The 63,498-nt window shown below is 36.1% G+C and overlaps 3 protein-coding genes across 3 annotated transcripts; 2 read left to right on the top strand and 1 right to left on the bottom strand.

The window, feature by feature from the left end:
• The first annotated feature begins 5,960 nt into the window (after positions 1 to 5,960).
• On the top strand, positions 5,961 to 9,307 carry LOC121420737. Its single transcript, XM_041615386.1, has 2 exons — positions 5,961 to 6,307; positions 8,291 to 9,307. Exons 1-2 carry the CDS (start codon positions 6,054 to 6,056, stop codon positions 8,934 to 8,936), a joined length of 900 nt encoding a protein of 299 aa, XP_041471320.1. The 5' UTR covers positions 5,961 to 6,053; the 3' UTR covers positions 8,937 to 9,307.
• Positions 9,308 to 15,609: 6,302 nt separating this feature from the next.
• Positions 15,610 to 23,555, bottom strand: LOC121420757. Its single transcript, XM_041615401.1, has 5 exons — positions 23,438 to 23,555; positions 21,341 to 21,393; positions 18,223 to 18,393; positions 17,705 to 17,897; positions 15,610 to 16,360 (listed from the first exon to the last, which is right to left on the bottom strand). Exons 2-5 carry the CDS (start codon positions 21,387 to 21,389, stop codon positions 16,258 to 16,260), a joined length of 516 nt encoding a protein of 171 aa, XP_041471335.1. The 5' UTR covers positions 21,390 to 21,393; positions 23,438 to 23,555; the 3' UTR covers positions 15,610 to 16,257.
• A 13,737-nt stretch (positions 23,556 to 37,292) lies between these two features.
• Positions 37,293 to 55,584, top strand: LOC121420085 (platelet-activating factor acetylhydrolase 2, cytoplasmic-like). The gene is made up of 11 exons (XM_041614617.1): positions 37,293 to 37,400; positions 41,426 to 41,540; positions 42,400 to 42,554; positions 44,123 to 44,288; positions 44,673 to 44,802; positions 46,225 to 46,338; positions 48,226 to 48,317; positions 48,944 to 49,123; positions 49,533 to 49,681; positions 50,234 to 50,362; positions 51,676 to 55,584. Exons 2-11 carry the CDS (start codon positions 41,437 to 41,439, stop codon positions 51,789 to 51,791), a joined length of 1,335 nt encoding a protein of 444 aa, XP_041470551.1. The 5' UTR covers positions 37,293 to 37,400; positions 41,426 to 41,436; the 3' UTR covers positions 51,792 to 55,584.
• Positions 55,585 to 63,498: the final 7,914 nt, after the last annotated feature.

Genomic DNA, 63,498 nt, shown 5'->3' on the forward strand with positions numbered 1-63,498 from the left:
GTCCCGTACGACACACACCTTTTTCACCTGTAATCACTAGCGTACCTAAAGGGGGGGGGCAGGGTAGGCAGACTGCCCCCCCCCCCCCGACGAGTCACGACTGATCCAGGGAACGTGCCTTCTCCCCTTTGAGAAGCAAAATAAATAATTTGTAATGTAAAAATCCAATAAAGCCCCCTTTTTTTGGCTTGTCAATTTTTTATTCTGGTAGGCATGGTAGGACATCGCCTTTATTTGCGGTTGAAGACCTTTTTTTTGCTTGTCAACTTTTTTGGGTACGAATCCTTTATTTTCGGTTGAAGACCTTTATTTTTTCTTGCTTGTCAATTCGTTTTGCGGACGAAACATCCTCCAAAAAGAATGTCCCCCTTTTGGAAAATCCTGGGTACGTCGCTGCCTTTAATTTACCCATAATCAAACAGTTTTTGATTGGCAAGCAGTTTTTCACACGACTACCCACTATAACCTTATTATTGACAAAAATAAATTGTTATTGCTGAAGAAATCAGCTAAGAGACTAGATATTGTTGTCGAAATTTCCCGTACGACACGTACATTTGTGGGATTGCCTTTTTACAGCATATTGATATCTCCGGAATACCTCCATTGGGGAGCATCAGGAAATGCACTTCAAGAGTGAACACTTAAAGAAAGGGAATAGAAACGAGGGGGGAGAGAGAGAAGATGAAAATAAAATGAGGACGAGTGAATGAAATAAGATGAGGCTATGAGAGGATCAAGACTTGAAGAAGACAAGAAAGAAAATGATTTGTAAAAAACCTTTCATTTCAATTTTGGCTCGCGCTCGCATTGCTTTTAATAAGATACAATTATTTTGTTAATTAGAATAAAACTAAGAAGTAACTGTTATAAGACTCCCCATCAAAGAAACAGAAATCAGCTTTGAGCAGCCGTTCGGGGAAAATGAAGATAAAATATTTGTCGCCCTCCCCCCTCTTATTTGCGAAAACTGTATTCACCCCCGTTTGTTGAGGCAAATAAATTACCGTGCGTGGAAGTCCATTTGTATGGGACCCACCTCATGAACGGAAGGTTGTAATTGTTACTGTTATCATTATTATCATTATTATCATTATTATCATTATTTATCATTATTATCATTATTTACTATTATCAATATTTTGATATTATTATTACTATTATTATTATTATTATTACTATTATTATTATCATTGTTATTGTTATTATTATCATACACCGGTGTATGAAGACTACGTATGATAAAGGTATGGATTGATATGGACAGTATAAGTAGGTAAATAGATTCGCAAGGTAAATAATATCTGCCTTGTTATCAGCGAATGACGGACAATTATTTTGGATGATTAAATCTAAATCTTTCAAATAAACGTTTTGAAATGTTTTCATAATTTTTTGTAGCATTCTGATAAAAATATAACGGACAAAATAATCAAACGATTAATAAAAATCAAGTAGCATAACCTTAATGCACGTACATTGAACAAAAAAACTAAAATTTGCAAAAATATGAAATATGTATGCTAAGAGGACAAAGAAGAATGATATCTTTGTCTTTCAAGGTTTTATCTTCGTCACAGCAAAAATTATCTATTCCCAACAGGCTCTGAGTCAGTAAGCCCAGTCAAGAGTGTAGTGACCAAACTAATTTCTTAATCTTTGTCCTTGATTTTTATATTTTGGCACCATACGAACAATTCGGGTGTGGTAAAATTTCATTACAGACAGCGAAACCTTATTACTTTTGGGGTCACATGGATCTAGTGTTATCCTACTGGGGAAAATAGTCGTCTCATTTATAATTCTTTAAACATATATTATTATACAATCGTGGGACATTTTAATATATGCATGAAATATAAATATACACACATATTATATAGATGTATATGACACATTAATGTCGATTTAACTTTATGTTCCCGAGCATATCATATTTTAATGCATTACAATGTAAAATCATGAATATTTAAATAAAGAAATATATAAGGCAAGGCCCGGTAGCTGGGCAGTGACATTGTCCCGCGCACAACTGTTACACAAAACCAACTAGTCGCGGCTTGTTGAATTTTTTTGGAAGCTGCACATTAAAGCATTTTGACCGTATGTTTGTAATTATTATTTACCAGGTATGCTAATTAAATTTTATCTGATGTATATTTTACTTTGCTGGAATTTATTGGAAGGATCTTGCTACATCAAAAATATTATCATTTCGATGGAATTGTTCATTTGTAGCCTGACACAGTAATGTTAGAAAGACACACTGTTTTATATTTTGGAGTGTGTCGTTATGTATCCAGTTTATAACTTTTGAATCCTGGAACACACATAGATATTCATCATGTACCGCAAAATAAACTGCTTAATATTTCATACAGCTTATTTGATTGACAGTGATGATATCGGCAATTCCATGGAAAATGTTCACTTTAGAGAAAAAATGAAGTTTCAGATTTCACTCAAGCAGTCAAATTTTCTTAAAATGTAATCTATAAAGTCTTAATTTCCAATAGAAAAATCGCAATATTGATAAAATTTTGTAGTTTTTTCCTTCATCAAAAAAAAAATAGTATATTGCAAAATGTAAAAAATGTGGCTATTTTTAAACAATTCATCTTTCCTGTCTCTACTAAAAGCAAACAAGGTCCCAGAGGTCTCTTTTAACTTTTGAATAGTTGATTAATGTTTAAATCAACAGAAAATAATCGTTAAATTTTATGCCATTCATCAATTCTACAGAAATCTGTCTTCAGATTTGTGTGATTTCTTTACCATTATCAGTGTCATGTCCGTTACGTTTTTCACTTAAAGTTTTCACAGCTTACAGGAAATTTGTCTAAAGGTACTGCAGATTCAGATTCTATGTTAGAATTAAACCCCTACCATGTGTAGCAATCATTTTCCCTTACCACTTCTCATTTTCATAAAAATGGCGTAACGGACATGACAATTCGCGTAACGGACATGACGCCTTATATATGGCAAATGGCAGCATTTACAAAAACAAAATATTAGGCTCAGTGTCACAGACTGAGGTTAGTCTCAATTGTTTGAGGATAGCTGAATGTAATATTTCCTAGAATCTGCATGTCATTCAAGCTATTTTTAGAACTTGGTGAATGATGAAAGTTCAGCTCTTGTTCTGGTAGATTTTTCTGAGAATTAACAGTATGCCACATAATACTAGGATAAGATGCAGCTAGATCTGGCAACATACGATCACAATCTGCATCATTCGTGTTTGAACAAACATTTGATTATCTTAGGTTCTTGCACTGACAGTTTGGAGCATGATAAAACTCCAACTTGTGAATTCATGATCATTGATGATATTACTTCAAAGTATCTGACTTTCACCAACCTCTACATGTACTTCTTCAGTGATGGCATGGGAATTGGGCTCACATTTAAAAGCAAGTTTGTATTCGGATATCTGTGTTTCATGATGTAGCTCTATGAATCCATGAATCCATGAATCTACAGTGGCATTTCTTTGCAGTATCACAAAGCAAAGGGGCCGTGGAAAGAATGTGGCGCGATCAATAAATTATGTCATCATAGTATTTTGGTCAGCCATAATCACGATTTGAATGATGTATCTTCAATTGTACACAAGCAGCGCGGACAATACAACAAAATTAGATAAAGCCACATTTGTCAGCAAGCAAGATTGTAAGATTTAGAACATCCAAGATTTGATGAAAGGATGATTATACTCAGGATGATACTGTAGTTATTTTGAATGAAAAAAAAATCTCAGAAGCTATTTACAAACATTCCGATTACCTTTCAACTCGTACATAATCGATAATGAAAGACCGCTATCCAGGTACTGCTATTAAATTTTAAAATCATTTTTGTATTAATCTTAAAACTGACATTAAAACTAGTACATGTTCTTTATCATACAATACATTCCATAATATGCTCTTCTTGGATTTATACAGGTCTGGTAAATCTTGTTTTCTTGTCACAAAAAATGAGATTTGGTCTTCTCAGTGTGTCGTAGTGGTATGATAAACATTGTATTCAATATAGAATTATCACTTCGGCTATAGCTATCAATTTAATGATACCTGCTAATAATATCTACATATTTTTCTTTAGAGTGTTAGTAAAGGTACTTTGCTGTTACATAATTACATTTATTATTCATATTTCTTTCATTTTCAAACTAAGAAGTGCTGAAGAAGTTCACTTCATAAGGGTGTCATGTCCGTTACGCTAGTATATTATCAAATATTAGGGCATGAATAAAAAAATAATCTTTTCTATCAACTTTTTCTCCTTTAATTAGGTGTGGTGGATGGTAGTAACTGGAAAATACTCATTAATGTTGTTAATCGGTGTAAAATAAATTTTTCTAAATATTTTTTTGTTTTATAAAAATTGTACAAAAAGACCCCCTCTCAAATTGCAAAATAATAGGAGATATTACAGATTACCAGTTATGATATGTGTCTCTAACCTCTAGCCTTAACATGTAAACAATTAGACTTGTACCATATCTTGCAATAAAATAATTATATTTGCTTACAAAAAGTGGACGAAACTGTCATGTCCGTTACGCTTCGTGTGTCATGTCCGTTACGCTACATTTTGAGCTAGGAATACAGAATGCACTGTAAAACTGTTGTTAAACACCATTTTATGGATAGAGCATGATCTTAAGGTTAAATTAACACCAACGTCAGGTGCATGCAATCTAAGAATTCACAGGAATTTTGATAAGCAATAGGAGGTAAAAATGCTTCGTCCATTTCGTGTCATGTCCGTTACGCTCACAAAGAGTGCAATTTCTCCGCAACTGTTCAACGAAACGATTTGAAATTTTATGTGTATGTAACTGATACTTAAATGTGTCTGATAAGCTTAGTAACAATTATCAAAAGACTTCTAATTCTACTGTATAAACCTTTGAATTCCAAAAATTTGTCTGAACGTCATGTCCGTTACGCTGGAATTGACCATATATAATCACTTTGCGTTTATTATGTGGCATGTTGTATTCACCCAAATAATGATGGAATGTATCAGCGTACTCTTCGTGATCTTTGCATGCTTAGCCTTTAAGTATCAGACCCGGTTTGGTTTTTCTAATTTGATTGTTGTTGTTTAAATAACGATTCATATGTTGAAATAGAAAGTAGATAAAAGATCTATTCTTTTTTTTGGGGGGAAAGCCGGTGATATAGAGGCTGTTGAGTATTCATGGCTGATGACCATGGGCGCAGCTGACTAGGATACACAATATTCCTGGGCCATTATTAGACTAGGGAAAGTTATTTAACCTCGTGATTTATGCCGAATTCTAACATATAACCTTCGGAGTCAGATATACTTTGATATCATAATTTCATGTTATGTTTTGCATGTATAATATTTTATGATAATGTATATGTATATTGTAAAACGACAATTGTGTTATATTATAATATGAATATTATGTATTGTTTGGTGAAATAACTGCAATCGATATTCCATATCAATTTAATTATATTAAACTGCTAATTTGTACAGAAGTCCGAACTGATGATACAACTTGTAACAATAATTTATGTTATCTTGTACTCATGATGTTTTCTTTTGTCTTCTGGACAATGCAGGGGTTTCCGGTTTTTTCTGTTTCTGTTTAAAATTAATAAACACCATACACCACGTTATCTGCATTTCTATACGCCCTTCATCTCTTGAAGCCCTTGATGTGTGAATATCGAGGCAGACATCGGCCCCAACAAAAGTGTTTTTCTTTACCAAACAGATGAACGGATGATAACAATAATACCAGATATTGGCCGAGGTCGTCGGGTTTAGAAACCCAGTCTGCCTACCAAATGATTTATCATGAAATGGTACAGTGAGCAGCCCTATATTATTTTAATATGAAGATCTGGTATTGCAATACGCTCGTCAAAATGATACACATCTCCAATACACAGTTTGGGACAGTCATATAAGCCCAGGAGAAAAGTAATAATTTCAAACCGATCTTCAAGTGTGCTACATTTACTAGATTGTCTGGACCATCCCATCCCGTAGGTTCTTCCAACATGCCAAACCGAGTAATATTGTGGACTACCTTCAGAAGTGTATCCACGGCATTCACGCGCTCGATGGGACAGATTCCTGGGGTCGAGATATGGCCCGAGCCATTCGGATTTGCCAATACCGCAAAGATCAACTACGAGTTGAACGAGGGCATCGATCTGCCGACATCGTATGAGGGAAATGAGGCCGCCTTTGATAAGGCAGCTCAGTATATTGGGAAATTGGTAGCGCGAAAGTTCAAACCAGAAGCGTTGTCGTAAGTATCAAATGTGTCGTGTTGAATCGTATATTGCACGATGCTCCGAAAACTAAGAAACTATCGTATTATGAACAATACAATTTGTTAATGTTGTGCTGTATTGTAAGTCCAGATGGTTCTATATATATATAAAACTTCAGGACTGTACATTTATATAATGATCATTGTGTATTAGTAAATAGGCTTAAATGAAATGAAAGGTATTCTAATCGAAAATGGCACTTTATACTGTGTAAAATTTCTTACTTTCAAATCAGTAAAATGCGCCCTACCACAAGGCTCCATTTTAGGTCCAGTTTTATTTTATGTAATTATATACAAATGATTTACCAACTTGTACTTCTCATCTTAACTTTATAGTTTTTGCTGATAATACAAGTATATTAATGAAACATTAAAATACACAATTTTTCATTCAAACTGTTAGGTTTTTTGATATCTGATATGAAATGTTCAGAAAAGGTGCTTCATGAGATTTGGTCATTAAAATTTGAATATAGACGGATAGATGAATTATATATAAATGATGAAAAGATGTTGAGCTCTAAAACAATTTAATTCATTGTAATAAATATAGACGAAGACATGGAATGTAAGAGTCATTTATTTTTTTTTTTTCTTTATTTCTGTCATATATCTTTTTTCATCTATATTTATCTTTTTTTCATCTATATTGTCCAGTCATATTTTTTGTTATTTCACCAGATCAAGCTGGTTCATGGTCAGCCCTTTCCCATTCTCAGTTTTACTCCTTTTTAAGAAATAGTTGTCTTGTACTGTCCTGTCTCTTGTTTTGTCTTGTCTTCTATGTCTTGTCATCCACTGTCTCTGTTTTTTTCTTCTGTCTTGCGCAACATATCCTTTACAACGAAGACCTCTTTGTGTGAAAAGCTTTGCATTTGTTCAGTAATTATGTTTCCATCAATATGATTTCTTTTTTTCTCTTTTTCTTTCCTGTAATACATGCATGTACGCATATAGTAAGTCGACTATAATTCTTCTTTTCCAAGGGGATCCACAATTTACAAGCTTTGCTTTTTAGTGGATCCCTCATTTCCATTTATGCTCTTTATTATACTGGGGTTTTTTTTGTCTGTTTTACGAAGTAAGAATGCCCTTCTGGAAAATTGTACTTGATTTGTATTGTTTTATATTAATTTGTATTATGTCTTGAATAGAAATGAAATAAAAGAATTGAATTAAATTAAAAATATAATGGAAATAATGACGATGATGATAACAACAATAATGATAATAATAACGTAATATTTTCCATGTTGGCCAATTCCCAAAACTGATTTGCCAAGTGGGTACTGATAATTATTAATATTATTAATACCCCGACAAATCCTATTGACTATACATTATATTCTCCTTAAAATCTATAACCAGAATTCATTATTTTATATGAATATAATTATTGTAGACCCTTTTTGAAGGGAGAGCCTTGCTGGTGTCTGTTGCAGAGTTGCGTTTAAACACAAGTAAAAAAAAGATAAATTGCAAGTCAAAAATGCGCGTTGTGGATTGGTTGAATATCAAGTTGCGCATGATTTTCGATTGATTCCATCCCTTTCTGCAACAGGCCCCAGGACATATTTCCTATATCTTTCTTTAACGCAATGATGCAGGTTAACACCGAAACCGAATTTTCCCGATTCTAACCGATTTCGGCCTAATTCGGATGGTTTCGGTGGATTCGAATGTTTCCGAACCCTTCCAGAATTTTCTCGCATACGTAGAGGGAGAACAGAATACTCCCCAAACCACCCGAATGCGTGTATTCGGGTGGTTCCGCAGCTGATTCGGCTCCGATAAAACCCTGGCTTTATAGACCCGATCTGACGGAGTCGTCTTTGGAATATCAGCTCACCATCGCCTGACACACACACCACACACACCCTAACACACACACACCAACATACACACACAGATCGAAAGAAAATCAATGTATTACTTATATTGTCTGTCCTTCTACAGATATGACAGTATAAGAACGATGCTGGAGACTTCCACGGCAGAGAACGTATTCGTGAAAGACATTGGTCTAGCGATGCAATCGAGGGATCTGAGAGAATTCATTCCAGAAGGCTATCGGCACTCCTTTCTGATCCGCCATCCACTCTTGGTATACTCATCTCTGCATAAAGCCAACTACAACCAACTGAGAAACGTTAATCTACTTCATGCAGACGAAACCAACGAGGATGAATTCGATCAACGAAGGCACAAGGACCTGCTGGGAGACCCCTCCCAATTCTTCAGCAGTCTACACGACGTCTGGTTATACATCAAAGGAAACATCGATCCTGCACCACCTATCATTGATTCTTCGGAGTTACTGCGGAACCCTGACGTGATTATGCCTAAGTACTGCAAGGCTGTGGGACTCCCGTATACAACACAAATGCTGAAATGGGAACCATCTCTGGATGTTATTCAGTCCTGGAAGTGGTCTTCTGAAATCAGTCAGAACACGAGTTACCTAACCAATCTGATCTCAAGCACGGGATTCTCTAAACCTCAAGACCTTCCATCTCTTGACACAGTAACCTCTGATGTCGTTCAGTTGGCCAACGAAGCATTGCCGTTCTATGAAGAAATGTACAGCAACCGTCTACTTTAAGAGAAACTCCATTTGATTTGAGCATCTATACCCAAGGTGCAAAAGCCTCTCCTTAAACACTAGTTGTGGAACTTCTCGAAGGCAACTAAGTCATAGTGAGAAGCCCAAAAGTGTACCAAATGGCATAAAAATTAATAAATCGCTTTGAAACTTCATTGATGCTACATGTAGCTTCATGATAATTATAGGAAGCATAGTTAGGAGGCCTTTCCATGAAGATATTTTCCTAGTGACTGACCAGCAGAGTAATTAGCAAATACAATGAGGGGACCACATGACGTATGGGACAACATTTCTGAAAAGCTGCGAGCGGGCAAAAATATTGACCCTTTAAGCTAAAGTCAAATTTTGTGATAGATTTTGGCATAATATTGAGAAAATGATGTAATATTTTACTTTTCTATGCATAAAAAACTCTGTGAAATTTTGTTGTTAGAGTTTTGTAATGTGTACGTTTCACCGACGTAATTTTGTTTGCCAGAGTTTTTTTATGGTAAAAGTTTGAAGCATCTAGTCCCTGATTGGCGGGCAAATCAGTCTGTAGAAATCACTAACAAAACGTCATCGCCGGAAGGCAGTATCACTGTCGACTGTTCATTTCGTTGTGTAGGCCCACCTTGTGCATGTTGCGGGATTTCTTATAGGTAAATGATCATTATGGTTGTTATTCAAATGTTTGCAACTCAAATTTTCATTTGAATTGCACCCCATTTACCTTCATTTCCAAGGTATAGGTAAAAGGCCTATACACAAAATCTATTATCACAGTGGCGGATCCAGGGGGGGGGGGACATTCGGCCAGTGAACCCCGCCCCTTTGAAAGCCATATAGTAAAAATTGTAATGTAAATAATCTTCAATTTTAGGTGATAACTTTTATTTACTTGTCAAATTTTCATCGGGAAAATATGCCCTCATTTAAAAAAATCCTGGATCTACCCCTAGCCTTTCAAAGTGTATGTAGGCATGGTGGGTATGAGGGAAGACAAGTTGGGGGTATTGCGATACGACGGTTGGGATGACATTCGCGAGTGATATGCAAATGAGCCAGCCGATGATGTCACACACTCACTGTTCTATTATCATTTTGAATATATCGAGAGTATTTCAGCTTCTTCTTTTTTCCTGTTAGATGTGAGTTAGGAATGTCTTGAGTCAGAAAAGCTTATGATACGCGGTAATCCCACATATTCAAGGAGATATTACACTACACTGTGCAGGAGGAAACATTAACATCTGTCAAGTACAAAATAAATAGTCAGTTCTAGATGACGTCATGTCTTCCCTCATTTGCATATCCAATGTGCTGTGATTTTAAATTTACCGTAATTCTCTTATATGACATCCAACTTTAATGAAAATTTCATCGTCATGCTTGTTTTATCTCTTTTTAAATATTCATACAGACCAATTTGCATGGAGAGGGATGGAATGAGTCTTCGATGAAAGAAAAGTTTCATCTATATTCAATTTTATATGATTATGGGGCCCCGTCTTACAAAGAGTTGCGATTGATCCGATCGATCACCACTATATGGACGGCCAGCAACGTCAACATAGAAAATGTAAATTTGCTCACTAAATATGTTCTAGATATAATGCTTATTCATACATTCATCGTTCCCTTGAAGATTCAGTGGGATTCTTTTTGTTTACTAAGGAGTTTGTTTACTAAGATGTATGGATGGATTTCGTACAATTGTGATTGGTCCATTCAGTCACCACTATGGACGGCCAGCAACGTCAACATCTATTATGCATGTTCAAAATATTTTCTCTGATGCATTCAATGTTTTCTTAAAAATCCCTGTGCTTCTCTTTGTTTACAAAAGACATTGTGCAAGTTTCATCATTGTAGCAAAAAATTATGACACTGATGGAATTTCATGGAATTACGATTGATTGGATCAATCGTAACTGCTTGAAAGATGGGGCCAAGGTGTATTAGACGACTGTAATGCCATTTATGAAGCAAGAGCTGATTCATCATTGCTTCCAATGCATGACACCTCTCCTATAAAGTCACAGATAATGATATTGACCTTGATGATGTAAAACGTATGATAAACAATGCTGTTATCGATTATTTTAATGACAAAAACAATCCAATTGTTTGAATAATGCAATTATAAATCACAATAGTAGTCATAATCATCGTTATCATAATAATGATAATAATGGTAACTAGCATTATCTCCATATTGTCTGATATCACAGTCTTTATAGAGACTAAGCATCAAAGTACATAATTGTATGCAATAAACAAAATAATCCATAACATAGACAGTATAATCATACAACATAATGAATACAAAATATCGATGTGAGCATAAACTTGATTTTATTATAATAATGATAATAATAATAATAATGATAATAAAAATAATAATGATAATAATAATAACGATAATAATGATAATAATGATAATAGTAAAGAGAAAGAGAAATAAAAGAGAAAAAGGTAAAGGACTTTTCTGATAAGAGGTATGTGTTTAAAGTCACTAAAGTTGATCTGTAGACTTTTATAAATGCCAAGGAGTGAACCCTATTTAGGCCGGGGTATTTTGGGAGTTCCTATGGCCGGGGGGGGGGGGGGCTGTCGACCGCGCAATCGCGCCGAAAATTGGCACGCGGTTTGCCTGGGACATAATCTACAAGATTGTATAGTAATTTATTTCATGCGAATCGCTATTAAGTGATTATGCTAATTTATGCGTAATTAGTATGCGAAATCATACTTTTTCCTCTAACTCCCTAAATAAAGCTCCAAATGTACTAATTTTTGCTATAGAAACTCTTTGTGGTATCCTTAGCAAGTGTACATGAAAAAAATTGTGATATCAAATCATTTTCGTATGTATTATATTGTTTTTCGCAATTTCTTATGTATTTCTTTGTTTTTTGACCTTTTGTTTTTCATTGTTTTTTCAATGAAATTTATTTGGGACTCTTCTGTGATCATAAAAAGCATAAAATGAATACATTTAGACTAGCAAAACTAAAAATAATCATACATTTATGAATTTTGGTTGAAAACACAATTTGCATTGACTTTGTACACGAAATCACGTTTTTGAGCCATTTTCGGTCTGACATGCACTTACTCAATGTTGCGTAATTTCGGAACCACTTACCCGGGTGACGCAAAATTGGTCTCAAAAGTTGCGCAAGACTTGAAAGTAAAAAGTCAGCGAGCGGCGCGGTCAAAAAATTTCGCACGGCGAAAATATCGCGCGATTCGTTGGGGGGGGGCCTCGGAGGACCCCCCCAGGCCTAGATAGGGTTAAGTGACAAGTCGATAGAGCAAACAATGTATACTTCGGAAATCACTCGATTTGGGTTCCCTACAATAATCATGCTTGGTGCAAAAGATTTATTTTCGAATCCTTCAAAGATTAAGCGATGAGAAGACAATCTAGCAATTTAACAAATTAAAAAAATTCACCATTACGAGCGATGCGAAAGAAGACGCCTGGAGCGATTTAACAATAACAATATGATAACAATAATTCTAAATATAGGCCCTACACGCTATGGTATATGAAAGACAATTGTATTAAATGGTTTATATATAGGATATGGTTAAAATACTCCATAATATGCGAAAATATCAATGCAACAATGTAATCTAATGGTAAATAAATGTTTCTTTTTTGTTAATGTAATCATATTCTTATAAGTGATTACTAAAACGTAACTGGAATGAGAGAAAGGAAGATGAGGAGGAATAGTGATAATAATAACACACTGTGACACACTATGAACACACTTGTGAACACACTATGAACACACTATGAACATATTGTGAACACACTAAGAACACACTATGAACGCACTGTGAACACACTATGAACATATTGTGAACACACTATGAACACACTGGACACACAGGAAAAGGGGATATTGGAGTAGGAGATAGAGGTGAAGGATGAACACAATAATTAAAAAAGAAAAGCAAGAAGATCGTGATCATAAAAAAGTATCCCTACTGGAAAGATCACGGTGTCAAACAATGTGCTCCACAATGTGCTCACTGTATGGAACACAATATGGAATCACATTCACACTGTTGAATTTTATCATTTTAACAGCATGAATCACACTTTGCCGACCAGTGATCTGTCATACTTTCGAGGTGTCCACAGTCTTTACAGTGTGAAAATATATTCACACTATTGTTATGAGCATTTAAACAGTGTGAATCGTATCTTCACATAGTCCAAGGGAACACACTATGAACACAAAGCAAACAAATTTTGAACACACTGTAAAAACACAGTGAACACATTGTGAAGACACTGTGAACACACTGTAAACATACAGTGAACACATTGTGAAGACACTGTGAACACACTATGAACATATTGTGAACACACTATGAACACACTGTGAACACACTATGAACATATTGTGAACACACTATGAACACACTATGAACACACTATGAACATATTGTGAACACACTGTGAACACACTATGAACACACTGTGAACACACTATGAACATATTGTGAACACACTATGAACACACTGTGAACACACTATGAACACACTATGAACACACTATGAACATATTGTGAACACACTATGAACACACTATGAACATATTGTGAACACACTATGAACACTCTATGAACATATTGTGAACACACTGTGAACACACTATGAACACACTATGAACACACTATGAACATATTGTGAACACACTATGAACACACTATGAACATATTGTGAACACACTATGAACACTCTATGAACATATTGTGAACACACTATGAACACTCTATGAACACACTGTGAACACACTATGAACACACTATGAACATATTGTGAACACACTATGAACACACTATGAACATTTTGTGAGCACACTGTGAACAAACTATGAACACACTGTGAACACACTATGAACATATTGTGAACACACTATGAACACTCTATGAACACACTGTGAACACACTATGAACACACTATGAACATATTGTGAACACACTATGAACATATTGTGAACACACTATGAACACACTGTGAACACACTATGAACACACTATGAACACACTATGAACATATTGTGAACACACTATGAACATATTGTGAACACACTATGAACACTCTATGAACATATTGTGAACACACTATGAACACTCTATGAACACACTGTGAACACAATGTGAACACACTATGAACACACTGTGAACACACTATGAACACACTATGAACATATTGTGAACACACTATGAACACACTGTGAACACACTATGAACACACTATGAACATATTGTGAACACACTATGAACACTCTATGAACACACTGTGAACACACTATGAACACACTATGAACATATTGTGAACACACTATGAATATATTGTGAACACACTATGAACACACTGTGAACACACTATGAACACACTATGAACACACTATGAACACACTGTGAACACACTATGAACACACTATGAACATATTGTGAACACACTATGAACACACTATGAACATTTTGTGAGCACACTGTGAACACACTATGAACACACTGTGAACACACTATGAACACACTATGAACATATTGTGAACACACTATGAACACACTGTGAACACACTATGAACACACTATGAACATATTGTGAACACACTATGAACACACTATGAACATATTGTGAACACACTATGAACACACTATGAACATTTTGTGAGCACACTGTGAACACACTATGAACACACTGTGAACACACTATGAACATATTGTGAACACACTATGAACACACTATGAACATATTGTGAACACACTATGAACACTCTATGAACACACTGTGAACACACTATGAACACACTATGAACATATTGTGAACACACTATGAACACACTGTGAACACACTATGAACACACTATGAACATATTGTGAACACACTATGAACACACTATGAACATTTTGTGAGCACACTGTGAACACACTATGAACACACTGTGAACACACTATGAACATATTGTGAACACACTATGAACACACTGTGAACACACTATGAACACACTATGAACATATTGTGAACACACTATGAACACTCTATGAACACACTGTGAACACACTATGAACACACTATGAACATATTGTGAACACACTATGAACACACTATGAACACACTGTGAACATTTTGTGAGCACACTGTGAACACACTATGAACACACTGTGAACACACTATGAACACACTATGAACATATTGTGAACACACTATGAACACACTGTGAACACACTATGAACACACTATGAACATATTGTGAACACACTATGAACACACTGTGAACACACTATGAACACACTATGAACATATTGTGAACACACTATGAACACACTATGAACATATTGTGAACACACTATGAACAAACTGTGAACACACTATGGACACACTGTGAACACATTATGAACACACTGTATACACACTATGAACACACTATGAACTTATTGTGAACACACTGTGAACACACTATGAACACACTGTGAACACACTATGAACACACTATGAACATATTGTGAACACACTATGAACACACTATGAACATATTGTGAACACACTATGAACACATTATGAACACACTGTGAACACACTATGAACACACTATGAACATATTGTGAACACACTATGAACACACTATGAACACACTATGAACATATTGTGAACACACTATGAACACACTATGAACACACTATGAACATATTGTGAACACACTATGAACATATTGTGAACACACTATGAACTCACTGTGAACATATTGTAAACACACTATGAACATATTGTGAGCACTCTGTGAACACATTGTGAATATATTGTGAACACACTGTGGACATACTGTGAACACATTGTGCGACAGTGTGTTGTTTCCAGCAGAGATACAAGAAGAAAACAGAGAAGAAGGAAGGCGATTGTAAACAGAAGAATGATTTAAAAGGAGTATGGAGTGGACGAGGGAGAAGAATAATACGGGAAGAATGAGAAGAATAAAATGAAGATGTGGTAATAATGGTAGTAGAGTGGAAACTGGAAAGTAACACAACAAAAAACAATTTAAAAAAAGATACGGCAGTAAAGAAGAAGACGATATACGAATTCCGTTCGATATACCGCCCTCTCACACGGGAAAAAAATCGTAATTTGAATGGTGATTCCAGTGGAAAAGAAAGCTAATGACGAATATTTAGCACTTGTGAAACAAAACTAGAACATGGTTAGAATCACGAACGCTAATCACCGTCACGATTACAAGAGCAATCTTTATTACAATGATGATTTAAAAGGCCCTTTTATTTCCACGAAATGCTGTCCCCTGTGCTTCTAAAACATATTCCAGAGGATCGAGGATAGAGAAAGTACAACCATGGCGTGGCTCATCTGGATGTAATTGGCGCCATTGCAATTATCCGAGTAACATCCATGTCTGGTTTAAAAAAGAAGAAGAAACATATCCGGCTTTTTAATACCATTCTTTTAATGGTTTATAAAGAAAAAAAGGTGTGTCGTAGCGAAATACTAAAAAACACAAATGAAAATAAATAGCAATTGAACCGATAATTTGATAAAGTTACAAAATGAAGAAAAATTATAGCAATAATTACTGCTGCAAATACAAGGAAATTGCTGATAAACTATTCTGATACTTCTAATGCTTAATTTTTAATATTGAGTTCAATAAGTTATTTGTTTGTTTTGGGGATATTTAAACATATCCACTGGTATTTTACATAGTATAAGAACTTAAATGTAAAACGTGGAATACCTCCGACAGTCTGGCCTAATTTCCTCAATACAATATGCATAATAGCAGCAGTGCTCACTTTGAAATAAACTAAACATGTATTGCATACTTATGTAAAAAAGAGAAAAATGTTAATATAATCCTAAGTTCTTGGACCTTAGATGATACTCTGTATTGATGCTTCTTTGTTTTATTTCATTACATTGAATATAAAGTGGATTAGTCAAGTGCAAATAGGGAGTATTCGCAATTATTACGGAGACACGTTACAACGCATCATGCATTTTCTTTTTAAAAAAAATCACGTCAAAAAACTTTACACTCAATGTTAATGTGAATGTTTTCAGCTCTGTTTCAGCAGGTACATGTAATCACCTGACCTGGCGCAAACGGGTTTTGACACTTTCCAAACGATGACTGTTCTGCACTCAGCCATAACAAAACTGATACAAATTTTACCAAATGACAAAGAAATATGTACTCTATCCATACATGCTAGAATTTATCTCTGAATCCCACATTATCTTTAAAAAAATACTTAGTGTAACAAATAAAAAATGGTGTAACATTTTTTTCTGACTTGCACTGTAGTAACTGTGCTTCCCACCCTATCAAAACCAAGATATGCTGTCAGATCTGATAATTTGTCGAGTGGCGTATGAGTCAAAATGACGTATAGGGAGAAACTTATCACAAGTTGCCCGGGAGCGAAACAAGTGACTAAAAATTTTGATACTATTACTACAAAAGATTCCAATTTTGTGATAGATTTTGAGATAATATTCAGACTATGGTATAATAATTCACTCTTTTCTTTCATTTCCCTTACTTTTATTCTTGGTCGTGAACAGTTTTGGATGCAAGCACCCCCAGTCCCCATCTGTACGCCACTGAATTTGTCGAACAAAAATATGTTGAAGAAACGGTGCAGGGTCTGTGAGTTTTGTACCAAGCCAAAACAAAATATCTTTCGTAAAGAAATTTGTAGGATTCATTTCGAAAAAAAACCCACATATCATGATTTACCTGCACAATGTACCTTCATCCACGTCATCAGATGTAACGTTGTGACCAATGATTTCATCCAAGGCATCCTTTACAGGCGGTACAGCTTGTAGAAGTTCCACTATCCCGGTAGGGGTTGGACTCGCACAATCTGACACTGGATCTTCACCACATCCAAGATACAGTATATGGTAGGTAGTTTTTTTCGTTGTATCTATTGAAAGGAGAGTTTTTATAATAAAAATATTATACGTGCTGAGTTGTAAGAAACTAAGAAAACTCTCAATGGAGTTTCACACGGGTCCTTGTTGGGGCCTCTGTTATTTCTATTTTAAATATTTAACACCAGTATTGTAAATGCATCGAATATCCCATTATTAATCTTATATGCTGATGATGGAAGGATAAGGATATAGCTTCCCTGCAATTGTATTGATACATTCTGTGACCCTGCTGTTATTGCATTGACTTGCTAGCCCCCCCCCCCACACCTCACACCACTGTCATTTTCAAGATCAAAGTTCCTGTGAATAACTTACTTCCGTTGTTCTTGAAGTCGATGTAACCGTTCAATTTCCTACAGCCCGATGTTTGATTCGCACAGTCAATGCTTTGCATGCTTGAGCCCTCACAGGGCCGGGTATTCGAAGGTTCGGTTCTAATTTGACCTCTTGTAATGCTCAAACACGTGTAGCATTTTATCGCCGAGCCTTTGTAACACAAAACAAAATGATCAAATGGTCAATGTGTTTTTACTCATTCCAATTCAATTAATTTATTTTCAATTCCAATGAAAAGAATTAAAGAAACATACAGAGAAAAAAAACGTGGGAATAATAACATATTGGCAATGCAAAAGAAAATACATTAGGCCTATGAAGATATACATCATGTTAACATGCATACAGTACATAAAATGATACAGAGATTTAAGGAAACGTGTGGAATTGAGGAATACTGCAAAAAAAAAACCTAAAGTTTTTGTCAAAGAAGTAATCCTACAAGAGAAAGACAAATAAAAGGAAATAATACATGTATTATTGAACACATTTCTAATGCGCATATCCACTCCGAGGAATGCTCAAGGCATCTACAATGGCATGCAGTGTTGGGGCTTTCAGGCCCTCAAGCATTCGAGGAATTGCCCATTTCTTCCCACCTGGGGCCTGTTCCATAAAACTTTTTACATGAGAAAACTCTGGTTAAAAAATGAAAGGTTAGCCTGATTTCTGCCATTGACTTTAACACAGGGGAAAAAACTCCGGTAAAAATAACCTGAGTTTTCTCAGGTAAAAAGTTTTATGCAGCGGGCCCCAGGTGACCGATCACCTCACTTGGGTTGAGTGCAGCAATCTGTGGGTGAATTTCTTGCTTAAGCCCCAGACACATGTAGACATTAATCCTCACGGATCAACACAGCAATGCTGGCATGATCCGGGGAGGTTTGGGATCGTTTTCCCCGGATTAAGTGTCGACGAGCGTTGATGATAGCACACAAGGCATCTTCACAAGGATCTACACAGACCATGCCGACAGAGCACGTCGTCGACACGGATCATCTGGTCGTCAACACGGACCAACACGTCAGCAACACGGACCTACACGTCAGCAACACGGACCAACACGTCAGCAATACGGTCCAACAGCACGTCAGCTACACGGACCAACACGTCAGCTACGCGGACCAACACGTTAACTATACGGACCAACACGTCAGCAACATGGACCAACACGTAAGCAACACGGACCAACACGTCAGCTATATTGACCAGCACGGCAAATGAAAATGTGCTCATTTTTTTTTTTTAATTTATTTTCTCATCCTTGTCGTAACATCATAATTGTTTTCTGAGTGAATTACAAAAAAAATATCAAAACTTCCTTAACCTCAGAAAAACACTGTTTTACTTTTTGTACAACACAGTTTACTCTTTTTAGTGTAGTTGTTAAGTTCTTGAAATCTTAAACAACAAATTCAATTTTAAATATTTAATCTTGAATAAATTAAGCATTTGTTAATGTCAACTGTTTAGCAACAAGTGAAAAGTTCATAAAGTAAACAGTGTTGTAAAACACGGACTGCTAAATATACTCCAGGAAGCTACACGGACCTACACGTCAGCTACACGGACCAACACGTCAGCTACACAGACCATCTCGGATTGACAGTCAAAAACCGCCATGTTAGCCTCCCGGACGTTCAAGGACCAACACGGACCTCCAAGGATACCAAAGGCGCCAACGCAGATCTATCCCCGGACCACCCCGGATCAGATCCGGGATGATCCGGGGTGGTCCAGGGTGTGTATGTGACTGGGGCTTTAGCAGACCGTGTGTTTTCCCCATCAATGTTATACAACACTGTTTACTTTATGAACTTTTCAGTAGTTGCGAAGCAGTTGACATTGACATATGCTTAATTTATTCAAGAATAAATATTCAAAATTGAATTTGTTGTTTAAGATTTCAAGAACTTAACAACTACTGTAAAAAAAACTACTGTATGAAAAAAAATAAAACAGCGTTTTTACTGAATAAGGATTTTTTTTTTTGTTATTCACTCAGAAAACAATTACGTGTTGCGACAAGGATTAGAAAATGAATGAAATAAATAAAACAAAAATCAGCTCATTTTTATGAGCAGATTTCATTTGCCGTGCTGGTCAATATAGCTGACGTGATGGTCCGTGTTGCTGACGTGTTGGTCCGTGTAGCTGACGTGTTGGTCCGTGTTGCTGACCTGTTGGTCCGTGTAGCTGACGTGTTGGCCCGTGCTGCTGACGTGTTGGTCCGTGTAGCTGACGTGTTGGTCCGTGTAGCTGACGTGTTGGTCCGTGTAGCTGACGTGTTGGTCCGTGTAGATGACGTGTGGATGCCGTGTTTACAGTCATCAACGCTCAATCCGGGGCAAAACGATCCCGGACCTTCATGGATCATGCCGGCATTGCTGTGTTGATCCGTGAGGGTCCGTGTCCACCCTGTATGACCTTGAAAATTGTCAAGTACAAGTATGATATAATTCCTATTCTCGAAAAACATAGTAACGTGCTTTCGACCTCAAAAACTTTGGCCAAGTGTTTCATTATGATTAGCTAAATTACCACAACAACCATGTTCCTTAGTTCGCAAATCCTTCTTTACAGTTGAAAGCCTTGCAAATGTAAGAATATTGGAATAGTAATCAATGTTTTAGTATTTAAAGGTCAAGTCCACCCCAGAAAAATGTTGATTTGAATCAATAGAGAAAAATCAGACAAGCACAATGCTGAAAATTTCATCAAAATCGGCTGTAAAATAAGAAAGTAATGACATTCAAAGTTTCGCTTATTTTCAACAAAATAGTTATATGAACGAGCCAGTTACATCCAAATGAGAGAGTCGATGATGTCACTCACTCACTATTTCTTTTGGTTTTTATTGTTTGAATTATACAATATTTCAATTTTTACGAATTTGACAATTAGGACCTCCTTGCCTGAAGCACAAATGTTAAAATAATGGAATTCCACGTGTTCAGGGGGGAATGAAAACTTCATTTCACATGACAATGACGAGAAAATAAAAATATTTCATATTTCATATAATAAAATAAAAAAGAAATAGTGAGTGAGTGATGTCATCAACACACACTACATTGAATCTAAAGCCTATACTTACTTGTGTGAAGCAGAGCGATGAAAGTAAAAAGAGCCAAACACGAAAACATTTTGCTGGTTACAAAGAGGAAACATGAATATGAATTAATGACAAAACGCAATAAACGAACTGCATGTTTCCATCGTGGTTGTTTGAAATCATGAATATACAGTAGTTAAATTGCTTTTGGTGGATAAAGGTCCAGGAATGTAAATAATATCGAAGTTTCGGCTCAAATTGCAATGTTGCAAATAAGTAACCTTTTATTCTTCGCCGATTTTTATAAATATTTTATTTCGTTGTATTCGTTGGTCCATAATGAGAATTCAAATGGTACAGTTGAGGATATTTTGCGCTCTCTCCCTCAGTAATTGTTATTTCTTTGAGAAAGACTCTGATCTTAAGGACGTTCCACATGTCATTTTCACCAAGTTTTGCAGAGAGTTACTTTGGTATCTATATCCATTGTGAAAATGCAAAAAAAAATATGTTCATGCGCTTATTTTTGTTCTACATGTCTTCAAATTAACCGTTTATGATATGCAATCCTGCGAAATCAAGAGAACTATGCCTTTCTTAGACGTCACGAATTCACCCAATGAGTTTAAATCATCTCTACTCAGTGGATACCGCATCAACGCCTAAATGATAAAAATCAGAAAATCCCAACTATCCAGCTTTACCATTTGAAACCATTTAGACACATATCAGTATATGCATTAAACATCATGGTTCTACACCGACACCAAATGATATCACAGTTATCAAATACATAACAAAAACTATAATTATTCATTTTCGTGTAAATGATAAGTATCAACTCACAGGCAGAGACACTAAAACATGTTTCTCTTTTTGGGGGGTAAATAATCCACATGAATTACAATGGCAGAATCAAATAATTTACATAATAAAACGAGCATAATTTATAGTAGTGCTCAACGCTGTTATCAACTTTGGTTCAGAATTTAATATAGACCTTTGCTGCACGTAAAGCTAAGGTTACACCAAAACCGAATTCTCCCGAACAGGGGCGTAACAGAGGTCGGTGGCCAAGGGGGGGGGGGGCAAAAGCCAAAAATTTCCCGGTCATATCATGGTATGAAAAGGATTTGTTTAATTATTGTGCCCCCAGCATTAGGGCAAAGCACAATGCGTGATAAGTACAAACAAAAGGGGGGCACAGCATGGCGCGCGCAGCAAATAATTGCTTAATATAATTCCCGAGCGAGCGAAGCGAGCAATAAAAAAAATCTCACCTTTTCATGATAATCTTACTTTGAGATTGATTTTGACATGGTTTTCAGAAATAACATATCTTACATCTTTCTTTCATGCCTTTCCTTTTCTCTTTTCTTTTTTTTTTGTTCTCTGTTGTAGAACTTTTGGGGGCAGTGCTATACGAATCGGGTCCGGGGGAATGGCGGCACCAGCATTTTTATCCTCGGGGGAGGCAAGATAACATTGGGGCGGGGCAACCCACAAATATTTTGCCTATTTCTCAAAATCGATCAAGAAGCACGAGCTATTTTTTTTTAATGTAGACTCTACTGACTTGAAAAGGGACCTATTATGGACTAGCTGTTTGCATTGGGTCATGAAGATGATATATCTCACCAAATAATGCGGGCGCGAAGCGCGAGCTGAAAATTTTAGATATCCTGAGATGATTACTACGTTCTATAAGCACTAGCGCGAGCTGAAAATTTTGATTTATGAAAATTATGACTACGCGGGATGTGTATCTCGCTAAAACGTTTTTTTTCCAATTCGTCCCAATTGCAAACTCGTCTACTATCATTTGGTCTAACATCATTTCGTCCAATCACCACATGGTCTTTTATTTTTTAGTCTAAGTTCAATAGCCCTTTAGTCCATATAGCATTATTTTTAATTGTACTAAGTGTTAAATTGTGCAAAATGAATGAAAAGGAAAAGGATATTAGACCAATGATCATAGACGAAATTGTGATTAGACGAAGTGGTAATAGGACCAAATGGTTGTTACACGAAATGTTGATGGACGGAATGGCATTCAACTAAATAAAAGTAGACCAAATGGTGAGTGGACGAGTTGGCAGAAGACGAATTGGCAATTTACCAGATCAGCAGCCTTACCTGGTGCGATCGAACTCCAAGTTGAAGTGGTGTCGAAATAATAATATTGTAATTCTTCCGATCCTTCTCAACGTGATGGGGGGAGCAGAGAACAATTTATAACTGGAGCTAGGATGGAGTAAACAGCAACTTAAATTCGGAATAGGCAGCCCCAAAACCACGCTACAATAATTTTCAAAGCGCATTCAAAATATGCGTTATATAGAAAATATGGATTACTTTTGTCTTCTATTGTAATCTCTTCAGTTTTGAATTAATGGAAGCTATTACGCCTAAGGGGGAAAAAGAAAAGTCTAGAAAGCGATCATACGATATTATTTCTCTGACGTATTTCCTTTATTCTCTCCCCTACCCCCCCCCCCCCCCCCCACCCCTCTCTCTCATTCTTTCTTTCTTCTTTGTTTCTCCTTTCTTTCTTTTATTTTTCTCCTTCTTTCATTCATTCTTTCTTAATTTGTTACTTTCATTATCTATTTATTTTCATTTCCCTCTTTTCTCCTTTTTTGTGGCTTTTTATTTTTTTTCTTTATACTGTTTTGTCTTAGTTTATTTTGCTTTATAATTAGGCCTATGTATAAGGGGTTTTCAACTTGCCTACACAACGGAGAGAACTAATAGTTCCTGCAGCAGTCTCGAGAACACCTGTAATCTTACAGGAAATTGGTATTTGGTGTATGTAACCTTCCTGGGTGGCCACTTAGATTGACGAGTGGATACCACGCGCGACCCCCCCCCCCCAAAAAAAAAAAGCACGTAAAAAGGATGTCTTTTTCAAGATAGGGGCACGTTACGTACGTAACGTGATAATGGTGTCAAAAACACTAAGATAATGAAAAAGGGGTATCTATTTTCACTGGGAAAGCTACCGTGTTTATAGGGTCAAATTTGCGAGAGTGTAAAAAATTAAGACTAAAATGTTTTACAAAGGATGTACTTTTGCCCCAAGAGTCAACACTACGTGCTAAGAGTACGATTTGGGCGAGATGTGGGCGGTGGAGCTGTACTTAACCCAATGATGTGGGTGAAGGTATGCTGACGACCGACGCGACGGGTCCGTGACATAACAATAAAAATATCGCTGTACTTGTTTAGGTTGTCATTTCAGGGAACTTGCCAAGAGTAGGCCTATACTTTTTAAGGGTAAGGTTTCACACGCCAATACTTGTTAAGGGGTGCATTTTCAGGAAATGGAAAATACGTGTTTAAGGTGCTTTTCGGGACCCCATGCATGGTCGCGCATGGTATCCACTCGTGAATGGAAGTGGCCCCCCGGGCCTCTTCCCCTTGATGTTCAAAGTATGCTAAAAAATTCCTCTCACCAAAGACTTTGTTTCGGAATAACTTTGTATACGCCATTCTTTGTGAAATAGGAAGGCCTTGTTGGGCCTTGTACCGATTAACCTAGGACTCGGCCTGTATTATTTATCATTGGAATAATTATTTTAAAGATTTCACTATCCACTTCTGGTATCAATCCATTTTAATTCATGTAGGTGTGGTTAATCATTGTACCCAGGGAATGAAAATACTCCTTTGCATTTTTTTTACAATTTCACTTTGAATTTTACAATTCCGGATTCATGGTACACTCTAAATTACAGGGATTTAAATAAGTCCAGATGGACTGTAGTTTGGGACCAATCGATTTCTGGATTTAGTATTAATCCTAAAGACTTAAATTTAAGTCTCAAATGATTTAAATTTAAATCTTTCGAGATTTAAAAATGAATCTTAAGGATTCAAACTATAAATCCAGAATTCGATTGGTCCCTAACTACAGTCCATGTGGACTTATTTTAAATCCCTGTAATTCAGAGTGTAGGGCGCCCTCTTTAAGCGATACTCAAGTAACAAATTGAATTGTTTGTACCCCGAGCACAGACTTTTTGTTTGTTTGTTTGCCTGTTTGTGTGTTTGCTGTTAGCTAATATGCTTCCTTATTGCTGAAATTTCTCTAAAACTAGTTTCTGAAAATTTGAAACTTATTGTAGAATTAGAAACATGTAATTTCTTCTCAAATGTTAACAGCCAATCAGAAAACAGTATTTTAACGACGTCATGAATATTTGAAAATACTTTTATTGAATTCTACGGGCGAAATTACCCCTATCTACCAAATTAAATCATACATATATGTGAATAAAGGGTTTTGGCGCACTATTCTGGCCCACTGTGTGACGTCATTCCCAGGGACCTATCCACGGAGGATTAGTCTATTGTTACTGGGGTGCTGAGCATTGTCACAGCACCCCCAGTAACAATAGGTAATCCTCCGTGGATCTAGGTCATTCCCTCCTAACTTCGCTTGTATAATATCCGATTCTCACGGGCTCCTCACGGGGCTCCTCATGCATAAAAATTAGCTTTTAATCTTTTTAGCGTTAAGTTTGATAATTGAAATAAACACATCCTGCAATAAATTCCAAATCTTTCTCCCTCCAAAAAATCTTTTGAATCGGACGTGCCTTCTTCAATTTTGTTATTGACATTTGCGCTGCATATTATGCTGAGAAGCAAAATTCAGCTGCTATTCAACTCGGATTATAATTTTCCTGAGAAGAATAAACAAACAAAAAATATTGCATACTCATGCTTTTATCAATTTTCATTGTCATTATGTTTTCTACCTCTTGCGGTTTGAGCCCCTATCTGATCAACAGGTTATATTGAAAATATTGCCAGGCTATGGGGCCGTTCAGTTCCCTTCTATACTAATATGATGTGTTTACACTGTTAAAAAAAACCCGTGATTTTACAGAAAAAAAAAGATTTTGCAGAAAGCAATAACAGAATCATTCTGTAAATTCATAAAACAGGAATTTTTTGGCAATTTAACGGAACAGGCAGTGGCGTAGACAGGTCCTTAGACCTGGGGGGGGATGATCCCTAGCTGGGTCATACTTTATATATATATATATATATATATATATATAATTAATATATAAATATAAAGAATGAAGGAGATAACGTACTCGATAAAAAAAATATATCATGGCCAAAGCAGACGAGTTAAAGATAACAAAATAACACGATCTGCCTCATGGATTATCTCGTGTGTCTTTTAATCACTTTGCTTTCAGCAATAAACAGGGCATCCAGTAATAAACAAACTTCCTTGCACATTTTTCATGGCAGTAATCTTTTGTTTGATTAATGACAATGAGTAAAGATGATCATAAGAGAAATGTCATTTGTCGGATGTCTAGTTATCATCTTGGTCATGACAGTCCTGCTAAACATGATCTAGAATAACTAGTATTCCTTATTTTACTAGTATAGTAGTATACTCTTTTAAAAGTAGCGATATTGTTAATGATCAAACGAATGAATCAACAACTAAAGGAATTAACAAATAAACAGCCAAATTACTAAAAAAAATATCAATTACAATTATAGTAATAGGGGTAAAGTAAAAAAAGCTCAACATTATATTTCTTATCCACGTGCAGATATGCGGACACTAAAATGATAAGCACACTCTGTTTAAAATTACCATGATTACAAAGGCTTGATTGAATTAAGTATGGAAATGAAATAAACCTCACCGGGTTGTCGGAAGTAAACTGTTATAGATAGTAACTTGTTATAATTTCGATTCATTTCTTATTATGTACCTTGTTATGATGATTATGATAAAAACATAGGTAAGGAAATGTAACAGTTTATAACCTTCAAACCTAGAAGACTGCGCACGTACAGAAATCACTGGTATAAGTAATTCCAAAATACATTGCGCCTCGACTTATTTCTTCTTGAAACTGGAAGACGTTTATTTTCACCCAATATAGTTATGCAAAACAGTCCTTAACAGTAAAGGATTATAATGCCCAACATGAAGGAAAAACAGGCATACTAATGCTTCATATGGCAGTATCAGGTAACACGCTCGAAAGGAACATACTTGCTAAGGTCCTATTCTCTTGAACGATTCAATAATCAGTACATGTATAAGTACAAAAGTATATGAACGCTAACTTAGACCATAAATTAATCTTATCCATGGATTGATTCAATCTGCCTTCCTGAATTAAGGCATGTCTATATATTGGATGATTCTACCTTCTTTGAAAAGCGCAAAGTATTCTGAAAAAATTAGTGAAATAGTTCACTCTTTAAGGAGTGAATATATGAAAGAGTGAATATTGAGTGAAAAAAACCTCGGATATCACTGAGGCCATCCAAAATTTGCACTTTCATTCCAAAATCATTCATTTACTAATTCGCTCCTTAGAGACTGAAAATTTTCACCTTTCCTTTGCAAAGTAGGGGTTGAGGACATGGCCAGCAGGGAAAAGGGTCAGTGTATGTGTATAGGTAATTTCTTATTAATTCGTTTGAACAGTGTTAATGTGTTATGAAAGCAATTGCTCTGAAAGGGAGTGATTAAGCGACACTTTCTTAAATCTGTAATGAAATATTTTGAACTTATCTCCTTTGCAAATACATAATTATTATAAGGAAATGTACTTGGTGAAACTCTGAATAACGATCCTTAAATGTATGACGACGCAAGACAGTTGTTATTACTTAAAACTTGCAAGTTGTAAATGCATAAGATGATTAATTCTGAATAAAAGTCCAATTTTGATCATGTTTGTCATTGCTGTTCGTTATGATTATTACTGCTATTATTGATTGATTTTAACTAGCATTCATTGCTTTATTACTGTATAGTTTTGCTTCTTCCCCCACAGAAACCTGGGGGGATGATTGTACACACCATCCCCCCACCTAAAATTCTGGGGGGGGATGCATCCCCCCCATCCCCCCCCCGCTATCTACGCCCCTGGGAACAGGTCTGTTTAAAAAGGTGAAAAGGGTGTTTTATTAAAGGAAATTTGTGAGATTCCTGTAAGATTAAAGCAATCTGGTAAGATTACAGGTGTTCTTGAGACTCTGCTGCAGGAACTTCTTTTATTTTAAGATGAACAGTGTACAATGATTAATTTGTACGCTAATCCATGGTGATCCATGGGCCCCGCAAACATTCGTAATTCCCAAGCTTCGTTATTCCAAAGGTTCGTTAGTCCGAAAACGAAATGATTAACAACCTTATTTCGTTTTCGGACTAACGAACCTTCAGAACAACGAACCTTATTTCCTTTTCGGATTAACGAACCTTCGGAACATCGAACCTTATTTCGTTTTGGATTAACGAACCTTCGGAACATCGAACCTTATTTCGTTTATTTCGTTTTCGGATTATCGAACCTTCGGAATAAAGAACCTTCAGAATTATACGAACCCTTGGAATTACGAAGTGTAACCATGGGCCCCATCCTCTTGGTGGCGCATAACAAATAGAAAAAGTAGAAATATTTCGTGAGATAAATTATATATCTTATCAATTTGAAAATAACATGTCGATCCGTTGTCACGTCAATATCTACTTTTCTGACATCAATATAATAGCCTACATGAACATGTAGCATTTGAGCTCGCGTTTCGCGCTTTCATTGTTTCATGAAAACATAAAATTGAATGATACCAGAATGATTAGTAATACTCATATTTAGGACTACTTCCTCGAATTTTAGCTTTTCGATTATAGCCCAGTCATTTTAGCCCAAATTTTGACCAAACTTGGAACAAATTGCAACAGAATTTTTTCTATCACAATGCATTTCTATGAGGTCTCTAGTACAACATACTAAAAGTCCCAAACTTTCCGAATAGGGGAAAGGGATCTAATTCGCATAAATCTAAGATGGCTGCCAAAATTAATTGATATGCCTTATCTTTAATATTTTTGTACAGATAATGAAAAAATCTTGAAATGAATACGCAATTAACTATAAGATATCATAAATCGACTGCAATCGTTTCCGGGACTGTCCGGTTCATATTTTTCGAAAAATGTGAGAAATTATGTCAAAATTTCCATGTTTTCGGTCAAAAAATTGCATGTGCGTTGAAATCTTTCTGTTTTATCATTAGCATCAACAACTAATGCAAAATATCAGCATTCGACAAGAAAGGGGATATATCAACGAGAAAATTGATATGCTTCATAACAGTATTAATGTCTTAACTTGCTTAGATTAAGCGCAAATACATCCGAATGTATTATGCGATATTGCTACAAAGTGACACCCCAAAAACCAACCTCCGTGTCCCAGTCTATCTTTTATATCGACTACAACGCGATCGCTTGGATGCCTTTGAAGATAGTACGATATATTAAATCGGTCTAGCCTCGCCTTTGTTGGCATGGTTGGTGTGACTAACACGCGTAAATACAATAGCGATACAAAGGTGATATTACTTAAATTGATGTGTGAACAAAGGGCTTTTTCTGCATATTAAAGTAATTTTTATGTTAATGAAATCTCTTAGAAGAAGTTAGAGGATGCATTGCTCTCAATTCAAGAACATAACAGCATAGCCCCGCAATAGCTTGTCAAAGTTACCAACCTTATCCGTAGCTCAACTATTAAAAATATCATGCTTTTTGGAGCCCCCATTGTGACAAAGCAGTGTTTTGCTACAACGAAAAACACTTTTATTGTCTTGAAATCACTTGGAGGCATAAGAGCAGGCTTTTCTCTATCAGTTATATATAAAGAAGTGATGACACAGCAAGTCCTACCCTTTCAGGGGTCTTCCGCAGTCACGAAACCCCTTTTTGTATTTTGCTCATTTCTTGGAAAATTCGCACAATTTTTTTAGCCCCATTGAGGCAAAAGTCGTTTCCCCTTTGCAGTAAACCGAATTAATTGTTTTGTAAGCACTTGGGGATGACAAAATAGATTTTTCTTCTATCAGCTAAGTCTGGCACAGCAAAGTCTATCCCCTACGGGGTTTGCTAAAGTCAATCACCCCTTTTTCATATTTTGCCAATTTATGGAAAAATCTATAAATCCGGAGCCCTCATTGAGGCAAAAAGATGTTTCTGCTACAGCGTAAGCCACTTTTATTGTTTTAAAACCACTTGGAGATAAAAAAAGTAGATTTTCCTCTATCAACTACAATAAAGAAGTGCTGGCACATCAAAGCCTACATCCTTTAGGGGTCCGAAGTCTCTCCACCCTTTTGTGCTTATTTTTCCTCTTTCTTAAAACAAAATTGAAGTGTTTGACCCCCCCCCCCCCCTATTCAGGCAAAAGGCATTTCTGCTATATGGTTAAGTCACTTTTATTATTTGAAACTTAAAGATGAGTAGGTTAATAGTTTATCAGCGCATCAACCCTTCCCTCTTCAGGGACTACAAATTGACAGATTTCCCCATAAATTGGCAAAATACGGCGCATCGACCCCTTCCCTCTCGGGGGCTCCAAATTGACAGATTTTCCCATAAATTGGCAAAATACGGAAAAAGTGTAACTTTGGTATATAGTTTAATAGTAGTATGATAGGATGTGGCAGGTCTAATTGCTACATCTTATTTTTCTCTTGAACGAGCAAGCAGTAAATGTCATTATTTTGGTGTACAATGTCACGTGACTAGCATATGATATAGTTTCCGTGCCTAGACCCTTTCATGTTAAACAATTAATAGAGTCCAAACATAATCGAATTTATGCATTTAATGTTAATAGTAACAATGTTCTTGTAGTATAAATTTTTGCTTACTGATATTTATGATATAGCGATAGTTTGTGGAAGTCGATGTTTATAGTATATCGAGGCCGGAATTGATATGATTTGTAATCGGGTCTGAGTACATAGTATACACTATCGTCGTCTGCTACGTAAACTTAATGAGCGGATATGGCCAAAATTAACCATTATGTTTATGCAAATTAGAACACTTTCCCCTATTCGGATTTTCTGGGACTTTTAGTATGGTCTTCTATGGACATCAAAGAAATGTTCTGCATTGGAATAAATTCTGTTGCAATTTGTTCCAAGTGAAAAGTTAAAATGACTGGACTATTAGCCGATTGGGATTTTGCCCCATTCCCAGTGGCGTACCTGGGATTTTCCACAGGGGGGGGGGGGGGGGGCAAAACCGGTCGAAAAATTTGAAAAGCAAAAAAAAGGTCTTCAAGCTCGTCAGGTTTTTAAGGTTTTTAAGCTCTTCAGGGGGGGGGGGAGGGATATGTCTTTTGTATGGGTTGTGACGCGTCAGGGGGTCAGGGGGGGGACTGCCCCCCATAGGTACGCAAGTGCCCATTCCGTATAACTATGGTAATACAGAATCCGCTCCTGTATTTTTTTTAAATCAATTATTATGGGCTATATAATTATAATCAGTTGATTAAACGATAATGTATATCAAGTTCACCTCAACTTAACTGACCCAGAGGAATTTTAATACTAGACAATAATAATAGATATGAAAAATGGCCAAAAGGGATATCCAGGGGCGGATCCAGCATTCGCCAAAAGGGGGGGGGGCCGAAAAATATTTTCATCAACAATTTTCTCGATTGGCCGCTATGATCTGATTTTTTTTCAGGGGGTAGTCCTAACTAAAGACTGAAGTTTTAAGTATAGTCGTTATAAAAAGATAACGTACCTAATGTGGTCTTAATATATAATGCGAGGGCGAGCTAAATTTTTTTGATATTTTATGTCCTTAGAACTGAAGATTCTGAGCAGTTTTTATAATCATGAACAAAGATCAGTATCCAACTAAACAATGCAAGCGCGAAGCGCGAGCCGAAATTTTATTATAGTAACGTGAAAAGGGACTCAATTAGGACTGTTTATTAATGAAGAGGATGCAAGGATCACCAATTAAATAATGAGAGTGCGAAGTGCGAGCTCAAAATTTTTGATAATCCGACCTGAAAACTGGACATTCTAAGCGCGTTTTTATTCAAATAAAGAACAAGCTGTGTGTCTCAAACAATTAAATGCAAGCGCGAAGCACGAGCTTAATTTTTTAATATACTGACATGATAAAGGAGCGTTTTGAAAAATGTTGGAAAGAAATTCCAAAGATGAAAAGTATCTCTCAAATCAAACAATGCGAGCGCGCAGCGCGAGCTTAACATTTTGTGTAAATCAAACAAAATCACAATTTGTGTAAATCAAACAAAATAATGAAAGCTTAATGTGCGAGCTAACATATTGTGTGCAAATTGATTTCAGAACTGGATATATGAAGTGTCGTTTAATCATCTTGAATGGGATTCATTATAAAGGCATTGTGAGCGCGAAGCGCGAGCGAAAATTTTTATATAAAGTCTATTTTCCAATTTTTCCCCTCACCTTTTTTTTGTTTCCTCTCGGTGTCGGGCCGGCCGTTACGAGGTTGTAATTACACATCATGGGTATAATATCTCTTTCTTACTTTTATTTCTGTTTTTCGTAGTTTCTATCAAGATAAAGAGTTTACTTTTTCTGCAGGTACTCAAAAAATAGGGGTGGGGGCTGATATCTGACGTAGGACTAAGCCTCCCACAATATACTTCGAGTATATAGGCCTCCCGAATAGTTTCATCAAGCACGTAACGACCTTATGTACTTTTGATAATACATATTAAAGAATAAAGTCTGCTCTAATTCTATTGGACATCTTTTGTATACACCCACGCAAATATAGGTCCTAAACATCGTTATTATGATAAATCAGCTTTGCAAAAAACACGATACACTTCCGACGTATGAATTAAATCCTTGTGGATCTGGAAAGAGTATGCATGTATTGTATGAAAACAGCATTGGTGCAAATCCGTCGGACGTCATGCTATTCAAGTGGGGTATGAAAAAAAATAATAGATCACCCCCCCCCCCCCGAACACGCCAATGGAAAAAAGACAAATCAAGTAATTAATGGTCAATGAAAGTTTGAGAAAAGTTTATTGGACTTATCTAACAATAAGTTCAAATATCGAAATCACCAACGCTATAATTATGGAGATCCCTCCGTTGGCAAAACGACCAAGACTTGTTTGTGATAACACATGAGTACGACCCCCCCCCCCTTCGACATTTTACTCCAAAACATATATTTCGGATGTAAAACAAGAAAGTTTTGACATTTAAAGAAAAAATCGCTTGTCTTTCACAAAACACTTACATGCATAACTCAGTGACATGCAAATGAGAGAATCGATGATGTCCCTCTTTATTATTTCATTGTATGAATTATACAATATTTCAATTTTGACAGATTCGACAATGAAAAACCAACTTGATTTAATCACATTTTACAAATAAAACAATGGAGGTTCCACATGTTTAGTGGAATAAAACTTTGTTCCACTGCATGACAACAGAGAGAAAATTTTGTATTTTCATATTTCATAATAGAATACAATAGTGAGTGGGTGACGTCATCGGTATGATATGCTCATACCGGCCAGGATGTCCATAATTCGATCTGTTTAGCGAAATTACGCGAAACTTTAAAATGTCATAACTTTCTTATTTTACATCCGATTTTGATGACATTTTCATTGTTATGCTTGTTGGATTTTTCTCCTTTTATTCAAATTACCTTTTTTGTTGGGGGTGGACTTGTCCTTAAAATAAAATATGTAGAAAAGTAATTATAGGGAGTCTAAAAAGTCTGACATCACACTTTGTCGCATTATTATGATTAATGGGAGGATGTTCACATCATAAGGCCTAATGATCTCAACATTGAAATTATCATAACTGTAATTTCTTATCATTTGTTCAATTTTTTAAACTTTTATTTGTTTGTTTCCTTGTTTTTTTTCTGTTTTCATGCATGCTAACTTGTTTCCATACAGGGCTTATCCTTTAAATCTCAGTGTTTACCTGGTCGGTGCCCTGTAACATAAAGATAATGGCAATGAACCATATATGGGGATCGATGATCATGGTTGATTGATCATTGTGCGTGCGTGCATGCTGTCGGGTCGCCAAGCTTCAAAGGCGGCCTTTGTCCTTTCCAGCATTTCGAAAAAAAAAATTAAAAAAAAAAACTAAATAAATAATAATAATCCTATGATTATATGGATGGGTCATCCATTCTTGATGGGGAAAAACAGCCAATACAGCCCCGGGCAAGTACAAACAAAGCAGCACTATAGTCTCTACATAACAGGGGCGGGGGGCCGGGGGGGTGACACGGGCATTTGGTCCGGCGACAAATGCTCCCGGCTTTATTTCATCCAAGATTACAGGGGCCGCGGAACGGTTTTCAAAGTGGGGGGCTGACCGTGCAAAAAAAAATCACAATCATATAGTAATTCTTACGTTTTTGTACACGGTTTGGGGAAAAAATGGAAAAAAGGGGGCTGAAGTCCCCCCCCCCCTCCGCTTCCGCGGCCCTGGATTATATTGTAAGGGTTCGGGTTACAATAAAGTTTTTTTCCTAGGATTGGGGTTACGTTTAGGATAGAGTACACAGTGTATGTTCAGTGAGATAATAATCTGCTCAAAATGTAGTGGAACTTAAAGGAAAATGAAACCTTTTGAACAAGAAAGCTTGTATGAAAACAGAAAAATCAAATAAACATATTACAGAAGTTTGAGAAATATCGGACAAGTAACATGGATAATGAGAAAGTTATGAGTATTTGACTATTGCCGCTAATTCGATGGAGATCCTCATTAGCAATGCGACAAAGATGTGTGATGATGTCACTTGTGAATTACAATTCTCCCATTACTTTTGTATCAGTATTTCACTTAATCTGCGGCTATCTGCCTCTTCTATCATATCTATCAGTAGATCATGTATTTTCTTTCTACAAAGGGCATGAAATATAGATTTTCAAAGATGGTTAAAGAGCTTGTATCATAATTATGAGAGCAAAAAGAGACATTTTGTGGATATTTTATAGTTCATCAGAGGGAATTTTGTTGTTCACATGTGACCATATAAACTTAGAATAAATTGAAAAATAAAGGGTATATGCACAGCAAAAACTGTGGTGTTGACCGGTGTAAATAGAGGACCACACCAGATATTTTACACCGGTGTTAAATTGGTGGTGTTAGTTTTACAACACCTGTGGTTGTTACATTTACACTCTTTGATGTTATGTTCAATCTATAGGGTTTAATTTAACACCTCAGGGTGTGGTCCTCTATTAACACCAGTTGGTGTCAGTTTTAACACCACAGTTTTTACAGTGTTGTATGGTATATATTTATTTTCATTTCATTTCGGGGGCTCGGGACATTATCGTCGACGGACGCTACCATCATTCATTGAATTTACTTTTATATAAGTATAACTTGCCATGCACGTCCAGGGAAAAAGCTTCTCATTTTGTCAGTAATTAAATCAACCAGAAAAGACTATAGTATCGTTATTGATTATTATGGACCGTATTCTGAACTCGAGTTTAAATTAAACCCTGCAGGTTTAAAGTTGTTGATAGCCCATTTGGGAACAATCCTTAACAGTACACATTCAATTTATTTACTCATATGACGCCCAAATCATTTATAACACTCTCAGAATGCAACCTCGGAATGATAGCTGAAATATTTTTTCCATTATAAAAGCAAAATGAAATGAAATAATTAATATAAAAAATATACAATATAAGCAGAATTATTGAGTTTTTGGCTCCCCATAATTTTAGCACAGAGTAGTAGACCGTGGTCTAAGTTAAATCTGACTTCAGAATACGGGCCAATTGTGTTTAGATAACTGTTCATTTTTATTTTTTGTTCAATTTCAGGGGGCATTCGGGGGGGGGCAACTCGTTTTGCCTCCCATTTTTTATTGGGAGGGAAAAGTGCCCCCAGCTCTGCCCTCCTCTCACTTCCGCTGCACACTAAGAAATAAAGGTTCAAAATTGAACCCCGAAAGGTTGATGCAAAATGGGCACCCTATATGGGTTCAATAATTGAACCCCTGCAGATTTGGGGTTCAAAAATTGAACCCCTGATTTGGGGTTCAAAAATTGAACCCTGCCGTTGGGGTTCATTTTTGCACCCTGCGGGTTCAAAACTGCACCCCTAGGGATACAATTTAAAATTTAGGGGTGAGTTTTGAACCCGCAGGGTACAAAAATGAACCCCAACCGCAGGGTTCAATTTTTGAACCCATATAGGGTGCTGATTTTGCATCAACCTTTCGGGGTTCAATTTTGAACCTTTATTTCTTAGTGTGTGGCCGCGCCTACATACTCTTCATTACGGTCCCTGTAATCCTTAAAGGGTAAGTTCAAACTGACATTAGGATTATATTGTGAAAATAGCAGAAAAAATAATAAAAATAATGGCCGGGTTTGAAAAAAAAAAGTTATTAGAATTTTAAGTTGCATGATTTGTGACGTCATATGCGGTGGGCGCGAAACGGTTTTCAAAGCGAGGGGGGGGGGGGCTGACCATGCAAAAAATTACAACCCTATGGTCATTTTTATGTTTTTGGACACGGTTTCGGAAGAAAAGTGGGGGGGGGGGAGCCGGGAGCTGAAGCCCCCTGCTCCGTCGACTAAAGTTGCATGTCTCTGAAAGTACGTGGAACGTGGAGCGTTGTGGCCCAGTGGATTAGTCTTCGGACTTTGAAACAGGGGGCCATGGATTTGAATCCCAGCCATGGCGTAATTTCCTTCAGCAAGAAACTGATCCACAATGTGCTGTACTCAACCCAGGTGAGGTAAATGGGTACCGGTAGGAAGTAATTCCTTAAGAACTAAGCTGTGTGCGCTATGAACGCCTAGCTTAGCCAGGTAATATAGGAGCGCCTTGAGCACCTAACAAGGTGGATATGTGCGCAATATAAATATCCTATATTAAAGTAGTAATTTTCAGAAATGACTCTAAAAGAAGACAGGCTCGCACTGCCAATGATTGGGACCTATCCTAATTATTTTAAACATATTTATTAGAGATTCGTTCTATATTCTAATATGAGCCCGATTATTGTCGACTCGACTGTGGTAGAGGTCGAATTAAGTTGGGCGTTGCTCAATTGTGCTTGGATTTGCCTGTATGTCGAACTGTCGCGAATCTGGTCTCCGAGACGTCATCATCAAATTCTGCCAGCCGAAGATTTTCGTCGTTATTCTTGTTCAGTCTAAATATTTCCCTCCCATATATCAAAATACAACTGCACCAGTCCCTAAGATCGAATCCACTGGTACGTAAATTAATCATAATTTTCTCTTGATTTCCGGCTTTCGCGTATATAGATTAATCGGAGTAAGTTTGGGTGTCGCCTGTGGGTTCGGTGGTGACTGATTACCGACGCGGCCAAGTCCCCTGTACTCCGGCCGGGATGACCCGCTGTGCCCGCCTTTAGGCTGCCTGTACTGCAGGCAGGAGAGGCGCACGGGCAATGCAATTATAATTTGGCAGTGTATACAGCCACACGCGTGTGTCTTTACCATCCAGCCACACGCGTGTGGTTATATCCAGAACACCTATCTGTGGATACCGCCACACGCCGCCAGTAATAACAGTTAAACACGTATGTAGGTCTGACCGTCTATATCACGATCAAAATAACCTCATTTCTTCATTAAATTCTTACATTTTAAACCCCTTTGATATCCTTAGATCGTTTCAATTTCATTCTCACCGTCTTCTCTCCTTGCTTTTCTTGTCTTGTTACAAACGGTCGTCTGTTTAACAGCAAATTCTCTTTTTCTACTTGTGTCGATTCTGGCTTCCTTCGCGGTGGCAGACCCATACAGCGTTAGCGCAGCGCTAGCGCAGTAGACATACACAGTTTGGGTTTCGTACGTACGCACGTACGCGCACATAGCCTAGTCTAGAGTCAGTAGAGAATCGACACAAGTAGAAAAAGTGTGGAAATTTGCTATTTAACAGGCGGCCTTTTGTAACAAGACAAGAAAAGCAAGGAAAGAAGACGGTGAGAATGAAATTGAAACAATTTAAAGAAATCAAAGGGGTTTAGAATGTAAGAATTTAATGAAGAAATGAGGTTATTTTGATCGTGATATAGACGGTCAGACCTACATACGTGTTTTACCGTTATTACTGGCGGCGTGTGGCGGTATCCACAGATACTCGATAGTGTTCTGGATATAACCACACGCGTGTGGCTGGATGGTAAAGACACACGCGTGTGGCTGTATACACTGCCTTATAATTTATAGGCAATGGGAGACTCTCCAGTTAAAGCTAAATTACAGTAGGCCCTAGGGCCTAGTTGCAGTAAAACACTGATTTCGTGAGAAAGTCTGTAAAACCAAGGTTAAGTATTACTATTAATACTATCTATACCATCGACATCGTCGATCTAGGCCTACATCTGGTTCAGTCTCGGTGAAACCTACATAAACTGCACTTTGTCTTTGTCATGAAATCTAATTCTAAGGCAGCTGAAATTTTTGTGAAAAACAATCAGTTAAATCAGACTGAACTTGCCAACACAGGGACAGTGAATATTATATTGCTGGAATAAAGACCCGACGGAAATGCCCGAATCCGCGCTTATTTCTCGGCAATTACACAATTTCTTCCAGAATCCTTTGGCACATATTTTTTATTCATATACTGATATAGGGCCTACAGACACTTGGGTGGTCATATTAATATTATTGGATTCTGTAAAAAGTCATTTTGAGATCATTACCACAACTGGAATTTATCTTTAATATGGCCTTATACTAATTTATGGGAGATCGTCTCCCATATTGGAGACCACTCATGGTTTCAAGTCGTCTTGTGTGTGAAGGATTCATATGCACCTGGTGCACGCGAATCTTTCACACCCTTTTTACTAAAATAACTATGACTTTACATCGTAGCTAAGAATTATAATTACGCTATGACACTTACCGAACCATATGGATCGTTTGTTGATTCTCTTTGCTGTTTTTTTAAATAAAATAAGAGCATTTTTCGTGATCTTCACGGTTCACGTAGATGCCTCTGGATCAGCGTTGATATCAACTTTTGCCTAAAGAGGGCGCGCGATATTATTTAAAGCCGGTAGGCACTTAAGAACCAAGTTTGAAAGGATACTCGTAAAATTATGTCACTCTCGCCGATGAATATTCATTAGATCGTGGTCGTGCGTGTTCAATACACACTGAGTGCATGCATGCAGAGAGTTTGTATTGAACACGCACGACCACGATCTAATGAATATTCATCGCGAGAGTGACGTAATTTACGAGTGTCCTTTCAAACTTGGTTCTTAAGTGCCTACCGTACCTTTGTTTACGGTGTTGCAAGCTAGCTGCATTCTAGGCGATCAGCATTATTTTCTTGCTCGTTCAATCCACTTTCATCATCATCTTGTCAAAAGATGGCGTACTTTACCAATAAGTATATACATGAGATGCAACCTGTTGATTTTTGGTACAATTTCCTATTATGCGCTGACGACTTGAATTGAGAATGTTCGATACGAAAAATTGCTTTTCGATTGTTGTTTGCGTACTTTCCAACGCAGTATTAAGGACGGATCAAACGGAGTATCCTGGTTGAGACTTGGAGGTAAGCGATAAAAACACTTTTATAAATAATTTCCAATTCATTTTTAAAACAAACTTAAATCATTAAAAAAAGAATTCCATAGTGGAGAAATACTGAAACGTTTGGCGTTTTTCATTCCCTCACATTCGTGTGATGAATGAAAACGTCAAAGTCCACTATGAAACCACATGCGTTGTGCGAGGTTAGTATTACTAACCTCGCATGTTGTGTGAGTGATTGAAGACTTGCTCCGGAGACTGTCTCTGAAATTGGATACCCAAATTGTTCACAAACATGACAAAGGTCTCTGATATTGGATATAATCTCTCTCATAGGAGACAGTCTCCCATATGATATTGGCCATGCGCATCTAGTGATAAATGTATCATCCACTATAATAAGGCCAAGTAAAAAAGAAAGTAGTTGATAGTCCTCCCACGAATCTATTTTGGCCGCCATATGAAATTTTTTATTATTACTATTTTCAAAAATTGGTAGCGCCTGTACTTTGATGTGTGTTGCATTGATCGATTAATGGGATTCCAGTAAGTGCCAATTCTGTTTGAATTTGATAAACTTCATCCTTCCTTGAGCTATTCAATTTGGATGTAAGTTAGTAAATACTTCTAACAGTTACAAATATTAATTAAATACTCATTTAACAATTGATATTAATGACAACAAATGAATAGCAATTGAATAAACAGTATTAAACATTATGTAAAATTATGTAAAGTGTACATTCATTGTTCTCTTAAAGATTCAGTGTGATTCTCTTTGTTTCCTAAAGAGATTGTGCAAATTTCCAATAGAAATGATTATGGAATGGTTGGATTTCCATACAGTTTGGATTGATTGGATCAGCCGTAACTCTTTGTAAGACGGGGCCCAGGTCTTGCCGTAGTGTCTTGATCAAGATAACACGTAATCTTTCTAATCTTGTATGAACAATGAGAAGCAGAATGACATATATCTATAGACATTGTCAATTGACTATCAATAATAAACCCTAGCAATGTTAAAGGGGAATCCAGCCTTGGCCATAAAAGGTTGTGTTGGGAAGGAGAAAAATAAATTAAACAGAATGGCGAAAGTTTGAAAGAAATCGGACAAGCAATAAGAAAGTTATAGCTGCTTTAAAATTGAGATCACTAATAGTATATAGATTTCAAATTGGCAACTGGGTAAGTAAATTATGACAAGGGGCAAGGACAACTTTCCCATAGGCCATGTACTTTATTATCAGGGATTTGTTGTTTTCTCCTAAGTATCCATTCCCCTGAGGCAGTAATCTTAATATAATCCAGGAAGTATATTGTTTTATGTCCTCTTGAAAGAAAAATATAATTTGAAATAAAACTTTGGGGAAAAAATGACATTTTAGCCATAATATGTATTGGAGTACATGGAAGAGTAGTCCTTGCCTTACATCACTATGACATCCCATATGCGGCCAATTTGAAGTCTCCATGGGTATAGTGATTAACAATATTTACAACTTTTAAAAATTCATAACTTTCTTGTTGTTTGTCCAATATTGTTCAAACTTTCACCTATCAACTTGTCTGATTTTTCTTTTTCTTATAAAAACAAGTTTTTATTTGGGTTGGATTTCCCTTTAAAGCTTAGCCAATGTTGCATATATATAGGCAGTCAATGGCTTTAAGTAGCCCCCAATTGAAATTGTTTTTTTCTCTTTTTTTTAAACATGGACAGGTCCATCTAAGATGGCAAGCAGAAGTCAAGGCCGTTCACCCCGTCGTATACCGGAAGGAAGAGGGCCCTATGGGGTCGGATGCGGGGATATTATGGCTGGTCTTTCGACATCGGGGTATGTATTAGCATGGAATGGTGGAAGATGAGATTAAAGATAAATACCAGATGTGGTAACGACCTTAAAATGAGTTTGAACAGGAATTTGAGAATCTAATAAAATTACCACCTAAGTGCATACAGGCAAAATTCACAGAATTCAATTCAGTTGAAAACACAATTTTCAGCGTAATCAGGGCAACAAATAAATTATGAAAATTATAATGAAAAATCATGAAAATCAATGGAAAATGTTATATTGACCTCATAATTTCTTGTAAGTTTATTTCCTAATTGATTGCAAAAAATCACATGAATTTGAACAAGTGAGAAAATTTAGGCTGCATTATGAATATAAGAGATGTAGAATAAGACAAAACTAGAAAACAAGTTACACTTTTTCATTCTTAAAAGCCAGTCCACTCCAATAACATTTTGACTGATAGCTCTGAAAATTTCATCAAAAGTGGATGCAGATTTATAGGGAAGTCAGCATTTTAATGTTTGATTCGTTTTTACAAAATTATTGTCCCAGTCAGTCAGGAAACTGATGATATATAAACATACTTTGATTTACTCTGGGGTGACTTGACCTTTAAATTCCATATATTGCATGGTTTTTCTCAATGTTTGATTTAAAGATAAATGCCACTTGGGGTAGCAGTTTCAAAATGAAAATACAACAATAGAATGACCACCTATATATCTTTTTGCATAAATAAAATTGGTGCCAAAGGATTCTGGGGAAAATGCATTTAATTGCTGAGATATTAGCAAACTAAGCATTGGTTTTGAGCCAAATGAAATCAAAGACTTTCTTGTTTTTCACTGCAACTACTTTCATCTATCTTTAAAACAATATTGTAATCTCATCCTAGGGTGTTCTTCCGTCTGTTCTACCCAATGGAGAAGGTTCCAGGTGGGCCCCCTAAGAAAGCAAGGCCTCCTTGGCTCCCAGGCACCCAGTATGCCAAGGGTTATGGGGCAGTTGTGGGCAAGAAGCTGGCTGGGGTAACTCTCAAGTGGCTGCTATGTAAGTGATTGATAATTGAAAAGTGGTTTGACATTTTCATTGACTGAGTAACATTTCTAGTTTCAGGTACAATACAGAATATCAGATTAATTTTTCTACAATGATGAGAACATTTTAAACAGTACGATAGTGTGATCCTCTCTTTTTTAAAACAGTCCAACTTCATTTTCACTTTATTTATTTATTTATTTATTTATTTATTTATTCATTCATTCTTTCATTCATTCATTCATTCATTCATTTATTTATTTATTTATTTATTTATTTATTATTATTTATTTTTTTTTGAGGGGGGGCAAGGGGTGCAATAACATTCTTCTAACCTTAGGACTACCCAATGTTATATTATTCTTGTAGGTCCAGGATATTAGACAGATATTACCTACCTAGAGTTTGAATATAACGTTTCCTCTCCTCGACGGAGTAATGTTTTTCCCAAGGGATTTTATTTTGCCAAAAAATATTTCTTCAGAGGGAAAAATAAAGCTATGGAGGGGATTTGAAATGTTATTAAAATAAAAAGATAGACCAGGCAATATCTGTTCTATTATATAGTCTATGTGAATTCGCCATCAGAGATAGCATTCATCATTTTGCACTATGATTAACCCAAAATTCTCGCTGCAGCTCAGATTCCAGAGCTGCAGAAAGATAGATATAATCAACACGTTAACACTAGCGTGATTGACATCAACTACATGTACATGTAAACTACCTGATTACACAACTTGTAAGCAGCAACTGACATCACCTTAACCCTGTTTTTGACAATACAATGCATTTATAGTCGCTGAGGTGACGTCAAAACCTAGAATATAACAAATGCGATCCTTGCAGCTATGGTCACTCGATGTTAGGTAAAAATGCAGGGGCCATCTATAATAAGCAGGTAACTGCTTGAAACAATAACAGTCATGAGGGAGGTTTACATGGGAACCGTAATAGGTTATAAATATATTTCGATAAAATGATGTCACGAAATAAAAAGTGTGAAAGTTTAGATATATAGTGGGGAGGGATATTAAAGATACAGTTTTTAAAGTTTTTTATACTACCAAGTAGCAAAAACTACTTTTTTCCCACAAAATATTTCATTTTCCTTCTACAAATAAAATGGTTTCTTGGTACTATCAACTCTTTGTATTATTTTCAGGGAGGGGGAACAAGGCGTTGCTTGAGCATGAAATGTGAAGTTCGCACGGCATCGAGTGTGCATTGGTGCGAAGTACACTTTTCAATTCAATTCAATCTTCATTGCAACCGTTATACAAGGTTGGATTATGTACAAATAAAAATGGTTGACAATTATGAATTTTATATCTTACAAAGATTGATAGTTTATATATTAAAATTGAATACGCATCATAGTATCTTAAAATATCTAAAGTTAAAAAAAATATAATTATTATACATGTACATGTACATTTAATTAATTATTATACATTTTTCTCGCTTGGAAAGGGTTAAGGGTTATCTCAAAAGGTTTATTCTAAGACTAGTACCTACATGTATTTATAACACACACAGTATTACTCAGTTTGCTCTTTGTGTTGTCTTGTCCATTGCAGCGAAAGTCACATTGCCTGTCTGTTGGCATGGTAAACTGAGTGATTCCAAGAACAAGTATCCAGTCATCATCTTCAGCCATGGACTAGGGGGATGTAGAACCACGTACACCAGTATATGTATGGATATTGCATCCCATGGTTGTATTGTAGCAGCGGTGGAACACAGGTATTTAGCATGTAACAGTTATTACTCGAGTGAGTAAATGAATGGATGCATTGATGGATGAATGAGTGAACAAAAAATGATGTAAGGTAATCAATCAATCAGTCAGTCAGTTGATCGATCGAGCAGTCAATCAATCAATCAGTCCGTCAGTCGAGCGAGCAATCAATCAGTCAGTCAAATCAATCAATTGCTGACTGACTAACTGAATGAATAAAAGAATGAAACAAAGAATGGATGGATGGATTGATGGATACAAACAAATGAATGAGTGAATGAAGAACTGACCGACTGAATAAATGAATTAACATATCTATAAAGATAAAATAAAAAAAAATATATCAACACAAATTAATCAGCATTTTTGTTTACATCTTTACATTACAGAGATCAATCTGCTTGTGCATCGTTCATCATCAATAACAACAATAGCAATGGAACGGCTAATGAGTTAGACCAGCAGTGGATAGCATATCATAAAGCAGCGTATGAGGAGCAGGAGTTACGCACAAGACAGGTGAAAATTTACTTTATTTTTTTTTGAGGAAGGGTGTTAAGTGATAAACACAAGGAAGGAAGGATTTAATAAACTGAGTGAATGGATGAATTAATGATTGAAAAAATTACTGAAAGAATTACTGAATTGATGATTGATTGATTGAATGTGTGATTGATGTAATTAATTAATAAATAAATGAGTGAGTGAAAGGAACGAATGAATGCATAAAGAAAAGAAGGGAGGAATGAGTAGATGAAAGAGGGAATGGATTATTAAAGGTAAAAAAAATGCAACATCAACACAAAAATTGATAAATGATTGAAATAAACACATAAACAACTATATAGTGACTTAAAGTAGTGGTTAATAATACGTCAAAGTTCACTCATTTGACCTCCCATGACGAAAAACTTCCATTTGAGATCACTATACCCCGGTTTCCCTTCTCATCAATTCTCTTCTCCAAATACGACAAACCCTAACATGCCCCAAGCAAGCAATTTAAGTATCAAAACACCTGTTTCTTGACGTCGGTCCGAAGATAACACAAGAGCCCGGCATATACAGTCACAGTAGGGGGCCACACACGATGGGATGCATGCGCAGCGCTGAGCTCGGTTTCTGCAAAACATGCTGTCATTTTTATTCGCTTACTTATTTCGAGGTTGATTTTCTTCGTTCGAAATTGAAAATGGACTAACATTGGATTACTGAATACAATATGCCTTTGAAAACGTGATTAAATATCGAATACAATAATTTCATTCCGAAGGTCCGGCCTACTACAGGCAGAGAAGTCTTACGTAATAGCACAGCTGTTGTTTATCTTTTGGTCCTTTGCTCAACGCTCATATACTGGCCTGTGGGGGTGAAATTGAGACAGCGGGGATTACCCCTGGATTACCTTGCCAAGCGCGGGTGATAAGGGCTTGGAAATGATATTTGGGAGATCCAAACGAAAAATGGGGTATAACACCGCAGTTTGCAATCTGAACTGCGGTCCAACTCCAAACGGTGTTTTCACGTAATGCCATCTCTGTCTCTAATAAATGACTAATTGTTGATTTGACTCAATCTGCATTTTTTCTGAAAGTATTAATTTGATAACTTTGTTTTTTGTTTAGCTCATGTTTCGATGATGGTTAATTTATATAGAAGTATTGTAATTGCATGTTTAAATTTATTGCTATTTTATCTTATTCCATATAGGCACCATCCAATGTAGAGAACCTCTCAACAGAATTTTCTATTCTTTTAGGTGATCCCCAGGCATAGGCTGGTGCTCAGTTTCACATTTCTTTTGTAATGTTTCGATTGCTGACTTGTTTTTTTTTGCCTGAAAATGAAATAAATAAATGAATGAATGAATGAATGAATAGATAAATAATTAGAATACCTTTATCTAAGTAAATCATTCAGATTTGTATGTTTGTCTTGTAGGTTAATCAGAGGAAGGAGGAATGTATAGCAGTACTAGACTATCTTCAGGATCTAGATGAAGGAGAACATTTAGAGAATGATCTTGATCCAGATATGGATCTTGCTGTCTTTCAGGTAATAACGAGGCCCAGAATCTGAAGTCCAGCTTAAAGGAGAATAAAAACTTTGGAACAAGAAAGCTTGTGTGAAAACAGAAAAATCTAAGAACCAGATCAAAGAAAGTTTGAGAAAAATCAGACAAATGAGAAAGTTATGAGCATTTGAATATTGCAATCACTAATGCTATGGAGATCCTCACATTGGCAATGCGACAAAGATGTATGATGTCCCTTGTGAACAACTCTCCCCATTACTTTAGTATATATTTCACTTAAACTTCCTCTTTTATCACATCTATCAGTAGATCATGTGTTCTTTCTATAGGAGGGCATGTATACAGATTTTTAAAGAATACATCATGGATGAAGATTTTGTATCAGCAGAAGAAAAAGCAAAAAGAGATAATTTGGGTGTATTTTATAGTCCATCAAAAGGAAAGTTGTTCACATGTGACATCACACATTCTTGTTGCATTGCGAATGGGAGGATATCTATGGCATCAGCGATTTCAATATTGAAATGCTCATAACTCTCTCATTATTTGTCTGATTTTTCTCAAAGTTTCTTTGTTCTTATTCTTTGATTTTTCTGTTTTTACACAGGCCTACTTGTTCCAAATGTTTCATTCCCCTTTAACTTAGACCATGGTCTAAATCTGTTTTGAAATTATGAAGGGCCAAATTATCTTAAGTTATATTTATATTGTATATGTATTTTGTTTACTATTTTGTTTCCCCTTGGATTTCATGATGAAAAAAAATTATCATTAAACATTCTCGGACAATTGTGAATGATGTGAATGTCAAATAAGCTGATGAATTAAACACGCACTCATGAAAAGTTGTGCCACAATTGTCTATACAGAGTTTTATTCAAACCTGAGTTCAGAATACAAGCCAGTGTGTTCACACCGCAATGCGAAACGAATCTAAGAGCACCATTAATGATGTGGAAGAGGTTCATCGTGGTGAAGGATTGAATAGACTGACGAAGTCTAGCAGCTTGCAGACGAAACTTCACTTTCATACTATGTTTGATACATCGTGAGACAACTGGTTATTTATTCTACTCAACACCATTAATGTATAGAAAATGCCTGTTAAATGACGATGAGCAGCTGGGGGGTCTTTGTCGAAAATTAGTAAACCGGAAGAGGAGGTTTGTCATAAGTTTCGGTGCTGACTAAAAAATTGCAAATATGTTGTTTGTCTGCAGTCCAGGACGAAAGTGCGTTTTTGATTCACCGATTTTTTACTTCTTGGTTGCTCTTTATCGTGAAGGACTTTTGACAATACATTTTCTGTGTTGTTGAAAGTGTCTTGCATCCCGGTGCAAAAACTCCCTTGTATTTTAATCTGTAACATAATCTTTAATAATGAAAATAAAATCAGCTGCCAACTTCTTACTAGCAATGACTGATATACAAATAATGGTTATCATCGATGGTATTCATAAGAATTACATGCAAGAGGTACCTCCTTTGACCAGTTCTTCCTTGCCTTAGCCGTGGCTGAGGGCATTTGACCAGCCTTTTTATTTGGAGGGCAAGGCAGGTTTTTTTTTAAGGGCGTTTGTTAAATCGCCTATGAATATCAATATCAACTTGGCAATTTCACAATTTTTTTTTCAGGGCACCTACATGTAGGTATTTTCAAAATATTTGAAGGGCACCAATTCAATTCTTAATATTTTATTAACTTTAGTTGTTGTTTTTTTTTTTGGGGGGGGGGTTAATCAGGGTATCGATAAAAAGTGTTTGCCCTTGAGGAAGAACTCCTTGCCTAAATTTCTAATAATTTTCTTTGTTTTATTTCTCTTTCATTTCTTTTTGTCAGAATACTCCTCATCAAGCTTTCACTTTGTTCCAATATGATTTTATTTGTTTATACTTTTTGTTATCAGGGTCGTATGGATTTAAGTGATGTAGCAGTGTGTGGTCATTCATTCGGTGGTGCTACAACCATTGCCTGTCTGAGTAGAGATGATAGATTCAAGTAAGAAACATGATGCATATGTTGGATTATATTTTTTCCCCTCTGTTTTTCTTTCTCTTATTTTTATTCTTGCTGATGCAATTCTTAATTTCCTCTCACATTTTTTTATCTTCTACTTAAGAATTCTTCTTTTCATTTACTCCATTTTCCCTCCTTCATCTTCATGCTTCTTTCCTTAATCTTTCTCCTCCTTTCTCTTCCATTTTTAATTGTTTTTTTCTCCCTTTCTTGTCTTTCTGTTGGGAATTTTAGAGGGAAATTTAATAATCAAGCTTTTCACTCCTTTCTTCTGAAAGGGTTATGATATAGTAGTGGTGGCTTCATTTTGAGCACACAATTATTGATGCAAGTTTCATACTGTTAGTCCCATTTTACAGAGGTTGAAATACAGGAAAACTTGCAGAAGTTGACCTTGCCTAAGTCAACAATTCACCCAAATTGAAGCAAATTATTGGACCAGATTATGCCAGGCATATATCCTCCTTCTAAATCAACCAAAATTCCATGTTCCCCAAGGTTTAACATGGGCATAGTTCTTTTCATTCACCAGTGAATTTGTAGTTATGAACATGATGTACTGACAGTCAAGATACCCTTCTCTCTCTCTCTCTCTCGCTCACTTTCAGATGTGGGGTAGCATTCGATGCATGGATGTTTCCTCTGGCTGAAAGTCACCTCAATGTCAAACAGCCAATGTTGTTCATCAACACAGAGAAGTTTCAGTGGAAAGCCAACATCAAGCGCATGCTCTCGCTCGTGCCCGACATCCACGCCTCTTCGGGCCCACGCCGGATGGTTACCGTACGGTAAGTTGATAATAGACCTTATTTACTTATCATTCTTTTCATTGTATAAAGCCCTGTAAGACAAAATTTATTTTGTGAGAGTGCTATAGAATTGAACTTGATATTATTATTAATGTGTACTTGCACATGACAGCTCTGGAAAATCAATTCATTTCAATGTAATATTTCGGTTAATTCCAATTAAAAGTAATACAAAGTATAGAACAGAGTAATAACACATGCAACGATGACGAGGCGAGGAAACTAGGTAATTAGATTAAAACAATAGAATAAATAGATACATGACACATACAAGGATACAATAATATTGAAATTGGGTGGTCATAAAATACTTGGAACTTATCAAGACAACCCCTGTAACCTTTGTACTGTGTTTGATAAAAACATCTATTCATTTTGTCTCTTTCAGTGGGACTGTCCACCAAAGCCAATCCGATTTCAGCCTCATTGTGCCTCAATTCCTCGCCAAACTAGCCAGCTCTAGAGGACCTCTTGACCCTTACATGGCCATGGCTTGTAACAATGATGCTGCTATCCGCTTCCTATCTAACTACCTTGGTATGTATGCATGTGACAATAGTATGCTTTGCCAATGTATCGGTTTGAATTCTATGACCAGGGGCCCGTTGCAGAAAGAGTTGCGTTTAAACGCAAGTCAAAAAATCAATTGCAAGTCAGAAATGCGCGCTGTTGATTGGTTGAAAATCAAGTTGCGCATGATTTTTAGAGTTGTGTTTGATTGCAACTCTTTCTGCAACGGGCCCCAGTTAACTTTGTCAGCTTATGCAACATGCGCTTAATCCATTTTTAATACCTCATTGGAATTAGCCCTGTAGAAATGAATGTATTCTTGGCCTGGCTCTGAATGTTATGAACCAGGCCAATGATCTATTGATTTCATCAGGACCAATAGTATATGACGTCATTATCTTTGGCCTCCATTGTCCGATTCCTACCGAATTTGGGTAGTGGATATTTCTCATCATGCTCCACCGTGATATGGAATAAAAATTCTGAAATTAGTGTTTTGTGACGCCATCACTGTAGAATGTACCAGCTTAAAAAAATTTGTGGATTTTGTTTTAGTGTCAAAATTATTTTGTGTTGTAGATCTTCAGTTTATTGATGAGACTGATGGTTTAGTGTCTTCCAATGATGATCTCATCTTGATCGGTACCAACGTCAATCTCAAGGAAGATGAAGAGATAGAGCCTAGGAAGGAGAACAGTGAGAGACGAGGTAAGCATTAATAGGGGCCTGTCATACAAAAGTTGCAATTGATCCGATCAACCGCAACTTTAGAAAGCCAGTAAATTCGACGTACAAAATGCATGTTTGTTTATTAAGATGTTTTCTAGGTATGATGTATGCTCATGCAGCCATAAAATGTCTTGACAATTCAGTGTGTTTCACTTTGTTCGCAAAGGACATTGTGCAAATTTCCTGCCAAAAAAATTATGATGTAGATGGATTTCCATATAGTTGAGGTTGAATGATGGGATCAATTGTAACTCTTTGTAAGACGGGGCCTGGTGCAGTGGTTCTGACTCTCGAATTGTAATGAGAGGGTTGTGTGTTCAAATCCCACTCTGGCCTAGCGTTCTTGGGCAAGGCATCATTCCACACTTTGACACTCTCCACCCAGATTTTAGATGGGTACTTGAATGCATTTTTATGCCAGTGTAGTGTGCCTCAAAATTGAGTTTGAAAACCCTTGTTGGAATGCTCCCCTGGGAGTGGCAAAAAGTTCATAAATTGTTTTTGGCCTAGCCAGGATCTGACAACAGGGGTAATAATATCTATATAACGCTTAAAGAGACATTATTTCGGTGTATTCAGTGCTATGATACGCTGGAATATTATGATTATAATTATTATTAGTACAGTGTTCACAGAAATGAGTCGTAAACCGTACTTTCAAAGGAGAAGTAAACCATCCCAACCTGGCTATCATAAAATAAAAATGAATAGTATATGAAAGAGAGCAGTATTGCCTGTGTTTTTTTTTTCCTAGTTGCAAATTTTGGTCAGTCATGCATGTATCATTATGAATCATTAAGCATGGTCATGCATATTTTCAGACCTTGCTGAGATCGTATCTTGCAATGCTTCAATGATCATAGTTATTTTTCCTAGAGATGAGATTGTATCCTTTCATTTGATATACATTCTTCAGAGTTCAGTCAGTATCAACCATGATCGCAAATGGTTATGGTCAAATGAATGTCTGACCACTGTTGCCTCATTGACTTTTGTACAGGAGTTGCAATCAGAATAATGTTTGAAATCTCATTTCCTGTCAAAACGATTAAAAAAATGAAAAGTATAAAGAATTCTACATCAAGTTGTATGCTCACTCGTCAAAGTTGATATACCTACATATATGTCTTTAATGCATTCATCCTTAGCATGTTTTGGCTTATCAAATTGGTGCAAAATGCTTTCAAGCCATAAACAAATGTATAGCCCATTAATATTCTATTAGCTTCGTCCATGCCACAAACAAATGTATAACCTATTGATATTCTTTTTTTTGTATTTACTGATTGCAGGTTCGCTGATAAGGAGAAGCTTGCGATTAAAACGAAGAAAATCCCAGCCCCAGAAGGAGACTCTGGATAGAGAGAACGAAAGACAAGAGAAGACAGAAGAACAGAGAGGAGATTAAGATGGAATGAAAGGTAGAAAGATGAAAAAGATGATGTCAAGGAATAATTTGACGAGATAATGGAGGATAAAGCCTACTATAGTTTTGCAATGTTTGATCAACGCTGCTCTAATACAGATTGTTATTTTTGTAAAGCATTTTTTACATATTTATTATGATCTATGTACGATCTGATGAGATTTATTTATGATCGCATAGAATGATTGCCATAATTAGTGCATTATTGTGTAATATTAGAAATCATTTAAATGACAATGTCTAGGTCCGTGTCAATGAATCTGCAGGCACTTTTGCAAGTTGCATAATGTAGAGTCTGAATTAGTGAGACTAGATTCACCTTGTACTGTGGCTGCCTACACAGACAGAGAGGTCTGTATTCTGAAGTCGGGTTTAACTTAGACCGTGGTCGAACTCTGTGCTAAGATTATGGGGAGCCAAAATTCCAAAATTCTGTTCATATTGTATATTTTTCATATTTACAACTTTGTTTCCTTTTGATTTCATAAGGTAGAAAAATACTTCAGTTATCATTCCCAGACAATGATGAACAATTTGGGTGTCATATGAGTTGATAAAATTGAGTGTGTACTGTTGGGATTTGTGCCCCAGTTGGCTCTCCATAGTTAAACCACAACTTTAAACCTGAGTTTAAGTTGCACCCGACTCCAAAATACGGGCAAGAGAGTTTGGCGTGTAGTCTTCATTCTAGACACAGTATGATTGGTTAAGGTGTCAAATGTGAGTCTGTGGTTTGCAGACTACATGGCAATCATGATCATTGATAATGAAAATAATTGTGTTATTTTCATTGGCATCTCGTTCTCCAACTTGAGTATTGATTGATATCGTGGTAAATTCTTCATCAAGTAACGATTTTCCTTTAAAAAAATATGTTCTCTGTTGACTAATCCCATGCTCGGAGAGAGCAATTGCTCTGGAAGAGGGTAAAAAAGCTCTTTTTGTATGGATGTTTAACAAAAATTTATGATAATATATTAACCTTTGTGCTGGAAACCACCATCGAAGTATATGCTGTGCCAGCACCCAGCAGCAGAGAGAAAGGTGTGAGTTAGAGAGTATAAGATTTTGAAATGTTCAATTTCAAATGAAGAAGTTTTGTCATTACATCTATTGTATCTATTTCTTCTGTCAATGGTTTGATTAAAATCAATGGAAATGTGTCACAGATGACTTCGTTCTGTGATATGTTCAACCATAATTTCCGAAATTCTTCTTGGTTTATAATTAACTGCATGTACATGTAGGTATAATGTATCTTCCTTTATAACAAACGAGAAATGTTACAAATACATGTAGTGCTTGTATCATTTTGTAGCCTGGTTGCAATGAAAATCACTGCCTAGCAAGCCCTAATTTATTGAACATTAATTAACAGAAATGTGTGAAACTTTTTTCAAAATTATTAATTTTTTTAATATACAATTTTTTTTTAATGAGCTGCCTTTGTAGCTCAGAGGAAAGTACTTTTACAGGGTTTGTTTTCTTAATAGAGGACTGGAAATACCCCTGTAATGGCAATTTAATGCAGAGAATAGGTTACGAATTTATTTAAATACAGTATAAAGATATTGAAGCAATTATACTTTCTTCAAAATAGTTTTATCTGTATATTTATTTCATAGTAACAGGGTGTTTAGCAAGAATTGGAGGTTAGGTAGAAATGTAAGATACCCTAAATAAAAAATAATGATTCCACTTGCCCAAGGATCCAGGACCCGCCTTCAACAAGCCTGTGATCAATAGCTAGATGTATTGTTAATTTTGCTATTAAATATGACATGTACCTTAATTATTTGCAAGTCTTAAAGATTAATTTTGATTCTAGATTTGACTTGAAATTAATTCAGGACCAAGAATTAAGATTGGTTGTTATTACATTGGCTAATAATTGATTGTAAGTTCATTATAATTAGACTTGTAAGAAATATTTGCAATCGATTGCATTTTTTGTTTTAATTTTACTAATTCAGTACTAGCTAGAGCAAGTCATTTTCTTTTCTTTGTTTGCAGCAGCTCAGCAATTTTGAATTTCCTATAGAAATAAATTAGGAGGACACAGTTTTAGGACCCTAAAAAGATTGGGAATTGATTTCATGATTCTTGCAACACACATAGACATAGATTCAGACTTCACACCTTAATATCAGATTTTGATACTTCCTTAACGATGAATAGAGTTCCCATGTATATTTTTATTTTCATTAAGGTTTTGGTGCTTTTTCGTGTGTCAAATACCAAAAATTATCAGTGACTTTATTTTTTTTTCTACAATCAAATACCTTCCTTTACATGATACTTGAATGATTTATAATACAATTAATTTATATATCTTGTTGTCTGTATCATTTTTTTTTTGTATTTAAATAAAATGATCCAACGGTTAAATGTTCAAGAATATGCAAATATTCACCTTGTGCATGTGATTTCATAATCTCACAGCGCCCTCGCTCAGAGGGTATAGGAATACACATTAACGTAGTTGTCAGCGATATGATGGCTGCAGATCACCAATGCACACATGGCAATGGCACTGACCGCTAACATGGCGGCACAATGATGTCAATGTGTAAAATCTATCTACATGTACATCATCAAGGTCATTAGTAAGTATTACATGCCCGAGGTACCTTTGGAACGGTTCTAACTTGCCCGAGGCACCGCTGAAGGTATTTGGATCGTTTTAAAGGGAACACGTGTGTGTAATGATTCTATTGCCCAAGCAAAATGATGCTTATGATAAGAAAGTGATGAAGATCATTATTATTATTTGATAAAACATCCTTGTATAATAACTATTACAGCTCAATAGAACTACATGTAGTCATTAAAGCCCCTTTCACAATTGGTGGTGCGACTGCTTTCAACCGTTGCGATTCTGTGCATCATATATTGTGATCAAGTGATCGCAAACGATCGTATGAGCAATTGTGAAAGCCTCTTTATACCAATCGATTGCAACTTTGACTGTTAGGTAATTAAATAAATGACTGATAGATTTCAACCCATCATTTGATTAGAATCTGTTTCACCATGTTATAGTCATATTCAGTAATCATGCACACATGAAAATGGGGTAGTTGATTAAACCAGTCGTCTGCGAATTAATGTTCTTTCCAACGTGGTACTAGAGGAATGGACATTGTATGCTATTAAACTATATTTTTATGGAAGTACTGAAAGATTGTTCTGCTCGGAGTATTTCATGTTTTACATGTGTATACTTGGAAAAAAAATAATTTTGGAGTGTTTATCTATTTTTTTACATTATTTTTTTGCAACTATCTGTTCACTTGTTTTATTTTGTTGGAAGGGGGTAGGGTGCCTTAAAAAAGGTATAATGAGTCTCTAATGTAGAGCTGTTTATTTGTTTGAAGTGAAGTCCTTGAATATCTACAGTGTCACATATATGTCATTGATGTGTTTTAGAAGGTGTTGGTCTGGTCTATTAAGGTGTTAATGTAGTCATGAAGTGCCAAGTGTTACTTCGGTGTATGTACTTTTGTTAATGTACTGTGTAATTTAAGAGATGTTGGCACCTCACTTTCAGTGCTTTGGATAACACCACATGTCTACCTTGTCTACCTACATGTATTTAATTGTTATTAGCCACCATTAAAGCGTGGAAGTGTCGCGTAGCGGTTCTGACTTTCGCCTTGCAGTCGGAGGGTCGTGTGTTTCAATCCCACTTCGGCATAGCATCCTCTGGCAATGCGTCGATCGACACTAGCACTCTCCACCCAGGTGTTAAATGGGTTCCGTACCTATACTCAGAGCTGCCAAGTACATATAGTACAGATTTTCAGTATTTAGTACTGAAAAATGAGAAGAAAACTGATGGTTTCATGCAAAATACTGATTTCTCAAGTTTCAGTTTTATGTGTTGTCCTATGGTATTTCTTTAAAAATACTGATTTCCTCGGCAAAACACTGATTTTCAGCTTTAAAAATACTGAAATGTTCTTGTTCAGGTTGGCAGCTCTGTATACTGTAGGATACAAAAACCTATGTAGTATACCTAGCATTTGAGTCTTGAAGCTCCTGTTAATGCTCCCAAGGGAGTGGAGTATGTGCAAGCATTGTGTGTGGGCATGCCAGGATCCGATTACTGGGGTAATAATTAGAAAAAATGCGAAGCATGTTGAATGTAATTATTGAGAATTTTGAATTTATTGATTTGCCATAGGTACTCATGCCTTGACTTGTCTTGGGTTGAGTTGACATGCATGTCTATTAATGTTGTACTCTGTTTTTAAGCTTTGTTTGATATGGAGGTCACCCAAGCAAGCAGGCGACAATGATTTTAATAATTTTTGTTTTGAACGAGTCCAACATGACAGTGGATCTGACAAATAAGTATTAATTATTTATCAATGTCTTTATGAATTCCAAAGGAATTTGTGTATACTCCTTAGATTATTTATTTGAATCTAATTCAAACTTTACAGAATCAGAATTTTATTTTGTAAGCTTGACAGTTTGACTGTTATTAATACACGTATATTACTGAACGACCAGTTTATATGTTATTCTTGTTTTATTTTACATGGACATTATGTTTATGTGTGTGTTCTATTGTTTTATTGTATTGTGTTGTGTGTTGTATTTTGTTGTCGAATCATTTTGGAAACCAGGCCATGATAGCAATGAACACAAGTTTAAATGGGGAGGTCACCCTGACGATAAGTTGGTTTTAAAGAGAAATGCCAGTAGTTGCAGTAAACACTGATTTCATGAGAAAGTCTGTAAAACCAGGCTAATTGTCACTATATCATCGAGGATCTAGATCTGGTACAGTTACATAAACTGAACTTTGTGAAATCTTGAAATCTACGCTGAAAAACGTTCACACTGAAGATCACCAACACAGATAGGCACACGTGGGACAGTGTAAATTATTGCTGGAATAAAGACCCGACGGAAGTGACCGAATCCGTGCTTATTTTGCTTATTTCTCAGCAATTACACAATTTCTTCCAGAATCCTTTGGCACATATTTTTTATTCATACAAACAAACACTTGGGTGGTAATTATATTAGATTCTGTAAAAAGTCATTTTGAGATCGTTACCAAAACTGGAATTTATCTTTAATGATAGCAGCAAAACCGAAGGAACATAGTGGTGAAGATTTTATGATTTCACATGCGAACAACTCCACCTTGATATGAGCATGTGGTTTACTCTTGAAATTAAGAATAATTTTACTTGTGCATTTATCATGTCATGCTAGAATAGACTTCATAAGAAAATCAATTTTCGGAATGGAAATTCAGGGTAATGATATTACTCACAGTATGGAGCAGCTACTCGCCTGTGAGATCACCAATTCAAAACTTAAAATAAGGCATCTCTCTCAATGTTTTTTATCAAGTATTCACCAATAATCCGATATTATTTTATTAATTTGTTTTGCTTTATCAAAACACCTCTATTGTCAGGGTGGTCTTCCTCTTTAAGTTGAAATCTTGGGGTGAAAGGTATTACTAAACATTGCAGTACTAAATTTCAAATATTTGATTATGATACCATATTATGTACTTGGTTATGATACAATAGCGAACACATGTATGCAGACTCATTGAAAATGATGTGATTTTGTTTTGATACACATTTTCATACACCCTAATCCAAGATATCTTGGATTTATTATGATGTAATAAGGTTAAAAGTGCAATGAACTTGACAGTTAAGGTGAATGCCCTTGAAATGGAGGACTCAACATTGATCTTGCAGCCATCTTGTCTGTATCAATTTTTCTATTTCTAAAAACCACACTTAAGTTTTTATCGGTGATCAGGGAACCGTCATTGAGTTTATCAGGTTTTTGAGTCTTAATCACTGTCGGTACATGAGGCAGTTGGAAAATTCTAGCGTGAGCATCGAGGTTTGGTATTAACCAATTGGATACTGGATGATTTCGCTATAATGCTTTGTCTAGTCCGGTCACGGTCCGCTACTGGCTATAACATATGGTCTCCATAGACCCTATCCCTTGTATATGCAGCCTCTGTTTCTGACAGTTTATGTTTTCTTTGTATGAAAATTTTTCACGGGAGCTAGTGCTGCCAGAGAAAATGTCACAAAATAGCAGTGTGCAGTACGAGTACTGAAGCTATATGGGTATGATGATAAAAAGTATGCAAAATTAAGAGAGAGTAATGAAAGTATTCATAACTTGTTCTTGATGCATAGAAAGATATTATTTATCTCAAACTCGGTCTAATTTAGTATGAGGAAAATACAGTATATTGAAAACTTGTATTCAGGGATTTCGTAAGGCTTTCCATAAATTATGCAAGGTTTAAAGGATTTTGACATTGAGTGTCAACTACAAGCCCCCAAAAAAACTTTTTATGATACAGAATGTTATTTGTTGTTGAATTATCAATTACATTGTGGCAGAAAAATACTGTGCACTGAAACTGTGCTGTACAGTATCAGTATTACAACTACTGCTTGATATCTTTATGTGATTTGAATTGATTAGGAGTTTCAACTTTCAAGCTGGCTTCATTATCTACGTTATTAACCAACTTCTCAATGAAACATCTTATTTTTAAAATGATGAAGCCAGTCGCAATTTTCAACTATCTCTGTTTTAAAGGTGAAGTTGATTGAGAATTAGAAGAAAAGTGTCCTTAATTTTTCTGTTTTTCAGTAATTTGTTTTTTTTAAATACTGTGTTTACACTTTTCTGTAACCATCACATTACAAGTAACTCTATTCATCTTTCATGTGTTTTTTTCTTCTTTTTATTTGATCCCCGTTTGGCATTAAATTGTCAGAAAAGTCAATTCCATTTTTAAAAAAGGTATAGTTATAACAAATCACGGCAAATGATAATTATTGTACAACACCTACTTAGCTTGTTGTACGTGAGCAAATGGGAAGCTAGATGTCGAACATTCGTACCGTTGCACACACAACGTACCATCCAAAAGGTACCATTGCACGGCTTTAGGAGGTGACGTCACAATACGATCTAATTCATTGCGCTCAGTAAAAAATAAAGATGAAATATGCCTACAGCCTGCTGGCTAAATGCGCAATGCTGCCCGAGGTCATGTGCGCTTGTGGGATTTTGCTTTCCTTCATATTTTTGCTAAACTCTGAGGCATTGTACAGCACAAATAGCGAATATTCTTATTCGTTCAATGGTGCAAGTTTTTGCATTCGGTGAAAGAAAGAGACACTCTATTCAACTCGGCTATTGCCGAGTTGAATAGAGCAACTTTCTTTCACCTCATGCTAAATCTCGCACCATCGCACTGATGCCTATTCGCTATTTTTATCATGAACAATGATGAATAGGCATTGACAGAAATTGTAACGTAGCAATTATGACAACCCTACAGTATACAGAAACATGTTTATAAGTGAAGCTTAATGCTAAAGAAAGATTTGGGAAAAGTCAGTTTAAAAATGCTGTTAAATGTTTATAATGTTGATTTTGGATATCATGTGTGAATGTCTTTCATATTAATCTTTGATGTGCAGTACTCGAAGTCATGTACATGTATTGAATTTCACTGTATGTATTTGGAACGAATAGAGCCTACATATACGTAGTTGATTACTTTGATAAGTGAAGGAATCTAGTAGATGTGACTGAACAGAACTACTATCTCTTTATGATTCTCTTGACACAAAAACTTGATTTTTTTTTAGGTATGCCAATCCATGCATTGAAGTTTGTTCACACTATGGACTTAAATGTTGGTTTTAGTAAAAGCGACAAACTTAGAGAAAAACATTGCCAAGGGTTTGCTAAAAACCAACATAGCATAGTTTTAGCAGAGTTTTAAATGTGTGCCGTCATATGTGAGCAGCCCCCTATACATCTATATCATATGACGTAAATTCCAAATTTTTCATGTAACATTAAATGATGGATGAAAAAAATATATATATATATTTTTTATAGAAGGGGTAAGAAACGGTGTGTCAGACAGTCTGATAATATACCCCCCACACGAATAAGATTACTTTAAATTTTATGAGAAAATAGTTTTTTGGATAATTTACATCACGACATTGGAGGAGCTGCTCGTCTGTGACATCACAAAATTAAAATTTCTAAAATTCATGTTTATGTTATTCTGTGACAGATTTTGATAAAAACTTCCATTTTTTCTGCTTTTATTAAAACCAACTTTTTGTCAGGGTGGATTTTCCCTTAATGTTAGTTTAAACATTACTCATACTCGTAATGTAGGAATAACAACATAGTTTTTTTTTTCCTAGTTATGTATGTCAGAAGGGTGCACACTCAGGGAATATAGATGCTACATTTTTGATAAAGGAGCCAAAAATCATGTGGTACAATGTGACTGGATAATATCTTATTTATATTTATTATGAAATGGTTATCGCAATCCCTGCAATCTGATAAGTCAATCATTTCGTTTTACTGGGTAGACGATTGTTATCACGTAACTTTTACGATAACCATAACATGCAATCATGCTGGCCTATTGCTAGTCTGATGTTAAATAATTGCAAGTGGTAAGTAATGTTCTAGTTCTCTTCAGTACGCTGTCTCTTAGTGTGTACTTCGTGTGTTTTGTTAGTAACTTTATCGGTAAATTTGATTTGATTGATTACTAAAAACAAGATATTTATTGGAATCGGCTGAGAGCAGTCACTGTGGCCAAGGACTGTTGAATTATGACGCTGATGAAAAAAGTAAGAATATGACTTGATTGACATTTTTTGTTTGTTTTGTATGTGTAATTTTTGCTTTCTTGAAATGGAAATGTAGATGAACAGAAAATTGTGTTTATGTTTAAAGTCGTACTTGATATATATAGCGGGTAAGATGCACTGTTTATATACACACTTGATTATGAGATTGACTGCCTGATTGAATTTAATTTCTCTTTATATCTGTAGATGTAACACAGGGGCCCGTATTCTGAAGTCGGGTTTAACTTAAACTCAGGTTTAAAGTTGCGGTTTAAGTATGGGAAGCCAATTGTTACATAAATGACTTACAGTAGAGATATTATACTTCAGCTCATTTGGCTCTCAAATCATTCATAATTGTCTAGGAAGTATAAATGGATGATTGTCTTCACCATCGATGAATCAGGAAAGAGCACAGTAAACATAAACACACAACTTGATACAAATTTTGATACTTCTGGCTTCCCATACTTAAACTACAACTTTAAATCTGAGTTTAAGTTAATTAAACCCGACTTCAGAATACAGGCCAGGGGGTCTTACAAAGAGTTACTATTGTTCCATTCAACCACAACTATGGAAAGCCAGCAACATCAAAATATAAAATGCATATTTGTTCACAATGTTTTAGATACAATATCAGAGCTGACAAGTAGTGCTGATTTTCAGTATTTAGTACTGAAAAGTGAATAGAATACTGATAGTTTCATGTAAAATACTGATTTCTAAACTTTCAGATGTATGTGTTGTCCTATGGTATTTTTTTAAATATTGATTTCCTGACCGAAATACTGATTTCCAGCTCCAAAAATACTGAAATGTTCCTTTTCAGATTGGCAACTCTGTTTTAGATACACCCGGATGCAGCATCCGATATACATTCATAGTTTTCTTGAAGATTCAGTGTGCTGCTCTTTGTTTACAAAGAACATTGTGCAAGTTTCCTGAAGAAAAAATACTATGACATTGATGGATTTCCATGTAGTTGATGTTGATTGGATCAGTCGTAACTCTTTGTAAGACAATGCTCTGGATAATTTCTTGCAAATCCCGGCTAGGCCGGCTTACAAAACCAAATATACATTTTTGAGGGATAGCTTGATTATAAGTAATTACTGCAAAACATACACATTTAGGGAGGTAAGTAGATTAATTAATCTGACATGTTTGCTGTCCTTTCTCAAACACTGAAATGCTCTTTTGGGTAAGTTTATTTTCCATAATTATGAGATAAGATTTTGGTATTGAGAAATTCAACTATTGACTCTAAACACTGGAAAAGAAGGGGGTATTTATAGCTCCTAAATGAAATAAGAAATTTTCTGATATGCTCATTGAGGTTTAAGGTGTCAATGTTTTCACAAGTAACAGTACAATCTTAAATTATTTTTGAGGAACTGTGAACAAATCTTTACTGTATATTTTCCTATTGGAGATGTTTTTACTGCACAGGTTAATTACCTACAGCCTTGATAATGATATTGTGATCCTATGTACACGTCGTTTGAGTCTTGTGCACAAGTCGTCTTGAAATTTCTGTGGTCCTAAATACAATGACTCTTCAACTTATCATTATACTGATTTTTGAGCAGTATTGGTAAGGTCTGAAGATGAGACTACGTTTGTTATCCATGTTATTCCTGTAGGCACAAATTATGGTATTTTTGTGATCTTAATTGCTTTTTGAAAATGAAATTGAATAAAAATCAGAGATTTATGATTGGTGTGATCAATACCTACTTGTCTGTTGTATCTTTTATTTAGTAGTAAAGTTGTTCAGAATGCATGGGTATATACATGTCCATGTAGTACTTGATTAAGCCAAAGAAATATAGTCCTATGGTGGACAAGGGAGGGGGGGGTACTCCACACTATCATAACTGTGATGTGTATGTTCCACAGGCAAATTGTAAAATTGAGGCTCGGAATTGGCTTATTGTGAAATGGGTCTTAGGAATAACAAGTTGTTTGTGAAATCCCCCCCCCCCACCTTCCCTGGGCTTGACAAAGTCTTAGCCTTAAAGACTCGGGTAGTGGCTCTGGTATGTCTATGGAGGGGCCGTGGAACGGTTTTCAGAGTGGGGGGGGGGGGGCTGAGCCAAAAGTGGAGAGGGGGGGCTGACCATGCTAAAAAATCACAATCATATGGTCATTTTTACATTTTTGTACACGGTTTTGGAAAAAAGTGCCCCCCCCCTGCGGCCCCTGCTATGGAGCGATGCCACTTAGAATTGATTTAAAAAAAGTCTGAAAAACATCTTGAGTGAACCATTTCATACACACACAAAAATGTCAAATTTCTGTGGCTGAGAATTAGTTGGTAGGGTCCAAATTCAGACTTCCGTCTCAAAAGTGGCATCCTTTTTTGATGGAAGGAAAGGGGGGGGGGGAGAGTGGGGAGAGTGAGGCAAAGCAGAGGTCATGGAATGGGGGGGGGGGCTAGTCCCCACTTACCATAACCATCAAATTATGATTTTGTTCAAATTGCAGCCCTCAAAAAGATAAATTAACCATAAGGAGGGGGGGGGGTATGGGATGAAAGGATCGACATCACTATTTTCCCCCCTTTTCTTCCTACGGTAAGAGGTAAATTATGCAGGGGTTGAGACCCGGGGGGGCCACTTCCATTCACGAGTGGATACCATGCGCGACCATGGGGTCTCGAAAAGCACCCTAAACACGTAATTTCCATATTCTGAAAATGCACCCCTTAACAAGTATTGGCGTGTGAAACCCTACCCTTAACAAGTATTGGAATCAAAACGATACTCTTGGCAAATATTCCCTGAAATGAACCCCTAAACAAGTACAGGAATGTTTTATTATTACGGGTCCTTCGGTTGATCGTCGACTTAACCTTATTTGGGTTAGTACGACCCCACCTTCTACACCTCGCGCAAATCGGACCCTAAACACGTAGTGTTTTTTTATGGGCAAAAAGGACATCCTTTATAAAACATTTTAATTTTGTTTTATCATCCCCGCAAATTCGACCCTAAACA

This window comes from Lytechinus variegatus, chromosome 8 (genome assembly GCF_018143015.1).
Source record: "Lytechinus variegatus isolate NC3 chromosome 8, Lvar_3.0, whole genome shotgun sequence".
NCBI lineage: Eukaryota > Metazoa > Echinodermata > Echinoidea > Temnopleuroida > Toxopneustidae > Lytechinus > Lytechinus variegatus.

Excerpts from the sequence above, each read along its gene's own strand:
- LOC121420737 (XM_041615386.1), top strand. The coding sequence starts at position 6,054 with ATGCCAAACCGAGTAATATTGTGGACTACCTTCAGAAGTGTATCCACG. Across the intron at positions 6,308-8,290 it reads TTCAAACCAGAAGCGTTGTC|ATATGACAGTATAAGAACGA; the intron begins GTAAGTATCAAA and ends GTCCTTCTACAG.
- LOC121420757 (XM_041615401.1), bottom strand. The coding sequence starts at position 21,389 with ATGTTTTCGTGTTTGGCTCTTTTTACTTTCATCGCTCTGCTTCACACA. Across the intron at positions 17,898-18,222 it reads CGACTTCAAGAACAACGGAA|ATACAACGAAAAAAACTACC; the intron begins GTAAGTTATTCA and ends TCCTTTCAATAG. Across the intron at positions 16,361-17,704 it reads GATGAAGGTACATTGTGCAG|ACATGGATGTTACTCGGATA; the intron begins GTAAATCATGAT and ends TTTTTAAACCAG.
- LOC121420085 (XM_041614617.1), top strand. The coding sequence starts at position 41,437 with ATGGCAAGCAGAAGTCAAGGCCGTTCACCCCGTCGTATACCGGAAGGA. Across the intron at positions 46,339-48,225 it reads TGGATCTTGCTGTCTTTCAG|GGTCGTATGGATTTAAGTGA; the intron begins GTAATAACGAGG and ends TTTTGTTATCAG. Across the intron at positions 49,682-50,233 it reads CTTCCTATCTAACTACCTTG|ATCTTCAGTTTATTGATGAG; the intron begins GTATGTATGCAT and ends TTTGTGTTGTAG.